The sequence below is a fragment of the Pinus tabuliformis genome, chromosome 3_2 (assembly GCF_031772625.1).
Source record: "Pinus tabuliformis cultivar Carrire ecotype Pingquan chromosome 3_2, CPIR1, whole genome shotgun sequence".
Taxonomy (NCBI): Eukaryota; Viridiplantae; Streptophyta; class Pinopsida; order Pinales; family Pinaceae; genus Pinus; species Pinus tabuliformis.
Window position 1 is genome coordinate 997,526,784 of NC_142302.1, and position 72,089 is coordinate 997,598,872.

Sequence of the window (72,089 nt, forward strand, 5' to 3'; positions counted from 1 at the left end):
ATATATTACGAAGTGTGAGCCTCATACAAGTTGGAATCTTAGTGCCTTAATGACATGGTCTACGCTTACTACAATAGAATTCATTACAAAATATAATTTATGTCTTGTCAACCTTTAAATCATATATTATAAACGTATGAACCTCATACAAGTTGGAACCTTAGCGCCTTAATGACATGATCTATGTGTATTAAGTAAAATTCATTAAAAAATATAATTCACGCCCACTTACCTTTTAAATCATATATTATAATGTATGACTCTCATGCAAGTTGGAATCCTAGTGCCTTAATGACATGATCTATGTCTACTACAATCTTTGATTGTGGATGAAATAACTTGAGAAAACAATTGATGTGTTGGCATCGCTGTTGAATGAAGGGTTGAGGCTAAGATGCTTGTCATGGAACCGATACCTGACTAGATACAAGAGGATGAACATGAGGAGGTGGCAAGGGTGTGTGTGGTAGCATACGCCTTTGTAAGAGGTGGCTATTGACATTCACAATGTGTTGTCACCTTCACAAACACAAACATAGCAAATGGGACTTAGTTTTCACACTAATAGGGGACATCATATTCTAGTTGTTTCATATTCTAGTTGTTTTTTCTTTTAGAGGACATCAAATTCCAGCTCCAACTCCAAGATCTTTTAAAGGACCATTAGAGTTCAATGCCAACCCGAGGGCTTCCATTTTAAAGAAAACCATTACCTTTTCTAATTGACTTGCGATGATGAGATACATTTATTATTGTTTCCTGTAAGAGTCCGGACTCGGGACGTGATTCAATAATGATACTGATAGGTGACGTATAACTCAACATCTTATATAAGTTTTGATTTTATATTTGATATTGTTGTTTTAGATGTTTAAAAATACTTTTCAGTCGAGTATGGAGAGGCCTGCTGCCTGTGGGAACAATTGTTGAAGGGCTTGATTCCTTGGTCTTGGAGATTGAAGCTGATCTGTGCTTGTGAAAGACTCTGGGACCTGTGATAGGTTGTTCAGTGAGATGCCAAGGATATCCCAGTGACCGAAAGGTTGGTTTTAGCCTGTGATAGGTGATCTGGCACAGTGATAGGTTGCAGATAGGTCGTGTTGGCAAATATATCACCGAGGATTCACGTGCTTTGCCATCATGTTGATATTTACTAATTCTTGGAACAGATCTGCACTCTCCGTGAAACAATATCATAACAGAAGCTGACTAAATAACTCTGCTGACTGTGTTTACTCAGACTCAGGAGAGTAACCTCACAAGTACAAACACTGTATATAAGAGAATCAGAAAAGCAGACTACTGTTTAAATCTACAGGTAAAACAGAGGTCTGCAAAGTACCTCAATCAAGCATGCTTCTATAACTCACAAAAGAAATTACAAGAATCAACTAATCACTCACGTAAGAACTGCATGAAATAATCACTCATTTTTACATCGTTTTCTTTAAATCAGAAAAGCACACTACTCCGCTTAAATCTGCAAATAAAACAGAGGTCTGGAAAGAACCTCAATAAAGCATGCTTCTATAACTCATGAAACATAAATTACGAATCAACTAATCACTCCCTAAAGAGAAAACTGCATGAAATAACCACTCATATACATCCCTTTTTTTGTAGACCAGCCTAGATCCATGTAAATCCAAATCTACCAAGCACAGAGAGAGATCAAGTCCAGAGTTAAGATTGATCTAAGTTGGTTCTCTTGCATTCCACAATGGATTTCATCAAGCCTTTAAATAGGCTTCATCTTGACAAATACCATGGGCTATGCAATAACTTGGGCTTGTAAACCACGGTAATTTTATAGTTTAATTTAATAGATTTATATTCTGGAGTTTTGGTGTTTGGAATCGATTTGAAAGAGTCCCACCCATATACTTAAAATTAGAATTATTAATTTTATTTTTTTATTTTTATAATTTTAATTATCAAGAGGTCCATGGGGCGTAGAATAGATGGTGATATGGTGTTGTGTTAAGGCACTCCGTGGTGTAAAGTTCACTGGTTCAGAACTCTGGAAAAAAAAATCAATCATGCTAAATAAGGGCTGGTGCAATCTCCAGGTGATTCTGACAGCTTAGAAGCCCTTGGGTCGCAGCTAATCAAGCCAGAAGTTAGGCGTACCACTCATCTCAAGACTCACATAACCTAGCAAACAAAAACTATAATAATTATTATCAAGATATTTGTGCCTCTTACTTAATTATTTTTTTATTTCATTTTAAATTTTATTTAATTATTAAATAGTCAAAATGTTTATGTTAGCGTTACAATGGGTAGTGAGCTGGAAAGAACCTCTCAGCGCAATGAAAGCCGTGTTAATACACTATATTAAACAAATAATAGCATGAGAAAATGCAACTAAGTCTACAAGGGAAACTTCATCTAAAAAATAGTTCCCAGCTAAGAATCAAAATCAGTCAAGGATAGCACCCTAACATAATTCTGAATAAAAGGCAATAGCCATTAACATAATTCTGGAAAAGAGGCGAAATCCAAAAAATCATCAATTCTAAAATTGGTAATCTAAATCTGGAACAGCAGCAAACTCAAGTGTTCTAAGTCCAGGGCATGCGCAAGGATGCATGCATGTGCCCTTTTTAACTCCAACATAACCATATCACTCCCTCCAAGGCAAACTAAAGCAGCGCCTCAACATCATACCGCTCTCTCTCTGGTGCGCACAGGAATCAATGTCAATGGATCTGCTAGAACACCATAATGGCTATGCCTCCACTGAGGCCCACTTCTAGTGCTCCACATTCAAGAGAAAAACTAGACTGAGCCTTCATTCACACTACTGCCACTGAGAGTGCCACGAAGATCTGGAGACTGCTGCTGCTGAAAGAGACTGCCACTCCACTGGAAAAGAACAGTAACTGATGCAACAGATAAAATCTAACAAATACCCTCTGTTTTTGGGAGAAAAAAGGAAATTAGCTCACATGAAACTTGAATGGAACCAAAGCCTTCCCCATATATTTATGGGTCTAAGCTGCAATTCAGCAACTAAATTCTGAAAAACTCCAATCTACTCTGGTCATATGGTAAAAGCTGCAACATTTTTTTTAATCAATACATCCTAATCGTCACACATCCAAAAAAAACACATTTGCAAATGCAAGACAAGTTTGTGCACAATAGAAAATTGGAAAATCAGAGGCAACAGAAGAGAATGAAGACTAAACAATTTTTGCTTCAGTTATAATTTATAACCCATCGACATTTAATTTAGTTTAGATGATGTCTCCGTCAAGAATGGATACAAAATATAGAAACAAAATATATTTCTATGATGTATGTTTTTGTAGCAGGGCAAATGACAGAACTCAGATTGGAATAGGGCAGGAAATGGCCCGCTCTGATACCATTTCTGCTTGAGCGCTTTCACTTTCCTGACTACCTAACGCACCTGACAACCTGGTTGTTCTCTATTACTCAGTATGCATCCCTCATGTAGAAACGTTCCTCCTGAATTTTAGATTGCAGAAACATGGGGTTGTTGATTTGGGGTAGCATCAGATGTGCTCTAGCCACGAAATTTGGAGAGGTTGGAGCACATGAGATCTCCAATACCCAAAAAGGATTTGGGCAGATTCTAAATAGTTCAGGAGATATTAAAATAATTAATATTTTTAATGGAGTCCCTAAGTCTAAAATTAGGGAAATTAAAATATTAATGTGAATTAATATGAAACTGTGTTAGAATGGTCCAAAAGACATGGATCGAGCCAGATCTAATCCTAGTCGGTAATTAGGGACTTAATCTCAGTCGTTGATATGTCAACGAGAAAAGTATAAGAAGAGGCTTGAGGGTCACTTGGAGAGCACACCAGAGTGATCAGTCATTCTATTTTCTAGAGCGGGGTTTGCTAAGAGAGATAGAATCAGTGAACAGAGTTGCAGTTGAGGGGCATTGAGTACAGAGAAACAGAGAGGCAGAGATAGTGTCGGGAAAGCAGCGCAAGAGCCAGAGAGAGTGACGCAATAGCAGCCAGGTCTCAAACAAGGCCACGCAGAGGCAGTCGAGAGCTGCGCAGTGCTTCAGAGAGGCCAGTGTTGCTGACACAGAGGGCAAGGAGGCTGAAGTAGGACCTCCTAAGGCTGGCGCGGACCCATTCAGTGTGACGCAAAGCCAGGGCTAGGAAAAGAGGAGCTGATGTAGTCCGGAAAGGCAGACATTGGGATTTCTGGGGCAGATTGGAGCTGAGGAGTTGCCGGAAGGCTTATCCGGGGTTTCAGGCGAGAAATTTGTCTCAAACTGAGAGGTATTACTGCCAAGGAAATTCTCTGTTGGGTAGGCCAGATTTGGCACCCAGATTGTATTCTGATATTGATTAATAAGAAAACTCTCAAATAGTTGCACCAATTTTCCCACATTGGGTTTTTCCAGGGACATTGGTCCAAAAATAACAGTGTGATTGTTTCTGTTTCCTTCAGTTGTTGATCTGTAATATGTTGAGCATGCACTAGTGTTTATTTTCAGTATTTACATTGTAAATAACTTTTTAAGTAACAGAACAAGTAGGTAGGAATAAATCAGATAAAGTGCATGAAGGGTTTCTAACTGGTAGACTTAAAAACTTCAACAAGGGTTACATTGAATATGAATTGAACTTTAAATTGCAGAAACATTGAAGTTTGGCCGTTGCATCCAGAACAATTTGAGCTACCCCTCTGTCATTTTTTGCTAATTCCCTGCATCCCTGCCTTAGGTGTTTCACTACCTGACCGTCCCTCTACCCATCGATTCTTTGGCAACTATCAAAAACGTTTCATGCACGTCCACAGTTACCCAAGCATCACTGCGTCATCCTTGCTTTAACATTTCTTTGCCCACGTTGTATCATCTAGTTACTCGTACTTATTGTTAAAATTTCCATTGAAGCGGCGCAAACCCAATTCCACACAGTGGTATCGCTCTACAATTTTGATTGCTCTTTCAGCGCACCAAAAGAATCTTTGTCCAACACTATAAATCCTTACCTTTGTTGTACTACTTCTGTCGGATGATGTATTCTTCTTATTCCATAAAGAGGGCCTTTATGATGAGTTTTTGATATTCCAATAGCTTCCATTATAGTTATATTTCAATATCTCGTCACTGCCTGCGTATCAACCTATGGACGCCTCTTCATTATTCCTTTAGCTCACATTGATTTTGGCTCCTCTCCCATCTTCGTTAGTCAATGTAGAAGTGTTGACTGACACTTGTGCAGCTCATCGGGAATTGAGCTATCACCACTATTACGATTCTCAAATCTGATCTTTAAAGTTACCAAGACCATGTGAGTGCAGCCTTCATACTTGGCAGTGTGGATTATACTATTATGGTGATTATATAATTGTGACTTGGTTTCTCCGTGCCTAGTTGGGAGTTGAAGATTAACCTTGTAAATACATTGAACACTGTGTGCTTGGTCTCCGCGCTAAAATATGTTATTGGGTCTGTCGGGAAGTCATTTTCATCTCAAATTATCTGCATTTGACAGTGGGTATTCTCGGTGCTCTGGTTTCCATGCGATTCTCTAAGTTGATTAAGCTGGTTATAACGGTCTCTACAACCTTGCCATTGCTCGGTTTACAGAAACGCACATTTCCATTGCAAAAACGCACTTTGGTATCTACACCCGTTTATTGTAGTTTGTGTGGTTTTACTTCGGTATGCCTCTTTCGGCATAAGTTTTCTACTCCAATTGCAAATGAAAGTCAATCAACTTCTCTCTTATGCGATTCAGTCTTTGCAAAATGCTCTCGTAGCTTTTGGTCCGTGATTTTTTGTTGAGGCTATACCTATAGAACATCGAGTGTGTCATCGAATAGCAGGGGATGAGATTAATTGTTCAAGGGCCAAAATTGTGTCTTATCTGCCTAAAATTCCAAGTTCCAACAAAGCACCAAGGCCACAAATGTCCTACAGGGTCCACACTGCTTCAGCAAACGAGCTAGATTTCTCCATGTGTTTTATTTGGCTTTTTGGACTCCAATGACAAAATTGTTGGTTGTGCCTGCGAATTCGACATTGTGGAGGCCCGGAGGGGAATTAGATTGACAGGTTAGCAGATTGTCATTCAAAGTTCAAACTGCCTTTATTTGTTGCTCTGTTCAAAATCAAGTTTGCACTGGTGATTGCATGCAATAGCTCGATCAAAATCATTTTCCATTTTATAAAATACTGGAGGAATTTTGGTGGTCAAGACTATTAATGCTGAAAGAGTGATAATATGGATTCCATGGGAGATGATGAAAATGTGTTGAGCTATGGTGATGTTGTGTGTTTTGGTTATCTGCTATGAGCTATTGATGAGCATTAATTCATCATATTGTCCTGGTTGGCATGGGTTTCACTAAGGCTCTAGCAATACTATTTTGTTCAAGGGGAATTTAGCGAGTGTTAAACACTATCTTGTTAAATACATCCTCCATGACCATAACATTTATGGACCTGTTGTGATTTGTTAGTGGTTGGTGTGTACGCTAATTATGCAACATTAAATAATTTACATTGTTGTCTTCTGCCTTGGTTATTGTATGTTGGTCCAACCTATATGCTAGTAAAATGTTGGTCCTTCATATATGATGAGAAGCATTGAAGCTAGTACGTTGAAGTCTTGCTTTGTGGAGCACCCTTTATTTGATTTTGGGATTGCATTCAACAATATAAATTGTTGGAAAAAGGTTGATCGAGTGTTGGAATTACTAAACAATTTAATGCATTCTACTGTCGACAGTGCAATCATAATTGATAAAGCCATTCTCAGAGACATTCAAACCTATCTGCAAAATGCACATGACAAGATTGAATTTTTGCAGCTTGAATTTCAGCTTCATCAAGATGAGTTACAACATCATGACACCCATCAGCAGCCAGCAAGTGGTCAAATCAGTAACATTGAGACAGACTCCCATCAACAGCAAATCAATAATGTTGATCTAGTACCCAATGAAGGAGCAAATTTGCATGCAGATGCAGAAATTCGGCATACACTTCCCAAGACCATCATCAGACCTTGGAAAGAGCTTGCCATAACAAGCACATAACTGGACTTGGATATGACAAGGATGTGTCCTTTCATATTCCAGATTACTCAAAGCCCATCCAGTGTCAGAGTGCTGGATTTCTTTATGGCAGATCATCTTTAGCAGTTCTAGATTCTGGTCCTCTTCCACAACAGATTGTTAAATGCCAACATTGTGATCGAGTTGGCCATATGAAAGATCACTGTTTTGATCTTCATCCATGTGAGCATTGTCATAAAACCACTCATTCTTCAAACAGATGCTTCAAAAACAAGCCTCCTGCAAGAACAAAGATTCACCTTGGATGGATCGCTTCTTGGCAATGGGGTTCAACAGCCAAGAAAATATTTCAATCATATGTCAGAATTTCTTCTAGAGTAATGAAAAATCTTGCAGTTGAGTTTTCTCCATCATCTCACCTTGTATTTGACAGGGGGGAAGTGATGATCATCTACAAGCTTCAAATCCACATCAAACGAGCCTGAGCCACAACCTAAACCTGCTGCCTAATTCAGAGTTGTAGCCAAAGACAGAGATGCCCCTGAGCATGCCTTTGGTTGGTGGTCAGCGTTAAACCATCTACGCGGGGTTGAGACCTCCCTTTTCAGGTTGAGCTTCTCCCTCTTCAAAGAATTGGGGACTTCCTCTAGCAGAAGACTTCAGCGTCTTGCCAGTTTTGGAATTGAGCATTCCAGAGTTGGTGGTCATCCTTAAACAACTGCAGGGTGCAGACCTTCCTTTTCCAGGTTGAAGGTCTCCCTCTCCAAAGCATTGGAAACACTTCCTCTAACATAAGATTTCAACTTCTTGCTAGATTTGGAAGAGTTTAGGGAACCACACTAAGCGTTCCTGTGTTGGTGGTCATCCTTAAACCACCACCTTATGCCATCATCTCAAAGAGCACATTCAGCTTATTGCTGACATGCATTGTATTTTTGAATTAGAGCTCTCTTCTTGGACTCATATATACCCATTCAAATTAAAGGGGGGAATGTTGGACACCTAATTCTCTAAGCATTGGCGTGGAAGTTGAACAATCAAAGGGAATCCAAGAGACCACCTGGAATATGAAACCAAGGGTCACTAGACTTGTATAAATATGTATCATTGTGAATAGTAATGTATTCAATGCTTATCCTTCACATCTCCTGTCTTCGTCATTGTTGTGTCTCACAGTTTTCACAATCTTTGACAATGTTTACCGCAGTAGAAAACTGCAATCTAACAGCAACTTGAACAATGTAAGAATTTTAGTGTAGAATAAGACTTGGCCGAGAACTGCAAGACCTCTACAATGTTATATATGTTTAAGAGAAAGGGCACACTACCAACAAGTGTCCATTTGCTATTCCAGGTGAATTAGCTTGTAAGATATAGCATTGCATGAGAAAGACAGCACAGATGATAGCACTTGAAACAAATTATCAGAACCCAAACCAACCAAGGGTCAGACCAGAACAAGCTGGGAAACTGGACTGAAGAACTGGTCGACTGGAAATACAAAAAAATGCAAAAAATTTAAAATTTTCAAATATATATCTATATATATAAACCAGTGTTGATAATATCGGTATCGGGAAAATATCGGCGAGGGTGCAGAAAATATCTTATCGGCAATATCGGCAAAATATCAGCAAATATCGGCAAGCATAAAAAATGCATAATATATTCATTTTTTTCAGATTTCTAAACATATAAAGCAATAACAACATGAACTAAACACATTGGCACATAAATATGAAGAAGGCATTGATATATATGATGTCAAATAGAAATGATACATCATGATCAAACTTCAAAGGCGATACCAAATCCCGTTGATCCCTGATAATTGTCCAATCAAGGACTCAAACAAAATAACATCACATATATAAAACTTTAAAAGTATTTCATCATCTTGAGTTAGAAACGTATATGTAGCAAAAGTTGCAAAACAAATAAAACTAGCAACTATCTATCTGAGACCATTGGCCTCTCCCTAGCAGCTTTCTTTCTGTCTTGTTCAGCAATTGCTTCATGAGCTTTTTGTATAACCTCTGAACTAGAAACCATACAAGGCATTACATCTGCATCATGTGTAGAGAGTCTAGCCAGATGGTATTTCAATCGTGTAACCCCTCCTGACATCTTGGTCCCACACAAGTTGCATGATATATATGCTTGATTTGCCCCGCCAACAACCTTCCCATACTCCCAAAATGGGTCCAAGGCTTTTGGCATATTTGACATTTGTATTGAACTAATTCAAACCTAGGGCACAAAAAAAAAACAAAAAATTGGCCTTAAACCCCCCAACACAAAATGAAAAAATAATAAGTAATAACCACCTCATTCAAAAAAATTACTACATTATTTGCATTTTGCAATGTGAACGAAAAATGGCAATAAGAGGGTGCATAAGAAAGTTGAAAAAAAAATGAAGCTTGCTGTCCAAATATGGAGAAAACCCTTGCATTGGTTCATGGGCATGAAAATCATAGCAAATGGAAAAAAACAAAATGTTGGTAGGCAAAGAGGCAAGCAAGCATAACCCTAAATCTATAAAAAAATCATTAACATAGGGGTTTTTAAGAACATACCTGTTAATGGAAGAAATGAAGTTTGTTTCACTATTCTTCAATCTTTGATCCACAAAAAAATCTTAATTGGCGGTGATAATTGTTGTTTGATCTTCAACCCCTCCTTGACAAGCACCACAAAACTTTTTCCCTTCCTTCTCCAACACTCAGAAACAGAAATGAGGAAAAAAAAAAACCAATTTTTCCTTTTTGTAGCCGTGGAAAAACACGCCCGGCGATATTTTATATCGTCGCGCGATATTTTGCCAAAATATCGTCGATATTTACGCTATTCGGCAATATTTCGCCGATATTATCTACACTGATATAAACATTGAATCTCAATAGGCTACATTGAGTGGTTGCATGCTTCCAGCCTCCTGCAGGAGGTCTCAGGGTTCTTACAAGGTTGAGCACTGTAATCACCGCTGTCAGGTCTACACTGGGTACCATCCATGAATTGCAAGGGCCCAGGGATTTCCTTGAAAGGTTATCCTTGGAAAAAAATCAACGTAAACCCAAACCATTGGACACCAAATATGCAAAGTTTGCTCATGTACAGAGCATGTAAGACACTTTATCTTTTGCTTGAATTTTTTAAGCCTTCCAGGCATGATGGTGTGCTAGCGGGACCCTGTTTTTAAGGGCCAGTCCAAATCAGAACTGGCCAGACCATCTTGTTAGGGACAGAACTGGCTTAGCAGTTCCACACCTCTCCCAATGTGAACCGATCTGGACTGACTGGCTCCAATCTATTCTGGACAATTTTGATAACACTGACTGGATTATGAAGGCAATCCCGCAGAAAAGATATTGTGCTATCACAGATTTGTGTCTGTTAAGTAGTAGGCTACTAGGCAGTTAAAGAAAACAACCAAGCAAAAATATGCAAGGGAATGCAAAGAGTCCACAAATAGTTGAAATGGAGATGTAAAAAATTGTAAGAAACTTGGAAAGGTATGAAACGTATAATATGAATAGAGAAAAGCCTGGCCGCAAATGAGAAAAAAACAAAATTTGAAAGCAGAATATTGTTAATGAGACACTAAGCTAGAATTTATGTGAAAACCCCACAAGCAAACAAAAATATACTAAAAGGTTATATAACAGGAAAAAGTAGCACACTTATTTGGATCCAACTGTTTTTGATACAGGTCAAAATAGGATTGTATCAGCATATTCATTATTGAGAAGATTGTACGGATTTGGTAGGTTGTAAGAATTAAAATTTCACAGAAGTTAGTTAAAAGATGAAACTCCACAGAACGTGGAAATTCTACAGATTCTGCACAGTATAATGTCAATTTTTGAAATGTAAGGAGATGCAAGCAAGTGAACGCAAGTCAAAGAAGATATTATTTAAGATTAAGTGTGGGAGATATGCTTAGCAGATTGACCATATTTTTTCATAAGATGAGGTTAGTTTAAACTTTAAACATTGAAATTCTCTCAAAATTCACCACTGGTAGATGAAAGAAACAAGGAGATATACAAGGCACTGCCCCTTTAAGTGAAGAAATTAACTGAAACATGTAAAAAATGTAGAGTTTGTTTCACAAGTTTTTATCATCAGAATTTGAAGCATGACAACTTGGCCTTCTAAAGTTTTTGTAAAAGAAGATGATGCAGATAGGTCTATAAAGGAGATGCCGCATTAGACCATCTTACTCCATTTTACTCCCAAGGATTCAATCAGTCTCACGCAACAAGCAGGGATGTGATAATGTGTATTGAAGATTTTTTATTGTTAATTTCTAGAAGAAGAAGAACAATGGCAACCTTTGTCATTCCAGCGAACCTTTTTAAGGTTCAAAACTGATTTCTTTATATTCTTGATCTTTGTGTTGACAGTGAAGAGTAAAGAAAATATAAAGACAAAAAGACGAGAATCACTAGAAGCTTCAATAGAACATTAGCAACAGGTTGTCAGAAATTTGAATACAGATAAAAAGTCTTACAGTTAGATAACAATTGGGAAGAGACCCTCAATTATAAAGGGTCTCTGAAAGTTTTAGGTATAAGAAGTCAATTAGAGTTTGAAATTCAAGGTTTAAGACAAACTGGAAAGTCAGACTATTCAAGGATAAGTCTGAAAGGTACCTTCGTCATTTCCAAGGAACCTTTTTAAGGTTCAAACTGATTTCTTTTATGTTATTGATATTTGTGTGGACAGTGAGGAGTAGTGAAAATACAAAGACGACAAGAAGAGAATCACTGATTCACTAGAAGCATCAATAGAACACTATTAACAGGTTGCCAGAAATTAGAATATACATATAAGAAAGCTTCAAGTCAGGTGATGTCTGGGAAGAGACCCTCAACAATAAAGAGGTCTTAAAGCAGAAACTTGGAAGTTCTACAACTAAGAAGCCAATTGAGGTTTTGAAGTTCAAGGTTCAAAACAAACAGGAAAGTCAGACTATTCAACAATAAGACTACTGCTTGGAAGCACCAAAAGATGTTGTGGCTAAAGTTATTGGACAACACATTTAGCAGGATAAAGGTAGAGAAAAGGGAGTCAAACAGAAAAGCTCCAATTTATTTTCAATGTAAATTAAAGATATCTTTCTATGTCCAAAGTATGCATACCTATGAAATGCTCTTGAATATTGCACTTATATCCATAACAGTAATAGAAAAGTTAAGTCACTACAACTGATATATCACTCCATATGCTCGTCATAACAGATAGAGATTAATGTTCTGAGGTCAATAATGCTTGAAAGATGGCTGACATCGTAAGCATGCATCAGGAACCAAAAAATTTTACACAAAGCCCTTGCCAATGGGTACCACATATCCACTCAGGAAAACAATGGAACTGCTAATCCATTTATAAAAAAATACATCGTATCCTAAATAGACAATGCATGATAGAGCATTAATTAAGAAGGCACAAAAAGTTATTTGATTCCAAATAAGTTAAAGATATAGAGAGCAATTTCCTCCAGTAGTACACATGATCGTTCAGTAAATGAAATTATTTGTCGCTGATGTAATTGCAAACAAATGTGATTGAAACTTCAAGATCAGCGCTGTACAAAGAACAAACCATAACAAAATATTTCAAATATGTGGTTAATTTGATACCTTCTCTAACCAGCAATTATCCAAATCCTTCCTGGACGGAAAGCAGAGAGACCGTGTATATCAATTTATACCTGAAAACATTACCAACACATCTAGCCAGCTATAAAGCAACTATAGCATTTCCCTAGGCAGTAACCATGGTGGGTATAGATTCTGATGAGTGGGAATTTCCATTCAAGACAGTCACATTGCCTTCAGGATCTACATCAATTATCGCAGAATCACCTGCCTTGATTTCACCAGCAAGCATTTTTTCAGCCATACAATCTTCTAACAACCTCATAATTGCCCTGCGCAAAGGTCTCGCACCATAGCTTGGGCTATAACCTTCATCAACAACCCGGTCCCTGAACCTCTCTGTTACCTGAAGATCAATCTCTTTTTGTTTAAGGCGCTCAAAAACCTCTTTCAGCATAATATCAGATATTTCTTTCACCTCTATCTTAGTGAGCTGCCTGAACACAATGATTTCATCCAAACGATTCAAGAACTCAGGCCGAAAATATTGTTTCATTTCTTCATTCACAAGACTCTTAATCCTTGTGTAACTGCTGTCCTTTTCCCCATAATCAAGATTGAACCCAATTCTAGCTCCTCCTTTCTCAATCACGCTGCTTCCTACATTAGATGTCATAATCAAAAGAGTGTTCTTGAAATCTACAGTTCTACCCTTACTATCAGTTAATCTTCCATCTTCTAGAATTTGAAGCATCATATTGAATACATCAGGATGAGCCTTCTCAATCTCATCAAAAAGGACCACTGTATAGGGTCGCCTTCTCACAGCTTCAGTCAGCTGTCCTCCTTCACTGTAACCAACATATCCTGGGGGTGAACCAATCAATTTTGAGACAGTATGCCTCTCCATAAATTCACTCATATCCAACCGTATCATTGCCTCCTCTGAACCAAAATAATAAGCTGCTAGTGCCTTCGCAAGCTCTGATTTGCCAACACCAGTTGGACCTGAGAAAATAAAACTCGCAATTGGCCTGTTGGGATTTTTCAAACCAACTCGCGCTCGACGAATAGCTCGACTGATTGCTTTTACAGCTTCATCTTGCCCTATGATACGGTGATGAAGAGTTTCCTCCATCTTCAAAAGTCTGTCAGACTCATCAGTTGATACCTTTTCAACTGGAATACCCGTCCATGAAGATACAATATGTTCAATGTCTGCCTCTGTCACTGTTGGACCCTCATCATTTGCCTCACTCTCAGCTTTTGATTTTTCTTTACCCTTCTCTGTTATAGCAACAATTTGTGCCTTCAACTCCATCTCCCGGTCACGTAGCTCTCCAGCCTACACAGCACATAACATCCCCCCACTATGAAATAAACATTTTAATGCCAACTTTTAAATTATGCCAGAAAAGAAAAGAAAAAAGAACTGATACAAATCAAAACTATACCTTTTCAAAGTCCTGGCTTCGAACAGCTTCATTCTTTTCTTTTGTTATTTGTCTAAGTTCTTTTTCAAGCTCTCTGGCCTCCTCGGGAAGCTGAAAATAAAATAGAATAAAATATCAATAATAGCAAGCATGTGGCTTGATGACTTACAGAAAAATAGATATTATTTAAAGATTTTCAAAATATATGCACATGTAAACCTGTGCATGCCTCAATCTCACTCGAGAACCAGCCTCATCAATCAGATCAATTGCCTTATCGGGAGGAAACGATCACTGCACAAAAGAATTGTTAATTTCTTTTCATAACAATCATAATTGTGATAATAATTTACAGAATTGGAGGACCGAATTGGAATAAACACCTGATGTACTGATGGGACAATTGAGCGGCAGAAACCAATGCCTCATCAGTATAACGCAGCTTGTGATGAATCTCATATCGTTCTCGCAAACCTTTCAAAATCTGTATGGTCTCATCCACAGTAGGCTCTGGAACCTGGACTGGCTGGAATCTCCTTTCAAGAGCTGGGTCCTTCTCAATGTGTTTTCTGTATTCATCAAGTGTGGTGGCCCCGATGCACTATTGAAACAGCAGAATACATCCTCCAATAAGTATCAGAGCATAAATGATAAAACAATGAATAAACTCTAGTTTCCAAGTTGTGGAAGCATGCACACTTGAGAAATTACCAACATCAAATAACTAGAATGCTAACTTTCAAGTTTATACCTGTAGCTCGCCACGTGCAAGAGCAGGCTTTAGAATGTTGGCAGCATCAATAGCACCTTCTGCTGCTCCTGCTCCAATTAAAGTATGCACTTCATCTATGAAGAGTATTAGATCATCACTCTGTTTAACTTCCTCCATTAACTTCTTTAATCTTTCTTCAAACTCTCCCCGGTACTTGGTCCCAGCAACAAGTAAGCCCATATCTAAGGTAATCACCTGCAAAGAACAAAGGACTCTCTTCAGTAACCCTAGAACTCCATAGGGATGATCAGCAAGGGAATATCTGATCCTCCCAATAAATGAATTTGTTACATTGAGCCTTGATTCAAATCTAACTAAAACAATCAAATATGTCTGCAGCACTAACTGCCACTGTCATTGTACAAGAGCAAAAAATCTAATCACAAAAGTAAAAGAAATACCAATAACAGAGCCAAACACATACTTTTTTACCCTCAATCGTTTCTGGAACATCCCCAGATGCAATTCGCTGGGCAAGACCCTCAGCAATAGCTGTCTTTCCCACACCTGGCTCACCAATAAGACAAGGATTATTCTTTGTACGACGTCCCAAAATTTGAGTAACCCGTTCTATTTGTGGCTGCCTTCCAACCACTGGATCAAGCTTTCCCTGAATAAGCATGCATTGCTCCATGCTTAATAAAACATATAAAAAGCTAACTCATTTAGATGTCAAATTAATCATACAATATATTACCTCCTCTGCCAACTTAGTCAAATTCGTCCCATACTCTTCAAGTGTTGGAGTCTTGTTACTGCCACTTCCAGGTCCAACCACAGCTCTATCATCATCTCTATTTTCTCCCACCATGCGAACTACCTGTTATAGTCTGACATTAGCACCTTATGAGAGGCAACAAAACAAAAAAACTGATATTCTAAAGTGGTACACTTAATTACTTGCGTACGAATGTTACTCGGTTCTGCTCCAAGATTTTCCAGCACCCGAGCTGCAACACCTTCACCCTCCCTTAGTAATCCCAAAAGCAGGTGCTCAGATCCTATGTAACTGTGGCCTGCACTCTCAAGAATTGAAGGCAGTTTAGAGTCTAGATGACTATATGACTGAAAAAAGGTCAATTCAGTGTTTGAAAACTCAACCCTAAAATTCTAGTTACAGCAATAACACCATTCCCCCTTATAATAATGTATTATCTTATAAAGTCAGAAACCAACCAAGTTGTCTGGCTTCCTCCAGTGACAGTTCCAATACACGCTTTGCTCTGGGAGTGAATGGAATTTCCACAGCAACAAATCCGCTGCCTCTACCAATAACTTTCTCAACCTCAATCCGAGCCTCCTTGAGATTAATCCCCATAGACTTCAATACTTTGGCTGCAATGCCTGTTCCCTCACCAATAAGACCTAACAGTATCTGCTCTGTACCTACAAAGTTGTGTCCAAGGCGTCTTGCTTCCTCCTGAGCAAGCATAATTACTTTAATGGCTTTTTCAGTAAAACGTTCAAACATAGCAACAACCACCCCTCGTCTTGCATTTCCCTTTGAACTTGGAAGATATACGGCAGCTGCAACTGCCGCATGAAAGTCTTTCCGAGGACATGCAATATTGTCAATGGATGTTACTCGTCGTAAACCAGAAAATGTCTGCATGGGGAAAGAATGGGCATGTGCATTTCCAATCATCTTTACAGCTCTCCTTGGTCTTTTGGATCCCTTTACTGGACCATATTTTGAGTTGATTATGCTACCCGGCAGAATTGCTGATTGTGCCAGTGTCCCAGCCATCTTTACACCCTACCCAGATTAATTTTCACTTGGCAAGTTATACAGAACCTGCAAAAAATATAAAGATCACTAAAAATATAGACAGCAATATCTCATGAAATTTAATCCGAGTAACTGTAACTGTTCTAGCATTTAAAACTACATAATATGGTTTCATAAATAATGACTCTTCAATGACCATAATTCACACAGCACAACAAAAAAATATTAAGAAACTAACAACCATGAATATGCCATAATCTCAATCTACATGAGCATTGTTTAGCTGCATAAAATTGTTTGATTTCAGATGTTTTATAACTGATCTATAACTCTAATTGCGTGTATAACCTTTTGAGATGCACTAATTTTGAGTTGTGTCACTCTCTTCCTTGATCAAGGCTCATAAGTGATAACAAGCGTTTTTAGCAGGCATCAACTGTTGCGGAAGTCCACTAGACAATAATAGATAAGCTGCTAATGATATAGCAGTTGTGATTCATAATGGCATTATGATGCAATTGTCACTCTCAAATAGATTGCAAATATGATAACGGCCTCCTAATTCTCCTTCGTAATGTTTACCGCAAATGAACCACAAAGAAAAGATGTTTCGTGGTACAGCCCCCAAAAATAGCACAACGCTTCTGAAGGGATAAGAATATTTCATATCAAACGTAGACAATTAACAAATTTGCAAGCATATCAAATTTCAGATTTTGTGCATTGACACGTACAAAATCTTCTCATATCTTATTCAGGTACTGTCCAACAAATCCCCATAGCAAACAATCAGCTACCACATAAAAAATAATAGCAATTCTCATGTTTTTACTAGAATTTGGCATTACCAGTAAAAATGCAGCCGTTCACCACAGCCTAAGTTACAGGATGAACTAGTTTCTATGCCTTATTAAATCAATAATCCTCCAGAAGAATCCATCATGGAAAAAAGCTTGTTGTTATGTAATATCATAATATGGAGTCTGGACTGCACATCCCAGTCCCCTCACCAAAAGAAAGAACGTCCCAGTAAGCTTCACACATCAGATATGTGAAATAACCCTCAGCAACGAGTGTTCAGATTGACATTCTGTTTATTAGTTCAACAATTCATTTTAGAAAAGAGGCTGCTTTAATCTGTTATAAAATGCCAATTGTACCAAAATTCCAACTATTTTATTTCTCAAAAATGATGACTATGGTCACCGACATTGCTTCTCTCCAATATCACAGGTATTGCACTTGTGACTTCAAACATAGTCCAATTGTGGTCATAATGATGTTTGTAAGATCTATTCAGCTGGTTTTAATTTTGTTTTGGATGATTTTCTCCATCAACAGGAAAGTAGACCTTTGCTTCAAAGTTTCTTTTGTTCTGGATGATTTTCTCCATCAACAGGAAAGTAGACCTTTGCTTCAAAGTTTCTTACAGAGCACTGAAAGCATCTAAGTGTGCCTTGTTAAGGGTATCAATAGACTTTGGGTCAACAATGTCCCATTTTGGGGTACAACTCAATACGAAGATATTGCCAGGATTACACGTCCATCATGACCTCTCCATGAGGAAATATTACTAATCAAATATTACTCGAGTCTTTCTTCGGAATATATTGACTGCTTGAGGAGAAAATATAGATCATTCCTCTACTCCTTTTTTAACTGGGCTAGAATTGCTTGGATAAGTTGTACTTTTATGCACCCTTATTTGTTAATTACATGAAACAATTCTTTATAGGACTCTATGGTTAGAAAATTTTAATAATTGAAAAGCAAAACCAAGAGCAAAGAAAGAAAAATAATCTTGAAAAGAAGCTGGGCAGTTGTTAGTTCAAATCAAAATTCTGAGAAAGAGGGAAAGAGAGATCCAGGCCCAACTATGCGCTGAATTTTAATACGCACATGTGATAGATGCTGTTTGCACGAATGAGTGGTCAATTCCATTTAACTATTATCCAAATCCTTCAGCAACGATATAAAAATGCAAACAATGGATTCATTATTTCAAAAAAAATCAGCTCTTCTTATCTCACTTCACAAGTATTATAGTTCTCCCTCAAGTCCACTTCCTATTTTGAAGCTCCTTTCCACTTATACTATTTCAGAGAATGTGAGTTATTTCCTTGTCGGATTTATAAAGTATTATATCTCTTCTCATGTTTTGTTTATTGAGCTTGCTTAAGACTGTCTCCCTTTCAAATTCTCTCCCAACAAGATACTTCTTAAAATCTTATAATGTTTTGGAAGTTGCTTGGTGAACTTGGAAAAGCATGGTCCAAGGTTAGGGGCTACACCACATAATACAACCTTTATTCCACTTAGGTGCCAGGTTTGAGGCACATCCATTATTCCAAAATTGCATAAATCTTGAACCCAAACTTTTTGACATGCCCTTTAAATGGTGTAGACCAAGACAAGAATGTAAATTGCTAAAATGGATCCCCTGGTTGACAGCTTAATAGTCTGTCAACACTACCAGTGACCAAGGTCCCGTTGACAATACCTATAGTATAATTGCCAAATATTTTCTAATTTCAAGTCAACCAGAGGATATTACTACTGTGAGAGACATATGCCCAAATTCACTAGTGAAGGGTAAAGAATTAGTTTTTCTCCCTTTCATTCTCCCAATTGCCTAGGTCAAGTAGCTAGTCTTGGTGTAACAACTTGCAGTTAGGACAACTTTGGTACACTACCCATACTACGGACTTCTTTTTGGTGAGATGAATAATCTGCAAATTGCATTGCATACACTAAGATTTGAACTTAGTTGCCAAATGCAAAACTCGGACAATGACTGTGAGGCTGGAGAGTAAGAGTTGACCCAAACTCAGAAGAAGATATTGAATCGACTCAAAATAAAAAGCATAAAAAAGTATTATAACTTTCAGGGGAAAAAACAGTATAACATCCACACAATCCAAATTTTCAATAACAACTCATTCACAATTTAAGTTACTAGAAATGAGAAATGGAAAATGAAATGAGATGAGAACAGTCTGAGAAACACAATCCAAAGGTTTCACAAATAAGAAACATATACATTGTGTATACAAAAGATATTCATATCCATAAAATATATACAACAACATTACCAAACAGAAAAAATTTGAAGGAAGATCGACATTTAAATGTTGTGATCTAAAGACAAGTGGGGACAGAGTTAGTTTGAAAAAAAAAATACAGGTAGGGACATAGTTAATTTGAAGAAAATAAACAAATCAAATCATCAGATAGAATTGGACTGCTCTCATGTGGCTGGAAGGGGCCATGGGCAATCACACCATCTAGAGATAATGGGATGTGCAGACAACACAAGCCAGGTACAACATGTTTTATGGTTAGTTCGAGTCATCTAGAAGGCAATTGCAGACATGATGGATTAGTTACTAATCATGGAGCAAGCTAGGGTTGGTTGGCTTATAGCCAATTCTAGATTTGGGCAGGCAAAGCCTATGGAGGAAGCTGCAAGATCAACTAGCTCCGAGAATGTAGGATTCAAGCTTGGATTTGGCAATTGGCAATGGGTAGCAACCCTCCTGGTCACTATCTCTCTCTATTTCCACAAGTATTAGATCTTTGTATGGTCCCGGTTTGCAAATTCATTTAAGGTTTGGTCTGCAAAGGTTTTGGGTTTGCTAGTTGATATAGGGGTGGATTTTGGGGGGATAGCCTAGCAACCTCCTTAACTAAATTCCCAGCCCTTCAATTTCCCCATTGTCTATTGTCTCTTTCAGTTATGTCTGGTGCTATCTCTAATCACTGCAATCCTTAAGTTCCCCAAGTTCCTGAGAATTGAATTTTCTATGGTTTCTGAGTTAATGGGAAAACTCTGGAGGCAGACCCATCCCGACTCCCAAAGGATCGATAGTATTTTGGAAGCAGACCAGATAAGAGAATCCTTAGCCACTCTTGAGAGACAATGTTTCCCACATTGTTTTTAGGACATTCCATCCAAGATGTCTCTTACTAATTTCTTTATTCAACTCACAGTTCTTTATGCTTCAGTCCAGAGAGTGCAGATCCTTCTTCTACGACACTTCATCAGATGCAAGCAGACAATACCCCAGCACATCATTCTTGATGAGTTTGGTGCTCAACCTTTCCAACTTGAGACTATTTTCCTCTTTGTTTCACTTCTACAAACAGTTGGAGTTTTGTCGATTCACAACAGGTGAAGATCAGTGCCTATATCTAGCCAAGCGCTCATCAAAGTCCATTGCCTTATCTAATCTTCATGGGCTCACTAGATGTTCGTTTGCAGGGGTCTTGGACCTTTTAGAGTCCATTAGTGTTTCAACAAACCAACTTCCTCCATTAAGATACTCCATGGATGCACCTAACCACCTCCTACCTACTAGGAAAGAGTTGAAAAGGATCATCCGAGATGACATTTACACACAATTTGTGCAAGTTATTTGGACAAATCTTGTTAATTTTAGGTATGTTCTATGCTAGAGCAATTTATTTAAATTTTCACAGTTAGCAATCACATCAGCATTAAAGTAAACTGCAGATAGAACATAAATATAAATCGCAGAAGACAAGCCAAGACAAGAGGACACAAGATGTGACGCTAGCCAGGGACAAAACCCAATGTGGGGAAACCCTTGATCAATTCTTCTTTTATGTTCTTCAAATTTCAGCAGAGAGAGAGAGATAGTACATTTACAATAGAAATCAATATTTTGACTTTCAATATCGCATGAGATCAATTGAAGACATATTGCTTCAACTGATTCTCTAAGGTGACTCCTTCACCTATCATAGTGTTGCCTATCGTCCATTTGCTGCACATAACCGTGTAACACCATGCTGTACTGTCACATGTGTTGAACCTTCATAACTGAACTGCTCCTGCTCTCATCATCATGCTGCTCCTTATTATGCTGCATCTTCATAATCATCATTCATCATCATGCTGCCCATGTCCATGATCTCATTCATCATCATGCTGCCCATGACCATGATCATCATGCTGCCTTATAGTGCTGCTTTTCTTCAAGGCAGCTATTAGAAAGGGCCTCCAACTGCTGGCTATGGCCTGCGGCCTAGCCCAGAAATGGACTGAGATTTAGATCTCCTCAATCTTCTAGGACAGAACCACTGAGAGTATTGTTTGCACTCTCACCAAAGATATCAGTAGCTATGCCCAGATTGTATTGTTATGACCCTTCTCCTCACACCATGTCTAGACTGTAGTCGTGACAAAGGTAGTGATCATCAAGTAGGTGACTGCATATAGAATGATCACAGTCATGAATGCTTCTACCCATTATGCTGAGACCATCGAGAGGGCTTCATCAAGACAGCGGCTCACCGTGGTTATGTCCGAGACTATAAATAGCCCAGAACTCATATAAATACAACGTCCTTATCTGAGACTTGATTTGCCAGATTGCTACTGCGGTTTACCATGACTGTGGCACCCTTACACTTGACTGCGGCTCCTACTGCGGCTTCCCTCTCCATCACTGCGGCTTTCTGCGGCTTGACTCTTCATCACTGCGGCTTGACTGCGGCCTCATGTCCTTATGACTGTGGCTCCCTTTACTACGGCCTTCACCCTTGACTGTGGCCTTATCTCCAAGCGAGTTCATTACCATGACTGCGGTTACCCTTACTGCGGTTATGGACAGACTTCTCTGCAGTTGTGGATAGACCCTTCCTCTTGCTGCGTATAGACTTCTCCATGACTGTTTCTAGGGCTTCTGTGTTTTAGATCTAGGGCCTCATTTTCAGCTAGGGCATCATCTAGGCCAGCGTACTCTTTTAGTGTCTTTCCTTCTCCAAAAACCCAAGACGTGGAGAGGAGATCACATAAAGAGTGTGTGTAAAATGACTTTAAATCCTCTTCTATTTATACTAAAACGTAGATGATGAATAGACATGTCTATTGGGCTTCTGAGCCTACTCAAGTTGCTGGCCGACTTGACAATTTATTTTATAACATAAATAAATTCATAACTTCATAAATACTTATCGGAATCGGATGATCTTTAGATCAATCCTACACCTCTCGATGAGAGGGATCCAATAAAATTATCAGCTGCCATAAATAAGATGACCCACATGGATTTTGGCCCTAGTTTCCAATTAAACAAATCCCCAAAGCAAGTTACATTCAGAAATGGCCTTCCATGTTGAGCATTTCATAAAGATGAAGGATGGACTCATTATCCAACCCCCTACACATATCGTCATTAGGCACAATCTCTTTCTATCCCTCTAGGCCAGTTCCAAGTGTAATCACACTGGCTTCAAGTTAAGATGGACACTAGAATGTATGGGTAGAGACAATTTGCCAATTGTGCCATCTTCATGAGGTTGAGACAAAAAAACACCTTATATTTTGCTGCCCCCTTTATTATGAGATCCATGGGAGATTCCATCGTTCATAGAAGTGAATCCAAACCTTATCCAATTTCTTCCAATCCTCAAAACAAAGATGTCTAACCCTATACATGCAAGAGACCCTCACACTTCGATCCCAAATTCTCCAACCCCCTCCTAAACCAAATCGTGCTCAGCACATTACTTCCTTCTTTATGATGCTCCCATCGACTTGGGGTACCAAGAGACTAACTAATAGCAACATTAACTCTAACTCTAGATCACCATAGACTCAAGGAACCATTTCCCCCCTCCCCAGAGACCTTAGAAACATTGCCATACTTCACCCCTCATCCGCCGATAAACAAGACCATCTAAGCCCAAATGATAGGCTACTACTTCTAAATAATGATGTAATGGGCGATCTAGATCTTCCCTTGGCACTTCCTCAAGACACCATTCTATCATGAGTTTTCTTTGTTCGACCCCAAATGTTAGGAGAGATGGCTCCAATGGACCATGATCTAGTCTCTAGCTCCTCTCCCTATATACATTTCCCTCCAATTGCAAACACCCGAACTAGGAGTCAAGGGTTTTCCATGTTTTAATATATATCCAATGCTTTGTTGTACTTTCTTGTTCTTTATACAAGAGATGTTTTTGTTTTCCTACTTTGCATTGACATATTTGTATTCAACATGTAATGTCCTCTTCTAATTAAATTGCCCAAGGGAGGACCAAGTAGCCTATCCAACCCCAAAGGCTATAGTCTTTTGTAAAAGGGAAACCCATTATTCAACGTTATTGGGGTAGCACTGGGTAAATTGTAGTAATTGGAGGAAAACTTATAGAGAAAGCCAAATTTGGGGAAAATGCAAGGAAACTTGTTATCCCCTCAAATTAAAATTAGGACGGAAGACCCCAAGGAATCTACAAAAAGGAGAGAGGAGAATCATTTTTCTCATCATGGTTGGTGGATATTTCTGATTTGTGAGCTAAGACTCTTAGAGGGATTTAAGACCCCTTATCTCTGATTGGTTTAGGTGGCGAAAGATTCCACCCTAGTCAATCCTTTCTCCTCATTCTGTTTGGCATATTTTTCTGAGGCATCATTCATCTATTTGTGGCAATCAAGGGAGAAATTGTGTGCATGTTTTGTTTGGGAAACAAAGGAGCAAATCTATGACAAGGAAGCATGTCCAAGGCATTTCTAAGGACATTGAAGGTCAAACCAAGGCAGGAAACAACCCTTTCTATGGCAATGAATTTATTCAAGGAAGAAAATCTTGGCAACGTAGCTTCCCTAGGGCCTTATTTGAGGCAGCAAGGCATACTTCTGGACAACAAGGGCCTTTGAGGCCACTTTCCTGAAGCAGCGTGGACATCTGAGACTTGCTCTAGGCAACAAGGTTTGAGGGATTCATCTAGTGGTTGCGGGCCACATCTGAAGGCCTCTTTCAGACAGTGGCTCCTCTTTAAGGCCCTATTTGAGGCAATGAGGCATACTTCTGGACAACAAGGGCCTTTCAAGCCACTTTCCTGAAGCAGCGTGGACATCTGAGACTTGTTCTGGGCAGCAAGGTTTGATGGATTCATCCAGTGGTTGCGAGCTACATCTGAAGGCCTCTTTCAGACAGTGGCTCCTCTTTAAGGCCATATTTGGAGAAGTGAAGTAAATTTGGGGCAACGAGGGTCCAAGTGAGCCATCCTGTGGTAACAACTCCTCTATGAAGCAACACTTAAGGTGACGAAGTGAAGGTTGGGGCTAGAGAAGATAGTATGGGAAACGATGTTCCATTACAGGCAGCAGTGAGGTCCTTGGGACATCTTTGGACAACAAAAAGATTTGTTGGGATTCTTCTAACAACACTAAGGCAACGGCAAAGGTATTGAAGTGTCTTGTAGGCAGTAAGCTTATGGGGGAGGAAATTTGAGCAGTGACAAGCACCGTTGAATGAAGGGATTGATTTTTCTGTAGCAATGAAGTCTAGGAGCTATTACTAAGGTCATAACAATAGAATTAGGGCAGTAGGATTTGCGATTGTAGCAACCATCGTTGTGTGTTTGAACCTTGGTATGATATTGGAAAATCTATGGACATGTAATCCTATTATGTATGGTTGGGTTGGCTATAGTTGTATGAATTGTTGATGAAAACAATTGCTTGTTACTATGTTGAGCATTCAATATTATCTCTAATTGCATAATAGCAAAAATAATGTGATATTGGTACAATATTGTCATATGCTCTTAATAACCCTAAGGGCAATTCTCCCCGAGGGGTATTACACAAATATCCCATTAACCTATTTTGTGGTCATTTGTTGGACATATATCTATATATATATATATATATATATATATATATATATATATATATATATATTGCTTTATTACCTCCCTTCAGGAGGCCTTTGGCTAGGAATATTGCTTTGCATGTCCCTCCACCTCTATACCTCTGAGGTCTCCAATTTGTCTCTCCCCCACGTTATAACTGTTGAAATATGTAACTAGGTCAGGTCTTCATAATGACATATGTAATCATGATTTTATGTATTTGATGTAAAGAGAAAAATAGAATTTATTATTGTCATTCTTGAGGCATTGATTTCATGCTCAAGGGAAATTTACTTTTAGGTCAAGCACCCATTGAGTGCATCTAGGTCTTGTCTTTGAGTTAACAAGTCAAAAGAGTCATTGTCATGTATGAAGGACCCTTTTGGGCATGTTACATATTGTAGAGAAAAATTTATTTGAGTCAAAGTAGAGTCAAAGACCCTCCAAAACCTTGTCATGGTGCCTCAAACAAGTCACCCTACATGAAAGATCAAGTCGGCCTCAAGGAAGCAATCCGTACCCATGGAAAGACTATATATAAGAAGTAACTCAACCTCATTTGGACACACCTCAAGCAAGTTCGATCTACTCGAGAAAGAAGTTGGAAAAGGACAAAAATCAAGGATAAGAAGAAGAAGAGCAAGATCAAAGTTTTTGGGTTTCACTCTCTCTCTCTCTCGTGTTAGGGCTTCTAAAGTTGGTGGGAAAGTCAAAGTGCTGGAAAGTTTATGGGCAAGTCGAAGTGTTGGAAAGTTGTTGGGCAAGTCAAAGTGTTGGAAAGTGGTTGGGCAAGTCGAAGTGTTGGATAGTTGTTGGGGTCGATGTTCCAGAAGAAATTGATGGGTCAAAATTGCATAAGAAACTATTGGGTCGAAGTTGCAGAAGAAACTACTGGGTCGAAGTTGCAGAAGAAATTGTTGGATCAAAGTTGCAGAAGAATTTTTTGGGTTGAAATTGCAAAAGAAACTATTGGGGTTGAAATTGCTGGAAAGAAAGCTCATCAAGGAGAAAGGTTGACTTGGTCTTGGAGGGGTCTTTATCAAGAGTCTTGGGTCTTGGAATTAGTCATTTGAAGACTCTATAAGAAGAGAAGAATTCTTGTGGGTTTTCCTCTCAAGAGGAGAGGTTTTGGCCCTGGTTGATTGCTTACATCTTGTGTCCTCTTGTCTCATTGTTCTTTATGATTTGGTAGCTGTTTGATGATAAGAACACTAAATATAATCAAGAGAAAGAAGAAGCTAATTAAGTTAAGTAAAAACGCATCACAAGCAGTTATCAAAGTAAGATAAATCACCTAATCTAGCTGCCCTAGATTTCTCAACATGGTATTAGAGCTAAGGTGACAAGACAAGAAAAAGCAGCTTGAAGAAGGGCCATCAAAAGGAGTATCAAGAAGGGATGCTCAAGGGCTGAGTTCAAGGAAATTATCAAGAAAGACTAACCCTCTCATCATCTTGAAGGAAGATCATAGAAGACCTCAAAACCCTAGCTCATCCAAAGAAGAGTTCCACACTTGAAACATTCTTGAGAACTCACACATTTTTCAATCATCATCACAAAGAAGATCTCAAGGACCCTACCTCCACTCAAAGAAGGATTACTCATTGAAGCATCTTGAAGTCTCTACATCTAAGGAAACCAGGAAGAAGCATTACCATTATCATCCAAAAGAATCAAGGTGATCTCCCTCTCTTTAAAGAAAGGATCACATCACAAGCATATTTGAAGGAGGACATTTCGAGAAGAAGCATTGTCATCTTCAAGAAAGAAAACATCATCATCAAAATCAAGAAGGCATTAGGTTGAAGAAATCACCATCAAGAAACATCTTCACTTGACAAGTAAGTACCTCTATATTTGTTTGAATCTGCTATCAAAATGACTTCATTTTGCAAGGAGAGCAACAAGTTGGATGGGTCATCTAATTTCCTCACATGGAAGAAGAGGGCATATTTAATCCTCATAGAAAATGAAGTCATTGAACATGTTAAGGGTTTAATTGTCGAACCACCAAAGGAAGAAGCTCAAGCTCTAGCAAAGTATATGAAGGGGGAAATAAGGGCTCAAAGAATCCTTATAGAATCAATCAAGGATTCTCTCATCCCCTATGTAGCAAAATTGGAGAAGTCAAAAGACATCTATGATAAGCTAGTAGAATTATTCTCCATAAGCACTGCAGGAGAAGTGATATGATTGAGAACCAAGCTCTACAAGATGAAGATATCAAAGGAAGAAGGAATAGCCTCATACTTTATGAGGGTGTCAGAAATACAAGACCAACTACAAGAGTTGGGAGAAATAACGTCTAATAAAGAAATGACCACCATAGTGCTCAATGCACTACTTGATGAATGGGGCAACTTCTTTTCAAGCATCAACGGAAAGAAGGAAGCCACCCCATTCAGTGAACTCTGGTCATTATGTAAAATTGAAGAAACCAAGTTAAAAGCAAAGAGTGATGTGGGACCAAGCAAACAAGTTCAAGCATTTGCTACCATGGCTAAGAGAAAAGAAAAGTTTGGGAAGTTTGGTCCTCAAAAAAAGAAGAAGATCGATATCTCTAAGATCCAATGCTATGGTTGTCAGGAATATGGGCATCTCAAGAGAGATTGTCCAAAATTCAAGGACAACAAGAAAAGAAACGTAAGGAATGAAGCCCATGTCACCGAAGAAGTGGAAGAACCTAAGAAGAAGAAATCAAAGGAGGAAGTGAAAGATCTCTACTATGACTGAGATAATCTCCTTAGTTATTTTCAGGTTGTAAAAGATAGTTATCATGGTAGGAAGCATTATAAGTATCATAGGATGCATCATATCAAGAGATGGCATCATATTAGAAGCATACGATTGAAGCAAGAGCTCATGACATCATTATAGAAGGATAACTAAAGTAGAAGTCTACATGGATGTAGCAGTCATCATAAAAAGGAAGTAGCTATTGGTAACGAAGCATACGATTGAAGAAAGAGCTCATGACATCATTATAGAAGGATAACTAAAGTAGAAGTCTACATGGATGTAGCAGTCATCATAAAAAGGAAGTAGCTCTTGGTAACCTCATTGGATGCATAAGTAGTACATATGGCTAGAAGAAAGTCATCTAGCATGATAGAGGATAGAAAGAATTCATCATACATCATCATCATTAGGAAGGAGCATTTTCCAGGTGAGGATAATCAAGATCCTCCATTGGAATCTTCATTAGAATGTTCACCTCTCTTGGAAGAAGCAAGTGTCTCGCTAAGAATCCCACCTTGTATGGGATTCACTGTTTAGAAGGATGATGGTATGGTGACAAAGGAATGCAGCATGTCAAAATGGTTGAAGAACTTTTCAAGCAAGGAAAGGAAGTTGTCAAAGGAAGTCTAGATGACCAAAAGGAGAAAAGAGGTATGTATATGTTTAATAGATTAAGTCATGTCATCATATAGTTGCAAACAGCATGGGTGAATGCTCTACCTCATGATCATGATTGAAGAAAGGGGATATCTTCCTTTGGAAAGATGAATGAAGGCACATATTGACAAGATAAATCAACATAATATGTCCTCATATGGAATATCAGGTAGTTGACAAATATGAAGGAACTATGGATGGAAGTTCCTAGGGAGCAATAGGTGAAGAAAGAAAGAAGAACATCGTGAAAGTTGCAACTATGGTCAGATAAGATAAGGAATCAACATCCAATGACTAGAAGGATCTGGTATGATATTTGTTGAAATACGTAACTAGGTTCAGTCTTCATAATGGCATATTTAATCGTGATTTTATGTATTTAATGAAAAGAGAAAAATAAATTTATTTGTATTCTTAAAGCATGGGTTTCATGCTCAAGGGAAATTTATTTTTAGGTCAAGCACCCATTGAGTGCTTCTAGGTTTGTCATAAAGTCAATTGAGTCACTGTCATGTATTAAAGACCCATTTGGGCATGTTACACATTTTAAAGAAAAATTTATTAAGTCAAAATAAAGTCAAAAGACCCTCCAAGACCTCGTCATGGAACAAAGCTCAAGTCGTTTGACATGAAGGGATAAGTCGACCTCAAGATAGCAATTCGTACCCCACACAAGCCTATAAATAAGAAGGAATTTGACCTCATTTGCACACTCACTCATGCAAGTTCGATCTCCTCAAGATAGAAGCTGGAAAAGGACGAAGAAGAAAAAGATCAAGATCGAAGTTTTTGGGCCTCTCTCTCTCTTTCGTTAGGGTTTCTATAGTTTTTGGGCTAGACAAAATTCTGAAGCTGCAAGGTCAAAGTTGTCAAGTTGCAAGGTCGAAGCTATGAAGATTACTCTAGATCGACATTGTGAAGTTGCTAGGTCGAAGATGTTGAAGCTGCATCAAGGTCGAAGTTGTGACGTTGCTAGGTCAAAGTTGTTGAAGCTGCTAGGTCGAAGTTGCAGAAATTGTTGGTGTCGAAGTTGGTGGAGAAGTTGCTAGAAGGTCAAAGTTTGTTGCTAGAAAGAAAGCTCATCAAGAAGGAAGGATGACTTGGTCTTATAGGGTCTTGGTCAAGGGTCACAGGTCTTGGAATTTATCAATTGAAGTTCTATAAGAAGAGAAGGATTCTGATGGGTTTTCCTCTTAGTTGTAGAGGTTTTGGCCCTCGTTGATCGCTATATCTTGTGTCCTATTGTCTCATTGTTCTTTATGATTTGGTAGTTGTTTGATGATAGAGAATACTAATAATAATAAATGAAAGAAGAAGTTAATCTAGTAAAGTAAAAATACATCACAAGTAGTTAGCAAAGTAAGCAAAATCACCTACACTTGTTGCCCCCTACATTTCTCAACAATATCTCCATGGGAAAGGTATGAAGACCTTGATAAAGTCTGTAAAGAAAAGAGACCCTTGACATTGAAAGTCATGGAGATATATTTATGAATGTGCAGGATGTTGATGTTGCAAGAAGCAGATGTCATAATGAAAGGCCATCACAAAAGGTTACTTTGATTTGATATTCATTTTTTATTTTTGAACAACATCTGGATGGGTTGATATAGGGCTACTGAAAGAGAGCTGCAGATGTCACCTACAATTAGCACTCATGTGGTTGGATGAAAGATCCTAAAGGAAACATGACTTGGAAGAGGTAGTTGTATGAAAAAAATCCAGATGTGGACTGGAAGATCACTTTCTGATGAAAAGAAGGATGACATGACTATTGGCTCAATCCTATGGTTCGTTGAAGGAAAGTGATGAATGGTCAATGCCTTACGAAGAAGAACTAGATGATGAATGCTCCATAATGAAGAAGATGAAGTTCATGACATCGAAAGGAGGAGCTCTACTAACAGTTGATAGTACCATGATCTCCATCAAAGAGTTGTTATTAAACAAGTCCCTAATAAAGAGGGAGCTTGGGTATATTCCTTTTAAAGGAATGAGTTGGTCCTCCCTGCTTAAGAGGGAGTGACAGATATGGTTCTCTACTTCATGTGTCATGCACTAGACCAGGACTAACAGTCATAAGTCTTAGTGAAAGCCATGAGGAGAGACGGACACATCATTCTTGTCTTCATGTTGTGAAGAAAGAATGGAGGATTGAGTAAGCATCTGAGACTGATTATGATACTCTTTGAGGATGAGGTAGGGCATCAAAGATAAGAGTAGTCGAAGAGGAAGTTCCTTGAGGATGTGTTATTCTAAGATAAGAATTGTCCTAAAAGGACATACCCTGTGAACACTCGAGTGGGGTATGTGCCTTGAGAGATAATGATGATAGTGTCTGTTAGTCATTGGTCTTGCCAGCATTGTGTTATGATCTTGTGAAGAGATAGAGTTGTTAGTCAAGGCCTTGCTATGTGACAATGTTGGTTGATAAGATGCTCTAGTATAAGCTAATAAGATAGCTTATGAGATGGCTTACCAATCCAACTCTTCTTATGAGAATTCTTCAATTTGAGAATGTCCAAGTACCTTGTATGGATTACAAATACCTCCCTATTTAAGAGGGGGTGTTGAAATATGTAACTAGGTTCGGTCTTCATAATGACATATGTAATCATGATTTTATGTATTTGATGTAAAGAAAAAAATAAAATGTATTATTGTCATTCTTGAGGCATGGGTTTTATGCTCAAGGGAAATTTACTTTTAGGTCAAGCACCCATTGAGTGCATCTAGGGTTTGTCTTTGAGTTAACAAGTCATATGAGTCATTGTCATGTATGAAAGACCCTTTTGGGCATGTTCCATATTGTAAAGAAAAAATTATTTGAGCCACATTAGAGTCAAAGACCCTCCAAGACCTTGTCATGTTGCCTCAAGCAAGTCGGCCTACATGAAAGATTAAGTCGGCCCCAAGGAAGCAATTTGTACCTCTGGAAAGCCTATATATAGTAGGAACTTGACCTCATTTGGACACACCTTAAGTAAGTTCGATCTCCTCAAGAAAGAAGCTGGAAAAGAACGAAAATCAAGGACAAGAAGAAGAAAAGCAAGATCAATTTTTTTGGGTTTCTCTCTCTCTCTCTCTCTCTCTCTCTCTCTCTTGTGTAATAGTTTTTAAAGTTGTTGGGAAAGTTGAAGTGTTGGAATGTTGTTGGGCAAGTCAAAGTGTTGGAATGTTGTTGGGCAAGTCAAAGTGTTGGATAGTTGTTGGGGTCAAAGTTGCAGAAGAAATTGTTGGGTCGAAGTTGCAAAAGAAATTGTTGGGTCGAAGTTGCAAAAGAAACTATTGGGTCAATGTTGCAGAAGAAACTATTGGGTCGAACTTACAGAAGAAACTGTTGGGTCAAAGTTGCAGAAGAAACTGTCGGGTCAAAATTACAGAAGAAACTGCTAGAATCGAAGTTGTTGGAAAGAAAGTTCATCAAGGAGAAAGGTTGACTTGGTCTTGGAGGAGTCTTTGTCTAGGGTCTTAGGTCTTGGAATTCGTCATTTGAAGATTCTATAAGAGGAGAAGAATTCTTGTGGGTTTTCCTCTCAAGAGTAGAAGTTTTGGCCCCGGTTGATCGCCCACATCTTGTGTCCTCTTGTCTCATTGTTCTTTATGATTTGGTAGTTGTTTGATGATAAGAACGCTAAATATAATCAAGAGAAAGAAGAAGCTAATTTAGTTAAGTAAAAATACATCACAAGCAATTATCGAAGTAAGAGAAATCGCCTAATCTAGCTTCCCTAGATTTCTCAACGATAACTCCAATTAGTTGTAGAATATATGAAAACATGAATATTTGTGTTATTTGTAGATTAATTTCTTAGGAAGTTAGAAATGTCATCCATTTTACATCGATGATTATACTAAAACTTTGAAAGAAAGCATTATCAAAAAACAAGCATGAATTTTTAAATAACAAGCATTGTTCCACCATCAGTTATATTGGGATACTTATCAATAGTATTATCCTTCATGCTTTGCTTCTTGTCTAGCCATTACCTCTACCTCCTCTAGTGATATCAATTAACACCACCCAATTTTGATGAAACTGCCTAGTCCGAGCTTTAAAATATGGTAGAAAAAGCTTAACATGATTAATCAATGTTCTGGTTCAAGTGACATTCTTGCTAAGGCCATGACAAAGAAGTTCAATTGTTCAACAATCAACACCACCAACGATTGGGTACATAAAGGGTTTGGTGCTCATGATTAAATGTCAATCACATACCCTTATATGTGATAGAATTGAATGAAAATCCCATCAATTCTTAAAACTATTAAGCCTGTTAAATTTTGAATGGGATATGTTTGATGAGGTTGGAACCATTTTCAAACATCTTGAAACAATTAATTGTAATGTTATAAATTTAAGTAAAATGATAAAAAGGAAAGATTAAAGAATTGTCAACATTCTTAAACATTGCTACCAATTGCCAACCTATGTTGCATGAGTTCGCAAACCCAAGGATGGGGTTCACAAACTCATCATGGGTTCTCGTCCCCACGAACCGAGTGCTAGTAAGGGTACTTCCCAGACAAACTTAAACAAACCCGATATTTCCCAGAAGAACCCGGTACTCAACATCTTTGGGCTGGGTTATTTTGTGTAAACGAGTTCGCCAAACCCCCAAAATGGGTGCGTGAACCCTGAAAACGGGTGCGTAAAGGGTTCTTGATGGCCCTTTTTCCTTTGTCCAGAAATATTTTTCTTCTCGCATTCCACGTAATGGCTTGTTGTTGTATTGATAGAGAAATGATTTGGTATTAGACATCCATATGATATATCAGATGGAAGATAATCTCCTCTTGTCCAAGAGTAGTTTACAAATAACTTAATAAGTTTAATGCATTGTTAATTAACCAATTCACTATAATTACATTTTAACAGTTGAACTTGGGTTTTAAGGATTGCCATGTTAATGCGGCCAAATTGATGTATTGTACTTTTATCTAAATATGGTAGAATCATACTGGAAGGGTTGTTATGTTATTTTTAATACAAACCCTATTCTCAACATTCATAATTTACTGGGATGTAGTCAATAGGTCCACCAAATATATAAGCTAAAGTGTTGTTCATGAAAGGATTGGTAGAAGGATGACAAATTGTTATCTGGAAACATTCTCTGAGGGACTAATAACAATGAATTTCCTAGAGGCCAACTTCATCTAAAGGTATTCTTTGACTGATAGGAATCAAATCATCTTTTCTAGCATGAATATGGTATCCCTGTTATTAACTTTATTACAGACCTTAACAACACTGTGTTTCAACTTAATAACGAAATGTATGTGTATTTTAAAAGGATTTTGGTCTATCAACCAGTGTCATAGATGAGTATCAGATTGTTGGGTTTCAACTTAAACAATTATTAACATGCATATTGTTAGGTTTCAACTTAAACAATTGTTAACATGTAAGTAGGAAGATATCAAAATTCATATATATTATAATTTATAAAATATATAATATATATAAATTATAATATACCCCCGACGAACCCACGTACCCTATTTCAAAAAGTGATGTACCCATCCCCAAACCCACGTTCCCTGGCAACATAGTTGCCACAATTTTGGTCAAATCCACTTAAAAAGCACGGTCATGGTTCAATGTGTCCAGAGAGTGTATGGGAGAGTCCAGGGAGCGCCTATGGAACACACCCCTTCTCCAAGAGTATCCCACGGAATGCCACACTCCCACAGTGGCAAGGAGTGTCCCAAGGAGCCTCAAAGCACATTCCCTCAATGCTCTTGCTCGGAACATGGTTACTGGGGGGCTATGTTATCGAATCCAAGGGGTCTTAATGCTAAATCCACAAATCCGCATTTCGGATACGAATATGGATCCACCCACATCCACGTAAGATTCACCACATAAACCAATCCTTCAAAAGAAAACGGATCCCATGCTATTGAACAGATCCCAAGCAAATAACATTAGAAATTTTGGGTTTTTTTAATATTTTCCTCTTGTTTAAGACCCTAAAAAACAAATATTCTATTTAGATTTTTAGTTAGATTACTTATTAATAATCTGTAGACTGTATAGTTTAATAAGTTATCAATTACATATTGGTTGTATACAACATGATAATGGCAGCAGGAAAGGTCTACCGTCTAACACGAAAATTTTGATTTTCAATTTTTGAGGATGCTTACAAAATAGCTTTGAGACAATACATAAATAATAATATATAAAGTACAAAAGATAGTTGTGTTAATAATAATTTAATTAGATCAATCCCATCCAACTCTAGGTGAAAAGTCCTCTTGGAAGAGTAGGATACATAGATTATAGTATGTTCTCACACTGTACAATATTCCTTTACCACTGTAGCTAGATAGGAAATTTTTAGATTTTAAGGCAAATTTCAAGGAAAATGACACGTTGATCATCACATAAAGTTGAAATATTCAAATAATGAGCATGTAGACTCAGATAGACATACTTTACACATCATATCAATAGGGTAATCATTGAAGAGACACTCAATTTTGTATTTAGTAATTTACGGTTATCTTTCATGATTCTAATGGTTTTGATTCTAATGTTGTGATTCATGAAAGGTTTTGATTTTTAACTTTGAATATGTTTTTTTAAATTTAAAAAAACCATTATTGTATTTTTTTGTACATCGCATTTCCCCACAGTATCCAGATGCTGGCTTTTCGAAAATCTGGTCAATCCGTATCCATTTCCATCCATTTCCATTTCCTGGTAACTTAGCTGGGGGCACTCCTGGTAACACTGCGTCCATCAATCTCCTCAACTGACAGCTGCAAACCTGTGATTCCAAAAATTGGCGGCTTGTGGAGGAATGTAACAATTTCTGTCACCGCAACAACACAGTGAAAACCTTATATTCGAAATAAGGTCGGCTTGTAGAGGGATACGGAGGCGTATGATCGAAAATCTGGAATCGAAACAGATTTAGGGTTTTCCTTAGCATGTTTTAATTTTTCCCCTTCTTGTATTTGAAAGAAAAAGCTGAAATATTGGAAAAGGGAGGAAGTTTTTCAAGAAACGGACCAAACCCGATGGTTCTGGTAACGTTATAAACTTAAAAATATATCAATGATAATACATAGTGTTTATGGATCATGTACTGTTGACAGGTTTACAGGTTATTTTCGGTGAAATTGGATCAAAAGAACAAACAAGATTAGTGTTTTTATCGGTCTTTTATACATAGAGGTTGTCAAATTCTCTAAGTCAATCTGGATCACATTTGATTTACAATTGCAAGCACTCAGAAGAGCTGACAAGGCCCGGATTCCTCAAAGGAAAGAATCGGATCCGGGGAAAATCTGTTAACAGTGTTACCAATTTAAACTATCCATAGCAACATGGACACAAGGAACTCCAAGCGAGTCATCTAAATCAGCCAAGGCAATAGATCTTAACTGGAGCTTGAGCAACATTCCAACACACCCACGAGCCAAACTCACCACAACACCAGCTTCTGAAAAGGGCTCAAGCCCCCGGAAGCCCTAGTTTAGCATGTTTCCCATCTACTTTCATTGTGTCTTTTGAAGGATTGTTTGGGTCAACTCATGCAGATGTTGGCACCCTGGAAAGATAACAAGGCTCAAATCCCTTGAAGTCGCGGTTTAGCATGGTTACCATCTACTTTCATTGGACTTTCTGAAGGATACTTTGGGTCAACTCATGCAAACGGCACCTTGGAAAGGCACCTTTCCAAGTAAAAGCATCTATTACAATGAAATTGTTACGTTTTGTCGATATATATTCTGTCAAATTCATTCAGGAATTGCACCTCAGCCTAACTACAATCACATACACTGTCATTATCACAAGTAGCTCATAAAAAGCAAATATGTTACAAAGGAGACTTGGACTCGGATGGAAATAATTACACAACCCACATTCACTAAAACCTGTGCAAAGAATACCAAAACCCGCATTCACTGATAAGGCAAGCCCCTGTCGACCTTTCCTTGGCATTTTCTTTAATGGATAACTTACAGACTGAAAATGCATACAAAGGAGATTTGCAATACCTACCAACAGGAACCCAAAAAACAATACTAAAAAAAGGGAGTTATTCTATCTCTAAATCGCAACACATAGTGTCAACAACTCACAGTTCAAATCTCATAGCAATAGGACTCAAGAATGAATGAAGTAAGATTGCTTACCTTATTGCTCTAGCAGCAACAGGATCATCAAATGCCCAACAAACTGCCCCTGGGGAAATTATAATGGAACAATGTCTGTGGATGGCCGGCCCGACTGCCCCTACAATAACCTAATAAGAAAATGAAATACACTGAAACTTCAATGTTAAGAAAGAATATTGTAGAGAGCTTCTGGAGAGGTCAGGACAGGGAAACCGGTTCTAGATTATATCGAGATTATCCTGTTTTGTCGTAACTTTGCTAAGTCGTTGTTTGCTTAAATTGCGTAGGTTAGCATGAGATTAACGTGACTTACAAGAAAGATTATGTTTTTGTCATGTGTCTTTTAAAATTGGTCAACCATCTTGCACAGCAACCACATTTCTGATGTGATCGGAAACGTTCTCGGTTGATGCGACCTACCTTTTGCGAAAGTATGGTAGAAATAAATACCTCGTTCTTTATATGTTAAATTTTATGGTGTAAAGTTGTTAAAAAAATTATTAAATATTTTATAATGTTATTATTATGGTTAACCGTGGTTATTTTGAGTGGTTAGATGGAATGGCAATGAAGTTTAAATCTTGGTTAATGACATGATGAGCTATATTGTCTTTATAAATATTGTTGTAATGGTTTTGTGCCTATGAATATTGTTGTAATGACTTCATGCCTATAAATATTGTTGTATTGACTTCAACCTTTGTGAACTCTTGAGTGAGTGAGTATACTTGTGGATTGCCCTAGTACCAGCGACCTCAACCTCGCTCTAGCCCTCAGGTTGAGAGGGAGGTTGTTTTCTTTCCATAAGAAAAAAAATCCTCCATTGTTATTGTTAGTTAGAAAATATGGTCCTTTAAAGTATAACCTCGCTCTAGCCCTCGAGTTGAGAGGGAGGTTGTTTTCTTTCCATGAGAAAAAAAATCCTCCATTGTTATTGTTAGTTAGAAAATATGGTCCTTTAAAGTATAACCTTGCTCTAGCCCTCGGGTTGAGGGGGAGGTTGTTTTCTTTCCACGAGAAAAAAAAAAATCCTCCATTGTTATTGTTAGTTAGAAAATATGGTCCTTTAAAGTATAAGTGTGTGTTTAAATTAGTTCAAAGAGAGAGTTTTAATGGTTGAATATGTGAATTGGTAGAAGGAGGTTATGGGATCAAGTCCCCAAATTGACTACCTTCGTGGATATTATTAGGCCTCACTTGATGTCTCTACTAGGTTATATTGTTAAAACTGCAATTGGGCAATTTACCCATGATACTATCCTTGAAATCAAAAGAAAAGCCATACAAATTATCCCAAGTGTCGTGAGTAACATTCTTGAAATAAGAAGAAATGCCAAAAATATTAGATGAACATGAGGTAAAGATATATTTTCAACACGCAGAGACATTGAATTTATCTCCTAACACAATTTTTAGCAATGTTTAAGTAATAAATTCCCGATCTAGCCTCCTTTGTTGTGCTAGTCAATGGGGCCCCCTCCCCCCTCTTCAAATCCTCCCTGAGGATTTCAATAGGGATGTCTTCTCTCCCCTCTGCTTTTTCTCCTAGTGACTTAGGTAATTAGTAAGCTTATCCATGAAGTTATGTTCAAATATTCTTTTCAAAGCATTGAAGTAGTCATTAACCATCGCCTCTCGCACCTCCTTTTTTATGGATGATATCCTCATTTTCTCAAATAGTGCCCTGGCGACCTAACTAAACTCATTTCCATCCTTGTTTTTTTTGTAAGGCCACCAATATGCATCTTGACTCTAACAAATCTTATTTAATTCCTCGTCTCTTACCAAAATCAATCTCTTCCAATATCACCCCTCTCTCCCCCTTCTCCCATGCCACTATGGATGTTGGGTTTTGAATACCTAGGATTCTTCCTCAAACCTATTGAATATCAATATTTTGAGTGGTTATGCGTGTTTTAGATAGTTAAATCACAAATAAATTTATGGGCAAACAAACTACTCTTAAGAAGCAGAAGGGTCATATTGATCAAGGTGACACCGGAAAGCATTATTGTCTACTAGTGCTCCATTGCTTTCGTCCTTAAAGGCATATTTATCAGAATTTTCAAGACATGCTTTAGTTTTCTTTGGTCTAGCACAAAACACTCAAGAGGTATTCAATTGGTCAAATGGGATAAACTTGCATTCCCAAAGTATTTGGGAGGATGGGGGTTCATAAACATATACCTTTTCAGTAAATCACTTACAGCCCGCAGCCTCTAGCCCATAGTTCATGACTCTTCCATGTAGGGTAGAACCCTCAAAGCTAAATACCCCCCATCCATCTCATTCTCATAATGGTTTTGTCTCCCCAAAAATTCCCACAATGGCTTAAATGTTTGGAAGGCGCTCGTTCTCGCTTTTCCCCCTTATAGGCGAATAAATTGTTTGTCGCACTAGAGATGAGAAACAAGTTAAATTAGGACTAGACCCTTGGCTAGGCTCTGGAAATGAATACACATTGTCCAAAAGCCTATTAGACCGCCTACACAAATTAGGCATATATATGTATGCTAATGCCAAGGCACATAATCATCCAAGAATAGGGCCTACCTGGATGGAAATTAGCGACAAATTTAGGGCTTGAAGGGAAAGATGTTGATAAATGGAAAAAATGTACAAATCTCCTCGTCTCAAACTACATAATACTGAAAGATGATATTGAAGATGAACTAGTATGGTCAAAAAATGCTAGCAATAGAGACTTTATAGCAAAGTTAGGATATGAGTCATGCTCATAATCACTTTTCCACGGAACAAAGAAATGGTGGTGGTGTTCCATTATGGAAATTACACACCATTCTCAAATGAAAACTTACCGTATAGCTAGATATTAATAATAAATTGTTAAAATGGGACAATCTCATAAAAAGGTGTTAAAACGACCCTCGCTTCCATCCTTTATTCAAATCATCTGATGAAAGCACCTCACACATTTCCATTTCCCAACCATATACAATGCAAGTCATCTCAACCATTCTAATATAATTGAGCATGAGAGGATCATGGTCACGCCCATATTTGGAGGAATGCATCAAAATATGGACAGAGAACAAAGCTATTGAATTTTATAATGGTTTTCCATGTATTCTTATCTACAACATGTGGTGGGACAACAATACAAGCATTTTTTGTTCAAGGGACATCCCTATGAAGGTCACTTCAGGTTTGGTAAAATAATTATGTTTGGAACACAAAATAGATCCAAAGCCACAAAAACATCAAGTATCAATCATGCCTCCCTGTACTCTAGGTTGCCCACGAGGTATTTTTTATGGTTTATCACAAGGTGAACTACCATGTTCCAAGCTTGGTGTTATCCTCTTTCTATCGTAGTCTCTCAATATCCAAGTCAAATATGCCCTTGGGGCATATGATCAATTGAGCCAACCACATGATCAATGTTGAGAACATCTATCTTCAACCCATATTGCAAGATATTAGAGAAATATTATCCTCTTTTGACTGGTTATCCTTTATACACGTCCTTAGAGAACTCAACACCATTGTTGACAGTCTCTCCAAAGATGCATTGAATTTGTTGACAGAGATCTTTGTTATAACTGACTGTATAGATGGCGAGGAACACAACCAAATGGTCGTCCATGTCTGACATATGCACAACTCTCCTTACTTATTCTCTATTAGCAGTTTATTCTTGAAAAGTTTTTACGTTAACAAAAAAATATTTGTCACATGTATATACAAACACCAATACACAAGATAGTTTGAACACTCAAAGGTCAATTTTTTTCAATGAAATTCGGGATATAAAAGGACTCCGATGAAAAAAAAAATCCATTTTTTAAAGAGTTACTCTGAATCAAAAAAGGTGTATTCATACTTTATGAATATAAAGTTTTTTTTCATTTGGAAAAAGAATAAATTTTCCATATTCCTGAAAATTCTTCTACAATATTATAAATTGTTATCCACTTATATTGTTGTAGTTATTATACTATATAAATTTGCATGGATATAAATTTAAAGGCAATGGAAAATATTTGTTTGTCTTGAATTTTATGCTCGTGGGAAAAATGTGAATGTCAAATTTCAACACTAAGGTAGCTTCTTTTCCATTCATAAATTTGCATGTGGGCTTAATAGATAAGTGTGCCTATGGATCTCTTTCTTTCAAAGATTCGCCTCAAAACTTGAAGAAGCCCTTCTCACCATCTGTCCACGTTGACAAGTCTACCTTAGTGTCAATTATTAGACTTGATCTCTCCTAAGCCAAGGTAGACAAAGACTACTTCCTAGCCCATGGGTTGATATGTTTGTGTTAATGACACTTTATTGAAGTCGAAGGATCTTTATGTTTGGATGTTTTCACCCCACCATACAAAGAGAGTGACATTCACACGGGTCCCTAGTTCTTAGGGAGGACTAACTTCTTTACAAGGCATTGGCAACCAAGTTTCAACATGTACATTTAAATGTTATATTCAATGTAAGTCTCGTGTTGATGTCTAACACGCCTCTTGAGTACTAACATGTCAACTCTCTTACTGGCATTGGCAATGTCACGGGTAATTATATTGCCGCACCTTCGAAAACGGCACACATGTTTACTTCTATTTGTCTTTGAGTTTATATTCATATTAATTTACACAAAGTTGAAAAATCATTATAAACTACAATGGTTGTAGTTTGAGTCAATTGTTGAACAACGAACACATTGTTTTTAATTACAAGGTTTGCACATAGCATAATTATGTGCCTATATATTTCCTCAATGTTAAAGATTCTCCATATACTACCTTGTACTTAAAGAAGCAAAGTTAATTTGGTGGGTTAGCTCGAGTAATTGAATATTTTGAATTACAAACAAGACATCACAAAGTTAAGTTTATAAATATTATTAAGCCTCATTCGATATTCCACTATATTAATTTGTTAAAATTATAACTAGCCAATTTATCATAGATACCATTTTGAAATGAAGAAAAATACTTAAAATTTTCCTTCAAATATATTCCATAAAAAATTAAAGTAAAAAAGAAAATTATAAATTTAAATAGCAAAATAACTCTTATTCCAACCACCATTAAGTGGAATCAATTTGTTGATAATTCAATGGATTTTGAACAACTTAGTACTATGCATAATCAATTTGTTGATAATTCAATGGATTTTGAACTACTTAGTACTATGCATAATCCATTTACAGTACGGATTCGCTCAGTATGAAAAGTCAAAAATGTTGATGACTATTGTGCAGTAACTTATTTGTGGATGATTATTATACTAACTCTAATTAGGTGGAATCAAAAACCAAATCCATGGAGTGGATTAACCACTCTACCATAGAGAATCCATTTCCACTACTTAATGCGAATGGCGTAGAATGAAAGGCCACGTTATTGAGAGCCCTACCAAATGATTTTGTGGAGAATGTTATTGAGAGCCATACCAAATGATTTTGTGGAGAATTTTTACTATTGCATGTGCAAGAAAATCAAAGTATGGACGTTGACCTTTTAGGTTGAAGGAAAGTAAAGGGAAAATAAATTATATATCACTTTATATGACTGGGGGAGAAATTCTTTCTTTATAAAGATGAGGGAAGGAGTATCGTGTTAAGATGAGATGTTTTTATTGTTTTAGAAATTATGGTTAGGTATAAAATGGTTAAATGTTCAATTAGAGGGGAGTAAGAGTGATTGAGACTTTGTAAAATTTAGATGTAACAAAGATTTTTGACAGGTATGGGATTAGGAGATTTTTTTCTTGTATGGGATTAGGATGATTTTTTAATATTTAAGAATATTTAAGAAGAATGTTTAGTTTTTTTTTTTTATGGGATTGTATGTATTAAGTAAAAGATATATTAAGAATTTGGTGGTTTATGGAGACTCAAAAAATATAATTAATATTATGTAAAAAATCAAACTAGAACGATGATTAGAAGTTATGTTGGGATCTAACAAAAAGTGGAGAAGTTCAACAATATACTCTTCTTCTATATCTTAAGAAAGCACAATGGATCTATAGACACTCTTGCAAAAGAAGTAATCAATACAACTCAAGATAACTTAGTGACTTCAAATGGGAATCACAAATTCCATACTCCATAACCCTTTTATAATGAATTATATCATTTTAACAGATGTTCTTTCTATGTATGTTATTCCTCTCTCGAGAATCACTAGACCTCGATTCCATCTTTAAGGTACTCATCATTTCAATCCACAACTCCCATTTGATGCACTACATATACGGTTCCTTCCCATACCACAAGCCATTTTTTACATGAAAACCACCTCATCTCTCCATGATTAACAAAGGTGGGATCTTTCAGATGGATGTTGTATGTAATATCAACCAACCAAAGTTTAACTCTACCATGCATGAACTAGATATGTATTCTCACAAGTCCCTCTTCTGGATTTTACACTTGTTTCATTGGCTACTAAAGTGGCCTAATCCTTTGCGTCGCAACCTTGGGATTTCTCGATTTTGCTATGGTAACTCTAGTTTCTTTCCCTATGTTTTATCTATCTCCTTGTTTAATTTGGGGTATTTCCTTTTAATTTATAGCAATTTGGGGTTTCTCTTTCACATGATTAATCTAAGCCCTATCAAAAATCTTGAAGGTTTATGGATCCCAATTTTTAATAATCTTTCCCTCCAATATTTCTCAGTCTATTTCTGTTTGGTTTTTGGTCTTTAGAAGTCTCTTTGTTACAATGCTTGGTGTTGGCTCTCCTAAAATATCAAAGCATCTATATCTCCAACCATCATCCCCCTTTTATAATGAAGCATCTCTTTGTCCAGTCCCCCAATTGCAATTTGTGTGCAGGTATTTCCAAACTACATCATGAAGATAAAAATAATTCATTTGTTATGGAACAAATTAGGCATCTTCAAGAGAATCAAAGGCAAATCTAAGATGAAAAAAACAACCTCATCTTCTATATTATAACAACTTTTGAACCTGAAATAGAATGCCTTCAAGTAAAGAACATAGTTCTAAGAAATTTTTTGAAGACATGGTCTCCTACGTTGATTAGCAACAACAATTTTCCAACAAATCTCAAGTGATGGGAGACAAATGCATAGTTAGCCAAGTTCAATAAAAGCAACACATAGAAGATTAGTAGGGGAGTAACTTGGGCCTAAAATTGTGTCTCGTCTAGTTTTTATGTTTTGCAAAGTAATTATCCTTTTGAACCCATATGTAAGGTAATATACTTCTAGTAGTCTCGGGAAAATCTATATTGTATGGGCCTGTTCTTGTTTAAAGCAAGTGGGTAATTATAACTTTGTGATGCAAAGATACATTATGTATTTTTGTGCCCTTTTGTCACATTTTTTTTGTAATCTTGCATTAATATTTTAAACCAATCATTTTTGTTAAACAAAAAAATGCTCAACTAATTTTCATGGTAATTGTTTGGTACTATGATTTAGTCATATAGCAAGGACAATTTTTTTACACTAATGAGAATATTTGTATTAATTGCAAAATTTGTGCTTGGATCACAATTGTACATTGGGGGTTACATTATGATTTTCTTCCATCATTAGCACCATCTACAGACTCTTGAACTAAAATTAATGATCCATGTGGATGTTGGTGGCCACCCACCTATCCCACTTGGACCCCCACAACTATCTCTTTCAGTTTTTCAGTTTCCTTAATTGTAGCACAATTTACTATTTTTAGCGGTTTTTTTGGGTCCTGAACTTCTGGAGCCGTTTTGAGGCCCTAAACGATGTTTTTTTGGGAAAACCGGGAGCAACATGGATTATAGACCAATGTTGCTCTTCCCATAGTTATAGTCCTCGAATAGATCTTTCTAACAAGCTATTGTACGCGTCAAACGGAGATCAGATGCCAAAGTTATGAGCTCGGGAAGTTGATGTACCAATTTACCCAAACGGGGCCCACAGTTTGGCATTTCATCTTCTAGGGTTAGGTTTTTTTATGTTCAGGGTTTTCCATTGTTTCTCAACAATAAATAGGCCTTCGAGCCTCATTGTAACACAGTTCAAAGGCATGTAGCTGCCACATCTCTTCTCAGAGATAAGCTACCATCGCCCTAGCTGGTTTATTTACATTTCTATTTGTAAGCATATTTCAGTATTTTACATTAATGAAATGAAGTATTATTTCCGCTACATCTTTGTGTATATGGTTATCTCTATAGTTTGTTGCGTTCCTGTTTAAATCTGGATCTGTGGTATCAGAGTGGTCTGCTTTTTCTATGTTTTTCTTTGCATGTCCCTAACGAGGTCGGGATATAAGGAGTTAGGGCTTGAACTGGTCAAGCCTTTACAAGACCGGCCTCACAAACCCCGACGACCTCCCATGGCAGATGAAAAGAAAGATGAGGGGGCAGGAGATCCTATCAAAATATTGATCGAAGAAGCCCTCGAGCAACAAAGGAACGCGATGATGGACAACTTTGCCCAGAACCTTCAGCGGCTACCCAGAGGTGACGCATCGGCTTCCAACAGCTACTCTGGAAATGCCACACCCTTTAAGGTACAAGTTAATTTTGAAATCCCCGTCTTCGAGGGTCAGATAGACGCAGATGTCGTAGATAAATGGTTAAATCTGCTAGAGGGTTATTTTTTTATTCATGATTTTTCTAGTCAGGAAAAGATTATTTTCTCTCTTCTCAAAGCAGGCCCCCACGCCAAGGACTGGTGGGAAACCTACTGCGAGCAGAAGGATGAAAGTACGACCTCATTACTTTTAGCCGCACCCACTTGGAATTCATTCCGGGATGCCATTAAGGAGTAGTATTACCTTGTCAAAAGCTATGAGGACAAATACATAAAGTGGACCACGTTGCGACAGGGAAGGGACCAAGATGTGCCAGAGTTCACAAACGTTTTTCATACCCTTCGCACACAGTTGGGTATCAAGGATTCTCAGCTACATTTGGTACTCAAATACTATGGCTGCCTACATAGATACATCCAGGAAGAGATGGAGTTCCTGAACATCTCCTCACTCAGCACGACGTACCAATAGGCTGTCAAAATTGAGCAAAAGTTTAAATAGAAGAAGCAAGACTTTGGATCTACAAATCCGAAGCAAGGGAAAGGCTTCCCCAAGTCGCAGAACCAAGGACAAAGCTAAGACGGGGCAACCCAAGACAACCCGTCGAAGCCGCAGGAAAAGATGAGATGTTTTTATTGTTTTAGAAATTATGGTTAGGTATAAAATGGTTAAATGTTCAATTAAAGGGGAGTAAGAGTGATTAAGACTTTGCAAAATTTAGATGTAACAAAGATTTTTAACATGCATGGGATTAGGAGATTTTTACTTGTGTGGGATTGGGATGATTTTTTAATATTTAAGAATATTTAAGAAGAATGTTTAGTGTTTTTTTATGGGATTGTATCTATTAAGTAAGAGATATATTAAAAATTTGGTGGTTTATGGAGACTCAAAAAATATAATTAATATTATGTAAAAAATCAAACTAGAACGATGATTAGAAGTTATGTTGGGATCTAACAAAAAGTGGAGAAGTTCAACAATATACTCTTCTTCCATATCTTAAGAAAGCACAATGGATATGTAGACACTCTTGCAAAAGAAGCAATCAATACAACTCAAGAGAACTTAGTCACTTCAAATGGGAATCACAAATTCCATATTCCATAACCCTTTTATAATGAATTATATAATTTTAATAGATGTTCTTTCTATGTATGTTATTCCTCTCTCGAGAATCACTAGACCTCAATTCCATCATTAAGGTACTCATCATTTCAATCCACAACTGTCATTTGATGCACTACATATACGGTTCCTTCCCATACCACAAGCCATTTTTTACATGAAAGCCACCTCATCTCTCCATGATTAACAAAGGTGGGATCTTTCATATGGATGTTGTATGTAATATCAACCAACCAAATTTTAACTCTACCATGCATGAACTAGCTATGTATTCTCACAAGTCCCTCTTTTGGATTTTACACTTGTTTCGTTGGCTACTAAAGTGGCCTAATCCTTTGCGTCGCAACCTTGGGATCTCTCAATTTTGCTATGGTAACTCTAATTTCTTTCCCTATGTTTTATCTACCTCCTTGTTTAATTTGGGGAATTTCCTTTTAATTTATAGCATTTTGGGGTTTCTCTTTGACATGATTAATCTAAGCCCTATCCAAAATCTTGAAGGTTTATGGATCCCAATTTTTAATAATCTTTCCCTCTAATATTTCTCAGTCTATTGCTGTTTGGTCTTTGGTCTTTAGAAGCCTCTTTGTTACAACGCTTGGTGTTGGCTCTCCTAGAATATCAAAGCATCTATATCTCCAACCATCATCCCCCTTTTATAATGAAGCATCTCTCTATCCAGTTCCCCAATTGAAATTTGTGTGCAGGTATTTCCAGACTACATTATGAAGATAAAAATAATTCATTTGTTATGGAACAAATTAGGCATCTTCAAGAGAATCAAAGGCACATCTGAGATGAAAAAAACAACCTCATCTTCTAGATTATAACAACTTTTGAACCTGAAATAGAATGCCTTCAAGTAAAGAACATAGTTCTAAAAAAAATTTGAAGACATGGTCTCCTATGTTGATTAGCAACAATAATTTTCCGACAAATCTCAAGTGATGGGAGACGAAGGCATAGTTAGCCAAGTTCAACGATAAAATAAACACATAGAATATTAGTAGGGGAGTAACTTGGACCTAAAATTGTGACTCATCTAGTTTTTCTGTTTTGCAAAGTAATTTTCCTTTTGAACCCATATGTAAGGCAATATACTTCTAGTAGTCTCAGGAAAATCTATATTGTATGGGCTTATTCTTGTTTAAAGCAAGTGGGTAATTATAACTTTGTAATGCAAAGATACATTATGTATTTTTGTACCCTTTTGTCACATTTTTTTTGTAACCTTGCATTAATATTTTAAACCAATCTTTTTTGTTAAACAAAAAAATGTTCAACTAATTTTCATGGTAATTGTTTGGTACTATGATTTAGTCATATAGCAAGGACATTTTTTTACAATAATGAGAATATTTGTATTAATTGCAAAATTTGTGCTTGGATCACAATTGTACATTAGGGGGTACATTATGATGTTCTTCCATCTTTAGCACCATCTACATACTCTTGAACTAAAATTATCCTCTGAAGAGGAATACAATCGATACTAAGCATATACAGGTATTTGGAGGTGAATATATTCTAATAGTGCTCGAAAATTAAACAAAATTTGCACCACATATAGTCTACTTCAAAATATAATCCTTTATTACAACATATTTCCCCAAATCCAACATTGACCAACATGCGCCCCCAAATTTATTTATTATTATTTGAACACAAGATTCATGCTTTATCCACTAAGGGATGGAGGATGGCCTTTATTGACCATTAACCATCAACTCTCCAAACTTCAAATTGCAACATTGGTTGGCACATTGATCTGTTTCCTAGTTATTATCCCTTAGAATGTGCTTAAAACACATCTTTGAGATATCTTTTGATAACCTCTTAATCTGATTCAGGAGATTATCCTAAACTTTGTCTATTACCAAAGATCCTTTGACCAAATACTAAATTATTAAAAGGGAGTCACCCAACACAATGAGAGAAGAGACTTGGAATTCTTTCGTGAGAAGAATGTCTTAGGGTAAACCATAGGATTTTTCCTGATTATGTCATCCTTCCCCAAGCCCATGAACACTCTAAAAATTTGATTTCTCTGGGCCTATAAAGGGCCCTCCCCCTTCTACCACCCCTTCATATAGCAAGGACATTAATAATGTAAATTATTATAAACCAACCTAGATCCATCTTAACTCTGGATCTACCAAGTGCCAAGAGGGATCAAATCTCTTTACATTCTAAAAGATGTTTGTACCTCAATAGATTTGATCCTTCCCGACCCTTAGAAGATCTGAATTAAGATGAATCTAGGTTGGTTTTTTTTTTAAACATAACATAACCTTACAATGTCTCTTCCATATTGGGTTGCAGAGCGCTTCTTAGTGTAATATTTTTTTTTTTAAATAAAAATGATATTTTCTAATAATAAGAAATAAGATGATTGAACTTATATAACCATCAAAATTAAAATCTATTCCGCCAAGAGGTGTTATCCAACCCAGTTTGGATCTAAACATCTTGACTTGATCAAATTACATAATACTAATAATAATAATAACATATATATATATATATATATATATATATATATATAGAAAACCAGTGTATACCCATCCTAACTCCTGATTTATCACGTGTCGAGACAGATCAAATCTCTCTAGGTACAAACCCTTCCTCGAGTTTTGCACTAAAAAAAAAGGTTTGTGCCTTGAAGGATTTGATCTCTCTTGGTGCTTGATAGATTCAGAGTTAAGATGGATCTACATTAGTTACATTGAGAGATGCTCTCTAGCCCAATATAGCCCAATATAGAAGAGATGTTGTAATGTAATGTAATGTTATGTTATGTTATCTAAACATTTTGACTCGGTTGAATAAAGTACATAAATTAATAATTTACCATTGGTGGATTTTGGGCTCCAAGTTTTGACAACCCATGGTTTTTCCCATGATATTTGTCCATGGTATTTGTTATGATGAAGCATATTTAAAGGCTCGAGGAAATCCATTATGGAATGCAGGAGTACCAACTTAGATTCATCTTAACTCCAGACTTGATCCCTCTTGGCGCTTGGTAGATCTAAATTTAAGATGGATCTAGGTTAGTTAAATAATATTTATTTTTTGAATTTAGCTGCTACTCGATAATGGGAACATTGATTAGTATTATAAATGTGAACTATTTCTTTTTAAGCAATGGGAAAAACTATCATAACTCAGTTGTCAAACCAACAGTGGGGACAACAATCACTGGTTGCTATCCACGAATGCAGGTTGACTCATCACTGTTATTCAAGGAAAACCATGCCACCTAAAGTTAGTGACCCATAAGAAAAGTGAACTATTATTTAAGAGAAACCACGTTATTTAAAATAACTTGTGTATAACCCCGCGCGTCGCTGCTGCCTCTGCATGCGCCCCTCTACGACCTCTCCTCATAGCCATGGCTTCAGAGGGAGGCTCTGAGCCTCCTTCCTCCCTCCCTCCTAAGCTCCTTGACTTCAAGCAGCTGGTAGGCGACTGCAGCAAGCATCCAATTTCAGCCTCCCAACAGAAGTTCGTCAACAAGATGGAAGAAATCCCGATCGTCGCTCTTCCAGCTAAAGAACCCTGTCGTGCTGCCCCGAATATCGCAAAAAGATGACTCATCGGCCAGTTCACTGGGTTATGGCCATCACCAAGAGCCATTGAATCGTGGGTGCAACACAACTGGAGACTGCTGGTTTCAGAAGGAATAAAAAGCTGCTTCGTCGGTAAGGGTTATTTCGTTTTCATTTTTGACTGCATTGAAGATAAGAACCTCATCTTTAGAAACATGCCATGCTTTATGGGTGCCCAGGATCTGTACCTGAATAAATGGACACCAGACTTTGACCCAACCCAAGATGTGCCCTTGGCTATCCCTATTTGTGTGCACCTCCCTCATTTACCCTTTCACTGTTGGCGTTTGAAATCTTTAGAATCCATCGGAAACACCCTTGGAAAATACATTGACAGAGCAGACAGGAAGGGAAAATACTCCTGTGCTATAATATGTGTCGAGGTTGATCTGGAAGTTGGGCTTCTAGAAGCCATAAAACTAATAGTGGCAGAATGGTCTCACGTGCAAGAACTGGATTACGAGCAACTGCCTTTCAAGTGCAGGCATTGCCATGGATACGGCACTTCGCAAGAAACTGTAAAAAGAAAATTGAGGAAGAAGTAAAGAAGATAAAAGGAGATCAATGGACAACGGTGCAGAATACGACCTCATTAAATAAGCCCAGCAAGTTGAGAGGAAAAGGGGCTAAAGCGGGATCCATTGTGCCATCCACAGAGCTACAGCCGGAAGGGGCAGCACCCCCTAGAACAGATCTTCCCTCAAATTCCTTCGCAGCTCTCAGCACACAGGAAGAATCCCCTGTTATAGCAAGTGACGCGGAACAGCAGGTCAAACCCTCATTAAACGAAGAAGGAAACGCAAGGGTTCCCCCTGCTCAAACCGACTCCCCAGAAAGAGGCTCTTCGCCACCCTCTTATGCAGACATGACAAGAAAGAAGCCCTCGGAATTGACAGGCTCATCGGAATATGAGACATTTGAAAGGCCCTCGAAGTGGGCAGGGAGGAAATCCCTCAAGGAAGCAAGAGAGGAAGAAGCAGAGAAGCAAAAAATGCAAGGAATCCAGTCCACTCTATAAATGTCCATTGGTCGAAATACCAGAGCACGACCACCAACGGGAGGCCTCTCCTCCACTACCCCAATTAAATAATGCGTATAGTCTCTTGGAACTGTAGAGGCTTGGGGAACCCCATGAAGGCTGCAGCTGTTAAAGATCTCATGAAAATAGAATCCCAAGAGATCCTCATGCTCCAAGAGACAAAAATCGAAGGGGAAGCCCTTCTAGATTTAAGTAGAACGAATTGGAAGACCAAAGTGGGGATGGTTGTAAGTGCAAGGGGCACCTCAGGAGGACTTGCCACGGTCTGGATGGAGGAATTGTTCCAGCTAGAAAACTCCTTCAAGACTCAACATTGGATTTACACCGAGCTCCGACATAAAGTAAGTAAACTCACTTTCGCCCTGTTTAATCTTTATGTTCCTGTTCTTTACCTTGAGAAAAAGGAGTGTTGGCAAACACTTCTCGATTTTGTAGACATTTATTCTCCCATGAACATTGTAATTGCAGGAGATCTAAACATCATTCTTGAACCAAAAGAAAAAGCAGGGGGTAACAATAGCAGAGATCTAATGCTTCCCCTTGTGGAGGACATAATTGAGCAGTGGGATCTTCTTGATCTTAAACCCAAGAAGGGGTTATACAATTGGACCAACAACAGAATAGGGGCAGCCCATATCTCATCTCAAATTGACATATTCCTAGTGTATAGCACTCTTTTGATGGATAAGAGAATAGTGTCATTGAGAATCCTACCAAAGCTCACCTCAGACCATAAACCCATCCTCTTACAACTGGATGAGGAAGAAAACCTGGGGCCTATACCGTTCCGCTTCAGCCCTTTGTGGATAGAGTAGGATGGGTTTATGGAAGTTGTTGCCAAGGCTTGGTCCATCATGGTCACCGGGTCACCCAGTTATGTTTGGGAGAAAAAATTGAAAGCAACCAAAGCAGCTCTGAAAGAGTGGGTCAAAACGCCTCCCAACACCTTCACCACATATAGAAAAGAAGTTGTCCAACAGTTAGCAAAATTACAGTTGGAGATGGAGGGCAAAGACATAACCACGCAAGAATTGGAGAAAGAACAAGTTGCCCAACTTGCTTCTTTCAGCTCCTTCAGAAAAGAAGAAGAATTTTGGCGGCTTAAGTCCCGTAGCCTATGGTTGAAAGCTGGTGACCGAAACACAACCTTCTTCCACCGGCAGTTCAGAGCCCACCTCTCCCAGAATCACATTTCAGAAATCACCTCAGCAGATGGGATAGTCGCCAAAGGTTTTTCCCAAGTTAAAGAAGCTGTTGAAACTCACTTTCAGCGGTTACATGTGGAGGATGGAACAAGAGATGAGGTGATCTCCAATGACTTCCTCTCCTAGATCCATTCCTTGGTTAATGAGGAGAATAACTCAAATCTTATGAAGCCCTGCACTGAGGAGGAAATCAATAATGTAATTTGGGACATGGAGCCTGACAAAGCCCCAGGCCCCAATGGTATCTCAACACATTTCTACAGAGCTTGTTGGACAATCATCAAATCTGACCTTCTAAGAATGGCAAAGGCTTTTCAGAAAAAGGCAAAAGTGGGAGGCAACACCAAATCCATCTTTCTTGCCTTAATACCCAAAGAAGTGAATCCAACTACCTTTGACAGATTTAGACCCATTTTTTTATGTAATGCCTCTTACAAAATTCTTTCTAAATTACTTGCAAACAGAATTAAACCCCTGTTAAGTAAGCTTATTTCTCCCAGTCAAGGAGGGTTCGTAGCAGGAAGACATATTTTGTATAATGTGATACTTGTACAGGAATCCATGTATTCCAGACACCAGAGGAAGGAGCAAGGGATGTTGATCAAGTTGGATATGACCAACGCCTTTGATCAGGTTAAACTATCATTTCTTTACAAAGTTCTTCTCTCCTTTGGATTCAACCCAACTTTTGTGAACCTGATCAAGGCCTGCACTGACAAACTTTGGATCGCCCTGCTGGTAAATGGCCGACTTGCCTCTTATTTCAAACTTCAAGGGGGATAAGGCAAGGATGCCCACTATCTCCCTTTCTGTACATAATAATCGTAGACACCTTGAGCAGGAAACTGATAGCGGAAAGAAACAAAGGTACTCTCCCGGGCATCCAACCGACGAATGGAATAGAACCAATCAATCATGCCTTGTTCACAGATGATTCTCTATATTGGGAGGAGCTTCCACACGAATAACAAAGGAATTCAATGGGATCCTACAAAGCTTCTGTATCATTTTAGGAGCGCTTATTAATAAAAGAAAAAGTGCAATGTACAGTTGGAATACAGAGGAACAAACCACCCTTCGAATTGCTAGAATCCTGGACTTTTCGGGTTGTGCCTATTGGGACAAAATACAATACCTGGGACTGCCTTTAACCCTGGGGGTTAACCAAGCCTCACTCTGGACTGAAGCCATCAGCAAGACCAAAACCAAGATAGTTGCTTGGGGTGGGCAGTGGCTCAACTACGCTGGCAAGCTAATCCTCATAAAGTCTGTCCTTTCCTCTCTCCCTATCTATCAGGCCTCCTTCCTCCTGGCTCCAAAGACAATCACGGATCAGATTTCACAGCTGCTCAGAAACTTCCTATGGCAGGGAGGCAAAGGGAACGAGAGGAAATTTCACTTAGTTAGTTGGGACATAGTGAAAAGGCCAAAGCTGGAAGGAGGTCTCCAGATTAGAGACCCTGTCCTGGCCAACATTGCCTTAGGTGGCAAAATTCTTTGGCAGCTCTACTCCAACAAACACCATCCAGTCAGCCAATTACTTCGGAATAAATACTTCAAAGGCATCTCATTGAGAAACCTCCAAGCGGACAGTGTTCCCAAAGGCACACCACTTTGGAACCTATGCAGAAAAGGGCTTGCCACCTTCCAAAACCAGCTTTACAGGGTGCCTGGAAATGGAGAAAATATTTCGATATGGAAAGATAAAATCATGGGCAATTCCCCCCTCGAAAATACAGTGGATTTAGCTGATCTTCATGATTGGCTCTCCCAGCTCGGCTTGCACAGTCTTACCGACATTTCTACTTGGGACAAACAGGGGAATTGGGAGGACTAGGTCTTCCCCAACCTGCCAGTACATTTACTTCACCAAAAACACCTTCTCTTGGACAAGTTGAAGGGATTGGCATCTGTTAACTTACATGCATCAGATCTTTGGAGATGGGGGAAGACAGGCGTCTATACCTCTGTGCTTGTCTTTGCAGCCTTCCAATCCATGCAAAATCAAGTTCTCAACCCTTCCATCTAGCAGCGCACGTGGGACGCATCCGGAATTCCCAAGGTGAATTTTTTCACTTGGCTACTTATTCACAGGAAAGTGTTGACAGGTGAAAATCTTGCCCGCAGAGGCATTATAGGGCTGCATTGGTGCATTTTGTGTAGATCGACATTTGAAAACGTGGACCACCTCTTTGTAAGTTGGGCCTTTGCGCAATCGGTATGGGCTCTTGTCCTTCACGGTCTCAACGCACCCGCTCCTCTCCAATGCACAGTTGTGGATCTCTTCTCCACCTGTACTGCAAGGTACCCTAGGACTCTCAACACACAATCACTGTGGAATCGGATCTGGCACTCCATTCCCAAGTTCATTTGCTGGAAGCTCTGGCTCGCTCGAAATAACTGGATATTCAACAATATAACGTCCTCTCCCTTGACAGTGGTCGCCAGAGCTAAGGTGTCCTTGATGGAAGCTCTAGGAAATTACTCCAGCAAGTTAGACGATACCCTCATAACTGAAGAACGAAGCTAACTAGGAACCCTTCTCATTTGGGACAGTAAGAAGGTACCTGCTTGCCCCACATTCAATCCTGCGTGGTGCATTAGAACAGTGGATGTAGAGTTCCAAACTTGGTGGAGGAAGTAGGGAAAGGTAACTGTTTTCTTCAATGGCACCTCTAAAGGCAATCCAGGGATCTCTGCTGTAGGTGGAGTGGTCTACTCTTAGGACGGCTTCCGAATAGATAGCTATAGTTGGGGACTAGGCCAGAGCACAAACAATCAGGCCGAAATTCTCGGGTTTCTTAAAGGCTGCCAGATTGCACAGGAGCATGGACACAAAGCTCTTCACGTCTTCGGGGACTTAGAGCTCTTGATAAAGACATTAAACTCTGAGGATCACTCTAGCAATCCGGCTCTCACTAATACTCTCTAGAGGTTGCGAGGTCTGTTGGTTTTTTTTTACCTCCTCGTCCTTTTTTCACATCCTCCGTAGCTCAAACAAGGAGGTAGATATCAAAGCCAATGAGGGATGTTGTTGACACAAGGATTTTTCAAAAAAAAAAAACTCAGAAGAGCCCGTGTTGATTGCCATACCATAGGCCAACAACGCTGCGTCGATCAAAATTTGCCCCAATCGCCAATCTCCGACCCATCGACTATCAGCGCATCGCTTGATTGGCCCACCCCTTAATCGCAAATCGGCATTTTGGTTGTCCATTGGTTAAGGCCTTTCTGCCTTACTTGTTCCGATGTGATTTGTTCTGCCGATCGCATCGCTTATCGGTAAGGTCTATTGTCCTACGTCGCCGATAGCTTTTCTCATATGCGATTATTTGGGGATTGCAAATCGCAACATTTTAAGACTTGAGGCCGCCCCTTTGTAAATAACATTCTTCGATGCGATATTCCTCCAGGGTTTGATCCTGTCTGTTGGTTTATGAAATCCAACCTATCCTGCACACTCTCCGTCTAGTCCTCTTATCTTGATTTCGCTTTAAATTGATGGAACTCTGTGTTAACACACTGAACGCTGTGAACAGTCTCAAAACTCAGAAGGAGAAGATTGATAGGTGTATTAAGGACTAGTGAACTCAAGTCCCCATGTAATGTCGGTTGTTTAGGCTACGGCCCAACCGTTGATCTATAAATACATTAACCATTTCAGTTAAAAAATAAATAACTTGTTAATAATTTATAAAAAGTTAAGTTTTATTTTCATTAGATATCTATAGATTATGAATAATTTACTTTCTTTAAAATAAGTAAATAAATCAACCATAAATATAAAAGTTTTATACATATCTTTATCTATACCAACATAGATCCATCTTAATTCTGGATCTACCAAGCGTCGAGAGGGATCAAATCTCTTTTCACTCTAAAAGAGGTTTCAACCTCAAGAGATTTGATCCCTTTCGACACTTGGTAGATCCAGAGTTAAGATGGATCCAAACTGGTTTAATTATTATTATTATTTTTAGGTTCGGTTGGTGAGACATATTTGGGGGGATTGAACTTCCAACCACTTGGATACACAAGAACTTACCAACATGTTTTTTGCCAATTGTGCTACCACACACAAACTAGATTAATTTATATATCTATAGACTTTTCATTGTATGTAAAAAAATATAAAATGTCCATGGGGTCTTGGATAGACAGTGATCGGGTGCTCTGTTAAGGCACTCCTTGATGTGAAGTCACTGTTTCAATTCCCTGCCCCTATCTGGGTGATATATTGAACATGATGAAGATGTAGTCCTCCCAAGCTTACATATATATATATATATATATATATATATATATATAATCTCTCTCTCTCTCTCTCTCTCTCGATATATATATATATATATATATATATATATATATATATATATATATATATATGAAAAAAAAATGACTAATGTTTCCACTTGCAATTGAAAAATGAATATATACTAAGAAAATTGATTATAGATTAAGGTTTCAACTTCTTTTAAGCATGAATGGTATCATTAGAATGCACTATTTCCACAACAACTCAGTTGCCTTAGTATAGCCAAAGAGTTGGCGGGACCAAATAATAATGATTGTTAAGAGAGAGGAAAAAACAACTAGCCATTTCCTTGGTCAATAGTAGTTGTTTTCTTCTAGCCGTTAATTGATCTATTCTCTCTATTTAACTTGTAGCCATGATTTGGTTCTTCATCTTGTCCTCACAATGAACCACACTTGTTGGTTCGAAACGTGTCGACTAATGAATTTTAATGTGATTTTCGCCAAAAACTCTTCTCAATAAAGTTGATATGGATCACAGAAGCCTAAATTCAATAATGTAATATTTTTTTTTATAGAGAAATTTAATATAAATGTGATTAAAAGTATTATAATTATTTTTTAATTTAAAAAATGTTTAAATTTTTATGAAAATTATAGAAGTTGATTTAACTGTTTATTTAAAATTTATAAAAACTAGCCTAGATCCATCTTAACTTCGGATCTATCAAGCACCGAGAGGAATCCCTCTCGGCGCTTTATAGATCTCGAGTTAAGATGGATCTAGGTTGGTTTCAGTCGTGTGTGGCCAAGGAAAATTTATCGAAGATATGATTAATTTTATCAATAATATGTAAATACATATATTTCATTTTGTGAGGAAAAATCACAATTTTATCCATTTTGAACAAAATTACATATTGTAGATGCTATAAAGAAATTGCATAAAAATAATAGATCATGGTGTCCAAGATCAATAAAACTCATTAGAGAGTTATACTAGTCTACTCTTTTCTACCTTTCTTTTTTTCCACTTTTCGCCAACCACTAGAGTTGGGTGTGGATGATACAATAGTCATTTGAGTCTCTTTTACATTTACTACGATTTCTTTATCTGAATTCGAACTTTCTGATACATGAGTTCATTTAGTACCCCTTATTTCTTTTTCAAAAGTAATCTTCTCAATATGTTGTTGTTGATCGGAAAGTATTGGAACTAATGTAGGTCTCGTCCTTCTGCAAAGTGTCCTAACATTTCTGATCATTTATGTTTGTGGTGTTTTCTGTGGTTTCCTCTCCTTTTATTTTTGCTTCCTGAATTTATGAAAACAACCAACCTTTTGGCTTTTGAGGTTGTCTCTTTTTTCTTTTGGGGTCTTTTTTGACTTGAGGACAAGCGCTTTGAAGATGACTAGTTTGAAGACATGTATGACATCGAAAAGTCGTGTTCTCATAGTCAAGGCATTGTGACCACTGAAGATTGTTGTGAAACAACACTATACGATCAGGTAAACCTTTACTAAGGTCTACCTCTACGTGGATTTTGGTAAAGGGGAAAATGCCTTGAAACTCGTTCTGCATCCACCTTTATGAATTTTCCAAAATAATTCCGATATCCTTTTAATGCTTTGTGGTGCCAAAAATGCAATGGTAGATTATGTAACCTAACCCATACTGAAATTTTTGAGACCACCATGGTATTTGCATCAAATCCCCAAAACCAAGGAATCGTGAATAGGCCTGTATTGCCCAAAAACCATGGTCCCTCATTTAAAACATAATCCTTATCCTTTGTTGTATCAAACTTTACAATGAAAAAATCCCTAGAACATTGATGTATATCACGATTTTCTGTCCATGTATAGAAAATCCATTCATGTAGCGCCTCTGATTTGGACCAGAAGCCATTAAATCTACATATAATGGCTCTTGCAAGGAAATCAACATAAATATCATTTAACTCAAGAAAGTTGACTTTCGACGTTGGCACCTAGGTCATCTGCTCCACCATATAGGGACCAAAAAGGGTGGGAGTCTTCTCTAGTTGTTTTTGTGGCTCTGCCTTCCCTTTGAATGAAATTGAGCCTTTGGAGTTGGATCCGGGGCATCCTCCAAGAAGTCTCAAGTTAAGGATGATGGTCGATTCAGGACCAATGCCATAATCTTGTAGCTTGAAGTCCTCGTGCATTGATTTCCCTGCAAAAATCAGATTTTGTAATTTTGCTAGGATACCTATTTGATATTGAATCTTTTTTTTAAGAGCTTGTACCCACTCCTAGCTCCAGATCCTCACACAAACAATTTTCCCACTTAGTGTTCTGATAAAAATTTGGATCTGGGCTCCTTTAGGTGATTCTCATGATTGATCTTCAAGATCTGTCCTTTTATTTATCTCAACTAGTATGCCCTCTCCTCCTACGTTCATTTCTTGTTGCATATCAAGGTCGTCACCATACCCATCTCTCGCTTCCCATGACCATACGTATACTGCAACACCAGAACAACTATCGAAAAAACCTCCAGCTAGAAGCCTGACATCGTTAAAGGGCAAGAGATCTTGAAACTGGTGCTGTGATTGGAACCAGAAGCACGGTTTTGTAGATCCCATGCGAGGATCTGGTAAGTTCATCGAGTATAACCCATTCATGGGCTTAGAGACGATGTTTTGAGGAAGGTATACGGATTTGGATCTAATCTCTTTGCCGGAGGTCCCTCTCTTCATATCATCGAGAAATCTAAGGTAAATCAATGAGATCGTCGTCTTGTGCGTGAGAAAAAGTGTCTGTTGAAAAACCTCCGCCATCGCCTGTTTGGATCTGTTCTTGGGAGATCTATGGACTTTGTACAGGATGACTATTGTTTGGAAATCTGTGGTAGTGAAACACGTGGTTTGGAAAACCCCGCTACTTCCCATCATATCCATCACCACCACTTTGACTTGTTGGTTAGATTGTGTGTCTCATTCAAATTTGGGAGATTCATTTTCTTCCTTTGCGATAATGGTATAGTAGAAAGTTGCAACCAAGGTTGTTGTTGTACCTCCGAAGATAATTCTAGGTCAGGAATTATGTTAGAGAATCTAAAATATTTTGTTGGTTTTTAAAATGTGGATGACCAGTGTTCAAAACTATTGTAAACATGTGTTCAATATTAATTAATCATGATATAAAAAAAAGGTTGGTTCTCCACCTCTTTTTGGATATTTGGAATTCTTTTGCTTGAATTTTTGAGAATGAAGGGGAACACTTTCCCTTAGTCTTTTATCCTGCTTTTCCTAAGGCATTGGAGTTTGTTATGTTGTAGAATAAAGTACATGTTCCTCTGCCTCCTGCAATGCATTTTCTTGCCATTCATCCTGATTCATATATTGCTCATTTTCAAGTCTAAGAGTGTGAGTATAAGGAGTAGTTTTCTCCTCTAGTCTTAATTATGTTGTAGAATAAAGTACATGTTCCTTTGCCTCCTGCAATGCATTTTCTTGCCATTCATCCTGATTCATATATTGCTCATTTTCAAGTCTAAGAGTGTGAGTATAAGGAGTAGTTTTCTCCTCTAGTCTCAACTTTGAAACAATTCCTAAAGGATCATATGACCAAATGAAACTGAGTTTAAATTTAATTTGTTTAAGGAGAAGATCTTCTTCTTTTGTTGTTTTCCTGGAATTACAAATGAAAGGCCCAACCTGTGTTTTGATCTTGAACCGATATTTCTTTTTGGCTGACAAAAAGTGCAACTCATCCATATTTATCATTTGCCTAATATACTCTAATGCAAATATCATTATAGGAACAAATTTTGGCAACTTATATGGATGTATTTCACATCCACATACTCTGATCTCAGTGTAGTTCTGATAGAGGTACCAATCACCTATCTTTGTCTGTTCATTGAGATGTAGAATTCTCTTAATATCAGGTCCAATTCTAGGTTCAGCATCACTGTTAACTAGGCAAGAAACTCTATAAAAAAATTGGTCCACATAATAACGGATTGTGAATTCATTGGTATTCTTCCTTACCAAGGAAGTCCAATGAATCACATATTGTGCATTTCCATGTTCATCCACTTTTTGTAATGGAATTTGAAATCTCTCTTCTTGATGAAATAAAAACAAGTAAACCAAGACTGAAGCATGCTTGAAAACTCCTTGTGTAGAAAATTTGAGAAATTCTTCATGGATGACTTCTGCTAAGAATTTGCTGTAATGAAAAATAATTGAAGGTTTTTCTCATGATGAGAATATTGATATAAAACCTACAATTGCTTCATCAACCCATTGATCGATTTGATAGCCCGACAAACAAGAAACTATAGAAATAATTTTTTTTGTCATTTCTGGAAACATTGAGGATGGATAAGGAGGGATTGTTTTAGGCAATTGGACATTTTCAAACAAAAATGTCTCAAAAATTTTGGCTTTGTGGGGAAAAGTCAAGTTTTTGTAGAGTTCCATGAGGGAGTTTATAGAGAAGGGGTGCAGAGAGGCTGAATTTTGAATCTGGATCATTTTTTTTTTAAACTAAAACGGTTGTATATTTTATTTATATGTTAAAACTAGAGAGGGACTTTGCCGAGGCAACCTTGCTTACATGACTGTTATTCTAATTTTGCTGCCTTAGGAAAGAGGCAATTTCACAAATTATGATAAAGACTTTCCCCATTTACATTTAAGATTCCTTTGATGAGAGTGTTGCCTAAGTTCGCCATGCGATCTGCTTCCTTGTTGGAATTTCTGAGAATATGATAAAATTTGTATGAATCAAAACTCTGTAGAACCATCTTCAGTCTGTCCATTATTTTGTTGAGCCCAGCATTGTTGAAGTATTCCTCTTTGATTAGTTTTTTGATTAAAATTTCTGAGTCTCCAAAAACTTGAATATCTTTGGCTCTTTTCTCTCTGGCAATGTGGCAGGCCTTAAGCAGCCCCAGAATCTCCGCTTGGTTGTTTGTTTTCTCTCCGAGGCCCCATGCAAAAGAAACAGTGGAGAGCCCTTCCATGAAGTAGATGATCCCACCAGCACCTGCAGCTCCAGGATTCCCTTTGGATGCTCCATCAAAGAAAATAGTAGTTACATTTTGTGCCCTCCACCAGCTTTGAAAGATGTCATCAGTCTCTCTTTTTCTCCAATCCGGGTTAGCTTTCAGGGGTGAGATTCTATACTTTCGGGGATGCAGATCTAGAGCAAGCCACCTTTTTTCTTCTGGCCTGAGCAGGGGGTCTTCTTTGGAATATTGCTGCAGAGCCGCTTCCAGTAGAAGGGCCTTAGATTTTGCAGCAAATTGAGATGGGGAGTTCTGCAAGTCTTTGAAAACCTGTTGATTTCTAGTTAACCACAGCTGCCAGCATACAAATTTGGGCAGCGCTATCCAAATCCTGCGCCAAAAGGACTTGGGGGGATGCTTTTGGGGTATCTAGCACACCAAGACACAAACAGATCCGAGACACAAATTTGCTGAGGGAGAGAGATCTGGAATTCATGGAGAAGAAGCCCCCATACCTCCTTGGCAAAGGCGTAGTCTAGAAACAAGTGTTGGGCAGTTTCTAATTGACATCTGCAGAGAGCGCATCTATGAGGCCCTTCAAACTTTCTTTTTGTCAGATTGTCCCCTGTCAATAACTTGTTGTGTACCAAGGTCCAAAAGAAAAAATTTATTTTTGGGAGAGCTAATGGCTCCCAAACCTGCTTCCAGAAGGCTGGAGTATGGTGGTTGTTCCTGTATCCCTGAAGAGTCCTATATCCCTCTGCTGAGGTATATACTCCAGACTTTCCCCATCCCCATCTATCCTTTTTGAATCTACTGACTGGGGTGGCATCTTCTAGCAGGTTCTCGAGCTGAATCAGTTGGTCCCTTAGGCGCTCTGGGACTCCATGGAAGTCCCATCTTAACCATTCTCCACGGTCGTCCCAGCTTGCCAGATCATAAACTCTGTTAACTCCTGCTCTTTCCAGCCAATTTCTGAGCTCTGTGATGTCCTCTCTTTCCGCCAACGGGTCTTTTCCCATAATTCGATCTTTCCATAAATGTGTAGACTTACCATTTCCGGGAATTCTGTACATGTGTTTTTTGAAGAACTCGCTGCTCTTACAACAGAGCCTCCATACCTGCGAACTGGTCGCTGTAGACTGTAGTTGCATTTTCCTTAGCGCTTCTTTGTCTGAGTATTTTGAATGTAAAATTATGCTGATAGGATGTGAGGGGTCGCTGATTATTTTCCACAATAGTTTGCCGCCCAACGATTTGTTGACAAGGGAGGGGTCCCAAATTTGAAGTCCGCCCTCATCTATTGGCCTCTTGACCGTGTCCCATTTAACTAAGTGCAACTTTTTATCGTTACCTTTCCCGCCTTGCCATAGGAAATTCCTGAGCAGGGTAGCAATCTGGTCCGTGACATATTTGGGGGCGAGGAGAAAAGCTGCCTGATAAATGGGTAGAGCTGACAGCTGCGATTTTATTAGAATGGATTTGCCGCCTTTTGTTAACCAATATCCTCCCCAGGCAGTGATTTTGGATTTAATTTTGCTGATTATATGAGTCCAAAGAGACCTCTTGTTCACCCCTGAGGAAATGGGAAGACCAAGATATCTGAAGTTGTCCCATTTGGCCTGACCTTTGAACCCGAGGATCCTTGAAATATTGATGATCTCTTGCTGTTCAGCGTTCCAACTATAGATTTCGCTTTTGCTCTCGTTGATAAGAGCTCCAGTCACCCTGCAGTAACTTTTCAGTACATTGTCAAAGGCTTTCGCTATTCTGGTGGAAACGCCTCCAAGGAGCAGAGAATCATCCGCGAAGAGGGCATGATTTAGAGAAGTTGCTACATTCGAAGGTTTGAGCCCCGGGAGGGAGCCGACGGTTTTTTCAACTGCTAGCTTTCTACTAAGAGAGTCAGCCATGAGGATATACAGGAAGGGAGAGAGAGGGCATCCCTGCCTGATACCTCTCTCAGCTTGGAAGAAGTTAGTAGGGCGTACATTGATGAGAGGGGCAATCCACGGGGATTCTATGCATGCTTTAATGAGCTAGACAAAGTGCTGAGAGAAACCAAAAGAAAGCAGGACTTTGCATAGATACAAACGATTTAGTCTATCGAATGCATTTGACATATCGAGTTTGATCAACATACCTTTCTCACCCTGTTGTTTGCTTGAATGGATGGTCTCCTGAACCTGAATGACATTGTCCATAATATATCTGCCTTCCACAAATCCGCCTTGGTTGCTGGAAATCAACTTTTTGAGCAGAGGCTTGAGTTGATTTGCTAGGAGCTTGGCTATGATTTTGTAAGAAGCATTACACAGCGAGATAGGCCTGAATCTTGCAAAGGTATCTGGATTGGTTTCCTTTGGAATTAAAGCTAGATAGGTGGAGTTGATACCACCTCCTATTTTAGCTTTTCTCATAAAGCCTTTGATCATTTTGAGGAGATCAGTTTTGATTACTTCCCAACATGATTGATAAAAATGGATTGTGAATCCGTCGGGCCCAGGGGCCTTATCGGCTTCCATTGACCAGATAACTTGGATAACCTCCTCAATTGTGATTAGTCTGCATAAGCCTGTGTTTTCTTCAGCATTAACAAGTTGGGGAATGTTAGAAAGAAAGTCAAAGATTTCCTCTTCCTCGCCTTGAATGCCTATGTTGTATAAATTCCTAAAGTGAGCTTCAACAACGCCTTTCACCTGATCGAACCCTTTGCAGACATGTCCCTCCAAGGTTTTAATTTCCGCTATATGATTCCGGGACAGTCTAGCTCTGTATTGTCTATGGAAGTAAGAAGTGTTCTGGTCCCCTGCCTTTAACCATAAACTTCTGGACTTTAATCTCCAGTATTCTTCTTCAGTTCGGAAGGCCTGGTAGGTGGATCGTTGCGTTTTGACTTCCTCATCCAGAAGCTCTGCTGTAATATCTTTATTCTCCATTTCCGTTTGCATTGAGTGCAGCCTCTGAACTGCCTCTTTTCTTTGTTTGGTTGGATTGGGGTTTGGCTTTTTTATCTCCTTCAACGCAAATTTGTTGCCTTCAGCTTCTGTTCCTAGATGTAGCTGGGGGAACCTGTGATGGGTTTGACCCATGCAGCTTTCACTGTCTCGATAAAACCCGGTTTCTCGATCCACAGTGGGTTGAATCGGAAGGGAATGGGGCCCAAATCTTCTTCATCTTCCAATAGAAGTTGTATTGGCTTATGGTCCGAAGTCAATTTGGGCAAGATTTTTGTGTTGGCGATTTTTTTATTCAACAAAAGGCCGCTTTGAACCAGAAATCTGTCCAGCCGGGCGGAGATTTGTTCCGACCCGACCCGGTTATTCGACCATGTATAAAGCCCATGGAGTGGAGGGAAGTCTAAGAGGTCCCAGCTCTGTACGAGCTCCTCCACCGTGGCCAGCATGGAGTCTCTGGTACTGGAGCCTCCCCTCTTCTCCTTTGGCTTCAGAACTATGTTTAAGTCTCCTGCTATGATAATATTGTTTGGGGAATGTTGTTCTAGGTAAGTTGATAGAGAGTACCAGCATTCTCTTTTTTCTGCATAATTTACCGGAACATACAAATTGAAAAGGCAGACCGTCAACTTATTAACTTTGTGCGTCAATTCAGTGTATATCCAGTGCTAGGTTTCATGATAATTATTGAGCTGGAATGTGCTGTCTGACCAAAGAGTAGCCAGTCCTCCGGAGGTTCCCCTTGCGCTAACTGCCTTGCCTGTATTTTTATTCCATTTTAGCCTGCTGATGTCAAGAATGGAATGCCCTTCAATTTTGGTCTCTTGGAGCATGAGGATGTCTGAGGGTTCAGCTTTAAGAAGATCCTTGACTGCTTCTAGTTTTGCAGGGCTCCCCAGTCCTCTACAATTCCAAGAGACAAACTTCATTATTTACCTAGTGGAGGGGTGGGACCTCCCTTGGAAGGTCTCGGCCTGGTATTCCGCCCAATGGACATTTCTATTGTGGCTTGACTCCCTTGGGTTTTAAGTCTCTCGGCCTCTTCTTCTCTCATTTCTTTACGGGATTTTCTACCAGCTCTTTTAGTAGGACGCTCATAGGCTTCATCTTCCGATGATCCTGAACTTTCTATTGTTTTTTTCTTTGTTACTTCTGCATATGAAGGGTTGGGCGGGCTGCCCTGTGTGGCTTCGACCTGCTTTTCTTTCTCACTTTCTTTGCATGGAGGGGTGCTTTCTACATGCACCAGGTTTTCATGCTCCGGATCTGTTGGGTTGATCTGTGTGCTTGTTGTCCCTTGTACATTTGCTTCCTCTTCTTGGATGGGTTTGGAGCTGCTTGGCATCCCTGTTGTCTTTCCTTTGCTGGGGCCTTTTTTTGGGTGTGTTGTTTTCTGGACTAGAGTCCATTGTTCCTCTTTCTGTTTGTCTGTTTGCTCTTCTGTCTTCTTCTTGCAGTACTTCGCGAAGTGTCCGTGCTCGTGACAGTGCCTGCATTTGAACGGAAGCTGTTCATAGTCCAGTTCTTGGATATGCACCCAGCCTGCAACTGTAAGTTTGATTGCTTCCGGTAACCCCTCCTCCAGATCGACTTCAACACATATTCGAGCGCATGAATACTGATCTTTTCTTGCAGCTTTGTCAATGTATTTACCCAGTGCATTGCCGATGTTTTCAAGGGATTTTTGGTTCTAGCTGTGGAGAGGCAAGTGGGGGAGTCTCACCCATACCGGGACTGCTGAGGGGACATCCTGGGAGGGATCGAAGTCTGGGGACCATTTATTCAGATACAGGCCCTGCGGTCCCATAAAATATGGGCCATTTCTGAAGATTAAGCTTCTGTCTTCCGGGTTTTCAAACACAAAGACAAAGTATCCTTTCCCAACAAAGTAGCTTTTCACACCCTCCTTGATCAGGGGGCTCCAGTTTCTCTGTGTCCAATCTTCTACTGACTTTGGATAAGGCCAGAGGCCTGTGAACTGGCCGATGCGGCCTCTCTCTGCCAGGTTCAGTGCTGCTTTACACGTCTCTTCTTCTGAAAGGGCAACTGAGGGGATCTTGTCCATCCTCTTGATAAACCTTTGTTGAGCCTCCGATGGGGCTTTCTTTGGGCAAGCTTCGATTAGTGCTTTGAATGCCAGGACCTTCGAAGGAGGGGGAGTCGAGCCCCAGTTGGAGTCCATGATCTCGGAAGAGCGCCTCAGGACTGAGCGCGGAGACGCAACAGCCTCAAGGGCGCGAGAAGAGTTCTCGGTGATCAGCAGGAAGAAGGACAGGCCCTCTGCGGCAGACAGGGGCCGAGGCGGCCGACAGCCTCTTGCGCAACGTCTGCTAGGTCAGGGCCACAGCGCAAAAAAAAAAAAAAAAAAAAAAAAAAAAAAAAAAAAAAAAAAAAAAAAAAAATCATCTGATTGAATCTGGATCATTTGACATATGGAGTCAAGGGTAATTGTGAATAGGATATCGTTATTCTAGGCAACAATAGCTCTTTGATTGGGTATGTACCTAAAATGGCACCATGAGACAAATTCTGGGAAATGGTGGGTTTGTGGAAAAATGAATTGAGGTAGGAAGGATTCCCACAAACTCAATTTGTCGTTGAGGTCAACAATTTTTTTCTTTAACCAATTGTGGAGTTCGTAGAGATCAAACTCACAATTGGTTTCAGAAATTTTATAATGTTGATCTACTAAAGGCTGGTGGTCTAGGTCAATTACAAGGGGAAGCATAGGGTTTTCCACTGTGGCTTTTGATTTACCCTTTGAAGACATTTTGAAAAGAAATGAAGTAGAGGACTGTAATTACCTGGGAGTTGGTTGGTTGAAAGTTGTTTTGGCTCAATTCTTGGTTGCAGTAGCAGGTTCAGGCATTCAGTGTCGTGGAACAGTAGAGAAAAGGACAGTTGAATGGGGTTTTCTTTTATTTTATAGGCGAGATCATTTACCGTTGAAACTGTTCGTTTAATGGAGCAGAGTCATTAATTTGGCAACGATTATATCTTAGAATGGATACTTAACGGTAAAATGATAGGTACAAGGGATGTGACACTTGGCGGGAGCAGATTGGAGTGGAGGAATTGTTTATCAATTTAATTGTCTTAAATTGTTACAAGAATTATCGACCATAGTTGGTAAACTTGTGAAGTGCAAGTGCACTATATATGTTAGAAGTCCTTTTTATTAAATACGATTATTAATGTGCATGATTGAGTTATTAAAAATTACTTCTAAGGATCTTTTTCATTCATATCTTACTCTTCCAAGAAAATGGATTTAACACATTAAATATTCCTACTCCCTTCTAATGAAACAAAAAATTCTCTTCATACTTGCAAAATGAAACTTAAAGCAAACTCACACTATCTTATTAAGAAAACTTAACTCATCTATTGCAACACAAATTTAATTTAAAAGCAGAATTATGCATCTAACGTTCTAGCAATCATTTGCATAAAAACTAAAATGAAATTAACTTCTATTCAAAATGAAAACCAGACATTTACTCATTATCAATCATTCATGCTTTGAAATGAAATATTGTAAAATGAAATTATAAAGAAGTCTATCAAGCTCTGAAATGAAATACTATGAAATCATAAAGAAATATATGAAAAGTGATTACACTACCATTAGCATCACTATACATTAACTTGAAAAAGGAACGATTAATGAAATATTTCTATCGCTATTTGATTGAAATCAAGACTGCAAATCAATTCTAAAACGTATGAATAATTGTAACAAACGATAAAGAAAAGATATGTGACTGCAGAAACTTCACTGTTTGCAGGGGCCCTCCACAAAAAGGCGGTCATAGAACTTCAATCGAATAGTCAGCTACGCATCGAAACTTCAAAGGACTTTCTTCATTAACAGAGTAAAAACAAAGTCTTAAAACATTACTGTCACCTACATAAATTAACCTCATGTTCATGTTTGTTGCACGTATTTATCAAAGCTGTGTTAATAACCGTTTGAGGCTTTTATGACTACCTTAGCTAACAGAGTTCTAAATTAAGCTTCTAACAACTATCAAGATATCGTTGCTCGTGATTTTCTATTTGGCAAAGAAAATCATGAAGCATAGGAATTTCAGACTCTCGCTTGCATGTTCAACAACCAAGTTGACTTTACCCTTTGACCATGCAATTGAACAATCCTTTGATGATTTGGTTCGGATGAATAGGAGGAAATCGTTAAAGGGATCAATCGCCACTTGTCCATATCTTTCTCCTCTTAGCTGGCACCTCTAATCCTAGTAAATGATGGAATCAACTACAGAAACATAGATTAGCTGCAGAATCGTGTGAATTCGGTAGCCAATACAAATATTAACTCAATAATAAGGAACACTATTAAATATGAAAGATAAGACAATTAAATACCTTACTATGTCAAAAACCTTGTAGTTTGATTCCTATTAAGTTGATGATGATGGTCAAGGAAAAGAAAAATAGGTAAGGGAGAGTGTCAAAATGAAGCAATCATGAGGCTCAATATTCCCCCACACGGAGGCCATTGTATTTCCTCATGCAAAAATTCAAAATTGGAAGTCTTTCTCTGTCACTACTCTCTCTCAGAAACTTGGGCTAGAACATCCAAGTTTGTCCTTCTTATATTCTTTCTTACAACTGTCATTCTGGGCTTCTTCATCAAAATCTTGCATTTTAGACTCATGACCTTCTTTTTTAGAGATTCATTCTTTTTCTTTAACTTCTTGTTATTTTCATACCATAAGCCCATATGTAGAATAATGTAATCATTCTCAATCCTTTGTATCTCATTCTGCATCTTTAATGTCTCATGTTCTTTCTTCAGATGTATATTCAGTGTCTCCAACTCAAAGACTTATTGTTTTAGAGTTTTCACAAGTGGAGGTTCTTGTGGACTATTAGACTGGATTTTGTTTTCATGGACTGTAGAACAATATGCCTTTTCTCCTCTCCTCTCCAGAGACTCAATGTAGTCATAGATTTTTTGTTGTACTGGATCTATTTATGGTGTTCTTCGACCTGGGCTATGAACATGTAAGATGGCAGTAGGTGATAGAACTTCCATTTTCTCTTCTTCCTCCAGATTAATAACATCTGTAGATTGTTGAGATGGTTTTTGATTAAGCCTGACACTTCTTATAATTGATGGAAGAGGGTTTTTAGTTTTAACTCTTTTATTCTCTGTTTTAGCTTCCTCTATTTTCTTGGATGTGATTTCTTCCTTTTTGTGTATATCATCTTCCTTTTTACTGGATTTCTTTCTTCTAACAAATTTCCTTTTAAGGCTTCCTAAAGTTTTTGCAATAAGAGTCTAATCTTATGATTGTTCTTGTAGTTGTTGTTGAGGTAAGTTTTTAATAGGATTATCAGATATTCCCTTCCTTCCTCTTTTTTCTTTGATGCTACTAGGTGGCTCCTGATCCTCCTCCTTAAAATGATTTCTAACTAGGAAGCTATCCCAATTATCTCCTAATATTTCAAGATAAAATTCAATGAGTATTTTTATAAGGTCGTGGTGATACATGGTGTTTTCTATGAATTGTATCATTTTCTTAACATTCCCAAACATTTGCCTTAAGCTATTTACCATAAAATAAGGAAGATTGATTTCATTCTCTTCGAGAAAATACATCATCAAATGAATGTGGTAAAAGAACATACAACTAGATCTTCCTTCACAGGTGACAAATTTTTGAATTACTAGCAACAAATTTCTCAATTTACCCTTAAGTGTTGTACCGGGAATTCCTTTCTTACAAATAGTGATATCCATACTTGTTTTTTTTTAGAAAGTCTTCCATTCTCCTCCTTCAATACCCATGTTCTTAAACCATTTATCTCTGGCTCTTGATAGTTCGGTAGCTTCAACAATAAGAGATATGTCATTGTGAACTTGATGTCTCCAATTTCAACCTCTACGCCATCAAAAGCTCTGGCAAATGATTTGGTTACTTCCTTGTTAAAACCATCAAACTTTTCCACGAACTCTAGCCACTGTGCTTTCTGTAGCATTTCCTTCACCTGCGAATATCCTTCCATGAATTTTCTTCCATTTGGTTATGTTCTTACTATGACGCCCATGGTTGAGAAGTTTTACCTCAGAATTCGCTTCTTGACAGGGTATGAGTCAAGGTTTCGGGATAATGGATTTGGTGAGAGTATAAACGAGAGTAAGGGGAAAAACAAGTGAAGTGACCATTAGGGTATGAATGGATGTGAGTTGGGTGATTTCAACAATGAATTCGGAATTTGAGACGAGTGTTGTGTAATGATGAGGGATGAATGGGTGGTTTATGGCTTTTATTTGATATGACAAGATATTTTCATCTCACTTTTGGCAATGATGGTTTTTGAACCAACGGTATATCGTCCATCTAATTCATATACTATTGTTTTGACCCTTATTATTAAGTTAAATATTTGCATACCTTTTGAATTGATGATTCTAACATTTGATTGTGCCTTTTTGTATTGCCTTCAGGTGCTTCCGAGGATGGATTTGATCATTTCTTCAATTGCTCCAATTTAGTAGTCCTTGTTAAACATCAGTTGCAGAATTCTGTCAAGTTGCAGATTCTTAGCAATTCTGTAGCTATTTTATTCTAGAAAGAAAAAGAGGGATAAAAAGAAAATGGGAATGGGAAAGAAAATTTAGGATGCCAAAATTACTTGGTTTTCACCCTAAATTTTCTGTATAAACATGCCAACAGTGTTGGTTTTCATGTTTATACAAATTTTATTATATTATTTATTATTATTATTATTATTATTTATTTTTTAATTTTATTTTTTTAGAAAAGAAAAATCCTTATGAGTCAAGTTGGAGGTGAAGGAAAATCCCTCTTAACCAACTGGAAATCAATGTTGTCTTGAAAATGTTTGATAAACTCCTCCTTTGTCAATGACTTATGATAGATTCTTAATCAATGGCCATTCACAAGAAAGGTGGTCCTTTCTTCATCAATAGTTCTGATCCTAACTACACCATTATCAAAGATTGTTTCAATCTCATAGGGCCCAAGCTAATGAGTTTGCAATTTCTCTTGGAAAACTTTGAACTTTGAATAAAAAAGTAATGCCCAATCTCCTGGCTGGAACTTTCTTTCTTTGATATATTTGTCATGCCATCTGGATCTCTGTTGTTGAACTAGACTGGTTCTTTGGATTGCATCTTTCCTTATCTCATCAAGTTCATTTAGTTGCTCCATTCTTTGTTTTTTTGCCTCTAAAAGATCAATGTTAGGTCCCTAGACTACTAGTGTAACCCCTTATTGTTATTAATACACCCCCCTTATTATATTGTTGTGCCCATGTAGTACCCATATTGTTATTATTGTTCCCCCTTGAAGCCCACTATTGTTATTATTGTGCCCTTACATTATTATTGTTATGTCGGCTCTGATTTATTATGACCCCTTAGACTCCTATATATAGAAACGAGGTCTTGTCATTTGTATCATCCAAGAATTATTCATTTGTGTAATGTAAAGGAGGTTTCCCCCTTGAAGAGGCTTATTTCTAAGGCATTCATATATCTTTTCTATCTTTTTGTGATTTGGTTTCATAACATTTGGTATCAGAGCTTTGGATTCTAGGGTTTTCGCTGCTCCAAACAGGTCATCATGGAATTTTCGGTATAAC

The 72,089-nt window shown here is 38.2% G+C and overlaps 2 protein-coding genes across 2 annotated transcripts; one reads left to right on the forward strand and one right to left on the reverse strand.

Annotated features, from left to right (window-relative positions):
- Window positions 1-12,383: 12,383 nt before the first annotated feature.
- On the reverse strand, window positions 12,384-36,984 carry LOC149183970 (ATP-dependent Clp protease ATP-binding subunit ClpA homolog CD4B, chloroplastic-like). The gene is made up of 10 exons (XM_089415166.1): window positions 36,784-36,984; window positions 16,014-16,632; window positions 15,738-15,853; window positions 15,535-15,657; window positions 15,262-15,447; window positions 14,817-15,032; window positions 14,419-14,666; window positions 14,285-14,357; window positions 14,087-14,176; window positions 12,384-13,977 (listed from the first exon to the last, which is right to left on the reverse strand). Exons 2-10 carry the CDS (start codon window positions 16,582-16,584, stop codon window positions 12,799-12,801), a joined length of 2,802 nt encoding a protein of 933 aa, XP_089271292.1. The 5' UTR covers window positions 16,585-16,632; window positions 36,784-36,984; the 3' UTR covers window positions 12,384-12,798.
- A 14,124-nt stretch (window positions 36,985-51,108) lies between these two features.
- On the forward strand, window positions 51,109-51,873 carry LOC149183971 (uncharacterized). Its single transcript, XM_089415167.1, has one exon. The coding sequence runs from the start codon at window positions 51,109-51,111 to the stop codon at window positions 51,871-51,873; it is 765 nt and encodes a 254-aa protein (XP_089271293.1).
- The last annotated feature ends 20,216 nt before the right edge of the window (window positions 51,874-72,089 follow it).

Excerpts from the sequence above, each read along its gene's own strand:
- LOC149183971 (XM_089415167.1), top strand. The coding sequence starts at position 51,109 with ATGCGTATAGTCTCTTGGAACTGTAGAGGCTTGGGGAACCCCATGAAG.
- LOC149183970 (XM_089415166.1), bottom strand. The coding sequence starts at position 16,584 with ATGGCTGGGACACTGGCACAATCAGCAATTCTGCCGGGTAGCATAATC. Across the intron at positions 15,658-15,737 it reads CGAGTAACATTCGTACGCAA|GTAGTTCGCATGGTGGGAGA; the intron begins GTAATTAAGTGT and ends AGACTATAACAG. Across the intron at positions 14,177-14,284 it reads TGAGATTGAGGCATGCACAG|CTTCCCGAGGAGGCCAGAGA; the intron begins GTTTACATGTGC and ends TTTTATTTTCAG.